The sequence below is a fragment of the Anabas testudineus genome, chromosome 12 (assembly GCF_900324465.2).
Source record: "Anabas testudineus chromosome 12, fAnaTes1.2, whole genome shotgun sequence".
NCBI classification, from domain to species: domain Eukaryota; kingdom Metazoa; phylum Chordata; class Actinopteri; order Anabantiformes; family Anabantidae; genus Anabas; species Anabas testudineus.
The window spans coordinates 7,355,857-7,427,945 of record NC_046621.1 but is presented as its reverse complement, the minus strand read 5'-3'; the positions used below and the strand labels follow the sequence as shown (position 1 = coordinate 7,427,945).

Below are 72,089 nucleotides of genomic sequence, written 5' to 3'. Positions count from 1 at the left end.
TTGGCCTCTATGGATGAACTCTTGCAGATCTGAAGAGTTAAAAATGCATAGTGCACAGGGAGGAGGGGAAGAAGGAGAAGAAAGGGGGAGAGAGAAAAATTCCACACAGAGAGATGGGAAGGGAGGGGAGCCAAGAAACCAGACACAGGAATTCTTATTAGTGAGTTTCAAGGTGAACACCAATTCAATTCCTGCTCTCATTCAAGATAAATCAGCCCTAATTCTCAACAGAAACATTAAATAAAGGTGTTTTTTGTTCTCTTTGTGTGCTGTTAGATTTATAAAAACAACCTCTTCCTTGTGAAAAACTAGTTGCCATATATTTACACATACGTATAATAGATAAACATAAACTCTAACTTCAAAATATTAGTATTCGAGTTGGGTGATGCTACTATATGGCTATATGGTGTGTATTAGCCAATATAAAGGTGTGTATGTGTTGGCCCTGACAACAGCAGTGTGTATGACTATGAGTCCTGCCTGGAATCCAAAGATTAATTGGGTCTGGAGATATAAAGCGAGACTGTGGGCGCCCAGGCTGTGGCACAACACATACTGTACAAACGGCTGCTGCTTTGCACAGAACTAATGACTTTGGAGCAAAGGTCAATGAGACTGAATCCACACCCTTCTTTTCTTCCTTGTTGTTTACACTACATGCCCTGAAGACTTGTTTGTGCTGTACTGGGACTATCCCATCTGTAGCCTAAGAACAAACAGACCAGTTTTAATCTCTTAATTCCATCCTCAAACTGTCAAACTTTACAACACCCGCTGTGCAAACCATTCCTAAAACAACTGTAAAGACGATCTTCAGTGAGTTGCAAGTTGCTCTTTTGACAAAAGCCTCTGAATAATACAATCTGTACCACCAGACCTGAACTTTGTGCTGATATCTTGTGGATTATGAGTTTTAAGTGTTGTGGAAGTTAAAATGGTTATATCAACACATCAAATTTGCCATATAAAATAAAATACCTAACAAAATAGTTAGAAACTGGGCTCAGTTTACCTTTACAGCATAGGAGTTGCTGGGGTCGGAGGCGCAGGCAGCAGAATAGTACACAGCATCTCCTGTGTTGCAGCTTGGCTTGTTTGATGTGAGCCTGAACAAAGACCAGTTGCTCTCATCAAACCTGAGTGGGTTCCTTTGGGAGCGGGTGAAGTGATCCTCACATTTTAGAGCCAAGCGTCGCAAAGACTCCGCATACAGACCTCCCAGTTTGGAGTATACTCCCTCTCTGCTGTCTATGTTACTCAGAAGGGTCTGGAGCTGCAGGCTGGAGCCCAAATTTGGTGCCTGACCTGGTTCTGAGGCCAACAAGGGCACACTGAGCTGAGGAGAAGAGGAGCAGGTCACGCTGCTTCGGCAGTGGACGCCGAGACGCCCGTGAGTCTTCAGTGGCTCATCCAGTGTCCGAGACCTCGTGGGTCGGCCTGGTGGGGCATGACAGTGCTCCAGAGACTCGTTTGAGGAGAAAATGGGCCGTGGGTCGACAGGACTGGACGGTAAACTGGACCGGGAGCTAGTGTCAGCAGATTGACACACGTTGTTCTCAGAGCCAGTGAATGGGAGCCGTGGGTAGGCCCGGACAAAGGGTCTTGAGTTTGCACTATCAGGAGCTGACACAGTGCGGTTCACCAGCTTTTTCTCCGGGAGTGGAGGTGGCTGGTTACTTAATCGCTTAAACGAAGATTGGTGAGGAGACCCCGGAGCGGAGGGCACTGGACTTCTGGGAAACGGAGAGGAACAAGACATCCGTGTAGCATCCCGGGAACCTAAGAAAGAAAACATTAGATTACCAGGTGTCAGTGTGTTGATGAAGATGGAAGCAAGTGTGACGCACTGCTCCTGAAAGAACCTGCCTCTGAAATGAGGATTCTGACTAGGAACCAAAGAAAAGACACAATAACTAGCAACAGCTTGAAAAAAGAAACACAGATACAAAGAGACCAATGACTGCTGGAGAATTTTCTTTCCACTCCCTTTGTGGATTTACACAATATATCCTTTGTCTTTCAGTGTCCTTGCAAGTTAATTTCCTGCAGTACACACAGACATACATATTCCTGGGTGACAGCTGTGAATTTGATTTATTTACTGCACCCCTCCTGTTACTGCCTGCTGCTTAGACAGCATAAAAAAGCCTCCTTTCCTCAGAAGAGCTGGAAATTTCCACAATCCAGGGTTCAAGTCAGTCCTCAAAACATCGTACGTACAATTATGATCCATTCGTCAATTAAAGACTAGAGGTTTGAACTTGACAAGGAGACAGATACTGAGATAATTGTGTGGTGCAGTCGTCGATAAATGCTTTCACATGGGGGGTGAGAGGGTGGGGGGTTGACTGTAAAAGAAAAAAGTATACTGTAGGATGTAGCCAAGCCCTTTTTCCCCTTGTTATCAGACTTCATAATTATCTCTTCAAACTACACTACCCAGGAAGTTGCAGCAATTACAAGCGCAAGAGCATCATCGAGGTTTGAAGCTCATATGTGAAGGACATTTTTTAAAACAAGGACAGATGCCACGTCTCTGGTTTTATGATTGCAGAACTGTTGCTTGTGAACATAAACTGCAAAAAACTGTCTACGAGCACTTGACAGCAGAGGATAAGAAGTAAGTTGACAAACTGCTGCTATAAAAGGATTCACTACTTCCTATACAGTCACATGTTGCTGCCAGTGGACCTATAGATACACTGTGAACTACTCCTGTGTGCTTGGTTATGATTGAGTAAATGTACTTGTATAAATACAAACAGCCTGGTCAAAGTATGAATGGAAACGGTGCTTACCAGTGTCAGCAGTCAGGCTCTCAGTGGACGCAGTGGGCAGGCCCCATAGAGATGAAGTCGGGCTCTCTCCTGAACCTTGCTGGCTGCAGCGGTCCAGTTCCATGTTGCTGCCAGTCATCTTACTGCACACTCTGTAAATGGAGAACAGAGGAACTGAAAATGACGGAATATACAAGACATAAGAAAACAAGTATTCACGCCACATGCAGTGTGTTCCTTGTGTGCATTGCCGTCTGCTTGTGCATGTCTCACCCTTTCCCAAACATCAGCCCGGCAAGTGCAATGCCCCGAGGTGGTTAGTCTGTCAGTGTGTTGCAGCGGAATAATAGATTTTTTTTGTGTCTGTTTATAAATGTGGAACCACGCCACTTCCCCCTTGATTCTTTCTTCTTCTGCACTGAGCATTGCTAAGAAGTCCATGTGATAGAGCACGATTCATTTTAAATGATGAACAAATACTGTCAGAGTTTCACTTCCTTGTTAGAGAAGCACACTTCTTGATTCAGTTTAACATTTATAACTGCAACAAACAAAAAAAAAGCAACAACAAAAACATGTTGTTCTCACATTGGCTCTCACAACAGTACATTTATTACTACACCACATGTAAAAAATTAAGCTGGTGTTGAAGGGTACAAGTTTAAAAATCCGGCCGTGTAAAAGAAAAGAGGACCTGAAGCCTGATCCCCATCTCTGCTTGCGGCTACGTTAGCCACTATCAGCATAAGACAGACCTCCAAGAGAACTGTCAATGGTCAGGTTGCATTGTGGGTTATGTAGGCACCAAAATAATAATGCTCACTTATGCTCACTACTGTAGACACAAGCTTTGTATTCTTGTTTTCAAGCATTCTTGCCTGCTTACCATGATGGCCACTTCTAATGACCACTGTGCATGGGTAGATCTAATCAAGGTGACCAATTAAGGTGAGTGACAGCAATTCACTTGTCTCATTATAGCCACTAATGGCTCATGGAAGCAGAGTCTCTTATAATCCCTTCATCTCACTTTCCCTTTCTTCCATGACAAAATGACTCCTCCATTTATCTGCTGGCCCCTCACTTCAATTCTACTATAAATCAGCAGAACAAACAGATGGAGAGGGGAAAAGGAGAGGGGGGAGACAAAGGGTTAGGTATTCTCTCAGGGCAGTTAGCTAAAGGATCTAGTATCATTCTACAGACAAAAGAGCCATGATGAAAGGTAGTGGAAATGCTGAGGCAGAGAAGATATGGTAATGGGTGAAGGGATTATGGGTCTATGTGCATGTATGCGTCCGTGCATGCACAACTCCAGACCTAGATTTGTACCCAAAACATGAGATTTTCCTCAGTGGAAGAATGTCATTGCTTGTGACCTGTGGGAGGATGTGTATGGCTGAACGAGCATTCTTTGTAAGGGCACGTAAAAGACCTTGACTGTGCTTAGGACTGCATGTCAGATTACACAAGTGTTTAGGGACAGCAACAGTTATTTTTTGGTAATTTACTGATTAGTGCCTTGGTCCTAAACAGGAAATAGTCAAAGACTGGCTTCTTCAGTTTCCCATAGTCTAAGGTAACATCTTTAAAAGCCATGTTATGTTAGACACGTCAAATTTTCCCCTCTTAATCAAGTAATTAATTAGTAATTAGTAATAATTAGTGACAGACTAATGTTATCAGAAATATTAGTATTTGATAGTAAATGCATGATATCATGACACTTTGCAGCTGATCAGGATATGATCACTGTGCTCAGAATGCCGACTTTCTGCCTAAACATCTATTAATAAACATCTTGATTGCGCATTTCCTCAGACTTGATTAAATCTTTTTTTTTTTCCGCTAAAACAATGTCTGTGTGAGACACCGTGATTACGAGAGTAAACCTGTCAGATGAGGTTTGCATTCTGCAATCAGCTGCACGACGACACAAACCCAGATTTACAATGTAAACAATCATGCTACACACTCACTGTTGACGTATGTGTGTGTGTGTATGTCTGTGTTTGTTATTAATAAAGTCATGTGAGAGGAGCTGGGGTCTGGAGTCTAAAAAAAAAAAAAAAAAAGGATCAGATTGGCATTAGAGCTAACTAGCTACAAATAGCAGGGTGACAGTGTTGTTGTGGATCCAATTCACACAACTGATTTCACTTTCTGACTCTTATTCTGGGCCTCCTCTGTCAAAAATATATATAATGATGATGAGGTCCATTTCGTTACATATATTTAGTGTACCTAGAGCACTGAAGACTGAATCTAAGCGGGTCATATAGAATAATTTGTGGTGAAATCAAATAATGCAACACAGTTTTGTCAAATCCACTTATAAATAAGGATTTTATAAAAATATACAGAGTAGAAAAGCAACATTGCTCAGATTTGGCCCAATCCTTCATATACTATGATGGCATCATGATGGGCACCTGTACAGTGTAATACAAGCCTGTACAAAAGCTTTAAGAAGCTTACAGTGTCATGTGATTACATTCTATCATGCATGCAAGGTTTGCATATTACAATATTTTCTTTCTTGAGATTGCAGGATAGTTATCATGGCCATATAGTCATATAAACTGAAGATCCATTAATATTTAACACCAGTCCTTCTTATCTTTTGCCTCAGTCTTGCCCTTTCATCTTCTTCTCTCTCAGCTATCACCTTTCCTTATTCATTGCACTTAACTTTCACTTATTTGCAACATATCACATTCAGCAAATTTAATTTTGCTGCTTCTCTCCCGAGCACATTTTGTCCACAATCGATTTCACTCTTCATCGTCTTCATCTTAATACTGTTGTAACCTTATCCACTCTGGATTCCACTGAAAGGATAAGATCATCTAGGTGGGACTGTATTAGAAGAGATTAGCAGAGCAAAAAGCCAAAGAGGGGAAATTAGGAATGAGCGAAAAAGTTGATGATGCACCATCTGTCACTGCTCCAATTAAAGCACTTCTCAAATGAAAATAAGCCTTTGCTTACCTACGAAGCTATATCCTCTACAAGTCTAATGATAGATGTTGCACACACACACATACACAGACACATGCACACAACAGAAAGTAGCCATCAGATGCCTACCTCATGCTGGAGGGGCAGAGGTCCTTGTCAGGCAAGCAGGTACAAAATGCTCCTGAATCACAGTGGTGTCTCTCTAAAACCTTGCTATGTGGTAACACAACCCTGGTGCCACACAAGTCTCTTGTGTATTTAAAGTCTCTCTCAGCAGGACAACAACACCTATTAGATGCACAAAATTAAAACACCCATATCTCATTTATAGCTTTTGCTCAGTAGTACTTCTGTCAGGCGGCAACAAGATGCTATCTGTGCTGCTGCAAAGAGAGCCACCCAGGATCTGGGTGCCTCTGTGGAGGGAGGGGCAGCACGTCTCAGAATGATAGTTTAGAGAACATATTCAAACCAAAGTCAAACTCTGTGGACTTGAATCCACATGGCTGATCTATAAATTCTTTCTCTCGGCTGGTTGCAAACGACAGCCAGGCTGGGACAGTTTGAGAGTTGCCAGGGGCAACAATCTGTTCAATAAAGCCCATCCCTTTGGCAACCTTCACTGACCAGTTGACACACCCCCTTAAAGAGTACTTACACACATACACTCATGCATGACACAGACAGACAGACAGACAGACACACACACACACACACACACACCCCACCATATGATATGTAGGTTGACCTGTTACACGGAATAAAAGAGGGAAACGTCTGATCGAAGCCTCTGGGAGACAGATTTTTTAAACCATGTGGGGCTTTTAAATGATTCAGCACATCAACGTTCTGCTTCACGGGGTGCATCTGCACATGCTCTTATGTGGTGAATGTTTTCCAGTCATTCCACTCTTTTCTGCGAATACCACATTTCAACATGAAACTTTGATTGCTTTGCAGACAATATTTAGATTCTATTTGTTCCCCTGCCACACTTTGCCGTTGACCTTCTAGTACATGCCGGGTGCCATGGGACGCTTGTTGATTAAACACTAAACCCACTGATAAACTTGGAACACCAGAAACCCACAACTGTCGCTGGTTGGCTCGAGGCGTGTTCCCACATGTGTCTCAACAAGGTGTATTTTTATCAGAGCAGAATGTCGGCAATGTCATAACAGGAGAGATGGGTCCTTACTAGAATTACTCAAACATAAAGGGCCCTGAAATATGATCAGCAATCTGTGGTTTTGACAGAAAAACAGCCCGACTCCGCTTCTGCTTAATCTAGCAGCTTGAAATGGAAGAACATCTGTTTGTTTTGAGGACATCATCACTGTGTGTTGCGCCTCATCCCAGACTAAACAAACTTCATTTTATTTGATGCTCTAATAACTGCAACACAAGGCCTCTTCCCCGTTTCTGCTTTGGGTAGCTGACTCAGACAGCGGCGTGTATTCTTAGCCTTATGCAGACTCAGGTTAAAGCATGTGCAAATGTTACTGCTAATATGTAACTAGAAGCCTTGTGCTGAGCAGGCTGCACCGATAACGTGAGTGTTGATTAAAAGGTGATATTGTTTTTTTGCTGCATTTTCTGTGATGGAATTACTTAATAACCCTTAAAAAACAGATGAATTCCAGCAGCAACATACTGTATGAGCATCAAGAATTTTAGCACAATTGTGCTGACGCAGCAAATGTAATGACTGTTTTGCCCAGGATTCAAATGAATGCTCCTAATGACAGTTCGGTCTCTGCATGACAATATCAATGGAACTATTTTTTTTTTTTTTACAGTGTCTGTTGAGCTCTAGCCAAAACAAATTTACAGCAATGTGACACAGCAGGGCACAACTTAACAGACCCAGTGTTAATTAGAATTGAAAAAGTCACATTACTGGCATGAATAGAACAAGGCATGCATTGAGCAATAAGCCAGAACCGTTTGAATGATCACAAGTCCAGAATGGAGGCGAATAAAAGCCTAAACAATGATGCTATGGAAAGAGAAGGCAAAGTAAGATTCCCACAGACAGACGACTACAGTAAGATGTATGGATGATACACTACAGCTTATCTTCCACTAGAAACACTATATTACAGTATAGCCACATACACACATCAGAGTAAAACATGTTCAAAATTTTACACTAAGCACATGACAGTGTCATTACAGGCTGGAAATTTGAGGCATGTCAATATAATGGGTAGTTCGAGTTTATATATACATAGCATTCAGACTTTTACCTAGCAGCTTTATCATACATAGTATTTAAGACCAACAGTTCCTCAGAATTGTGTTTCACTCTTATTTATGAAGATGTTGAATATTGACACTGTCATCAATAATCATGTGAGTCAATTAAGAATTCATGTGAACTCTCAATTCGAATTGCCTTTCACTGTATCATATTGTAAAACTGTCAACATAAAGGCTCAACACATTGAGCTCTGCTAACTTCTATCTGCCATTTTGTTATTTCTCTAGACATTTCACTGACAACATGATGATCGGAAATAGAAAAAAATTATATTCATACAAATCACCCAGACACAAAACTAGATTTCTATTCTTCGACACGTGATCATTTACTATATGAGTCCCACACAAGTTCCTCGTTGTTCTTACCTGTGCAGTTTCTTGGGCGGAGGAGGTGGTGGATTGGGCTCATTGCTAGCACATCCCTTCCCTGCTGCTGGCAGCTCTGATGAGCCACCATGCATCGGTTGCTTGGCCGGCATGCTCCCGTTATGCTTGCCCTCCTCCACTGCACTGATGCCCTCCGTCTCCCCCTGACAGGCACCATTGTTGGGGACAGGCGAGGGGGCCGTGCCTGGCTCTGTCTTTGGAGGGGGGCTGCTGTGGGCCTTCCAGTCTCTGGCTTCCTTCCAGACAGCGGCACCATTGACCAGGCCTGTCACCCGAGAGGTTGTCCCCGGGTTGGTGGCCAGTTTTTTCTTCTCCCCCTCTTTCCGCTCTCTCTCCTCTTCCTCTTCTTCTTCCTCAATGCGGCAGTTCCAGCCAGAACTATGGGGGTGGGGCTTTTGCCAGCGTTCAGGTGCGACGCTGTGGTTCTCTGTATGGACCTTAAAGTGGCCCTCTCTAGCAGAGATGAGGAAAAGCATAGGGAGTTCAGGGAGAGGGACAGGAGATGACATGGACGGTGACAGCCTGGAAATGCCCAGTTTTGGAAGTTCAGGAAGAGGGACTGGAGAGGACATGGATGGTGAGAGACTAGACATGCCCAGTTTGGGGGAGCGGGAACTCCTCTTTGGGGGAATGGGGGGACTAGATTGAGGCTTGTAGTGAAGAGATGGACTGAGGCTGGCTTCTGTGGTCAGAGAAGGTGAGCTATGGCTGGGACTTGGCCAGTGGAAGGCTGGGCTACTGGGGTCTTTATGTGCTTTGGGGCTGAAATGGCACTCGGTGCTAACAGCTGAATCTGGGCTGCTAAGGTAGAAAGTCCTGTTATTCTCTTCTGTGTGAGCAGCCATCACAGTGATGGTGGCCCGCTGACTCTCTCCTAACAGCTCAAGCTCAGAGCTTGATGAGGTCTTGCTTTGATTTGGAGACTCAGGAAGAGACTGCACTCCACTTCCATGTGGCCTGCGCTTTTTCTTGGTGCTTTCTGCATAAATGGGTTCAGAGTCTGGCTGTTCATTGGGAGAGTTAGGAGCAGACTGTGGGCTTCCCAGAGCTGGTGGACTCTGAGGGTTCTCTGACTTGGAAGCAAGTGAATCTGAACTATTATAACAAGAGGAATTCAACACGCTTGTCTGTTTAGACTGGATGGTAACAGAGTCGAGGGACGGTACGGGGCTGCAGGTAGTGGCATCCACACCTGAGGCTGTGGTAGGGGAAGTACTAGAAGTGCTAGATGTCTTGGTGGTAACAGTAGCAGTACTCACAGTGCTAATACCACTGCTATGAGTTGTGGCAGGACTGGATGGGACAATATCCACTGACAAGGGTATTTCCACAGATGCCTGATGGGAGTCCTGAAGATTTGTTCTGGTAGTCACACTACTTCCATTATAAGTGCTCTTGGTCCTAATAGCAGCTGTAGTATTCTGTTGTCTACAGGTCTCTCCATGTGGGTTCTTCTTTAAACTCTGAGAACCCCTACCCTCCTCCTGCGTGACAAAGATATTACTAATAATCATGGAGTCTTTAGGCAGGATATTGGGTGACTTGGGAGACAAAGAAAAGCAGTTGTTGTAGTCAATCTTGGTTTCAGGACTCTGAAGAACCGCCTCTCTGTGGGATTTGTTGCAGCCATTGTTATCAATATAGAAAGACGACAGGTCCAAGAGCTTCTTCAGGCCCAAACACTCAACTGGGCTCTTTGTGTTCTCCTGTTGCACATAAACATGAGAATACATTAATATACAGCATACAGCAACATACAGATATTGACACAGAAATTAACTCTAAAGTTAGAAACAGAGAAGCGTCCTTTCAGAAATGCACCTGCTCTATGTTCATGTTGACATCAGTCGACTCGGTGGTGTCAAGGCTCATCATAGTGGGTTTGACAGCGATGGTTGGCTTGCTGTAGGGTGACGGTGCCGTTACTCCAGTTTCTTCATCTCCTCCAACGCTGCTTTTCAAACAAGCAAGCGCGCTGCCATCCAGGCTGCCGACAGTCTTGTGCGCACTGAGCGGATTGAAGCAGTTCTTACAAGAGCCGGGTTTCCACACGTGTTCTGCAAAGTCACTGCACGCTGACATCTTTGGTTTGCTCAATCAGATTTTTCAGAAGTGGTTGTGGCGGGATCTTGCAGGTACAGGATGAACTCTCATGGCTGACGCAATGAAGGGCGATCACAAGGCAATACATAAGAGAAGAAATAAGAGAAAAAGAAGAATGAAGTTCATTGTTAAAGATAAATTAAGGTCCATATAATCACTATTTTCCTGTTATCATTATGGTACAAAACAGATAATAATAATAATAATCCCTTGCTTTTGTGACCTTTAGAAATTCCATAAGAACTGTGACTAAGCTAATGATACTCTACATCTAGGTGCTGATCCAGTATCCTTAACCAAATGTACCTAAGTGGACTGGGTATTGGCCTAACACAACAGCAACACAACAATCCACATACGGTACTATTATTATAGTTGTGGCAGTCTGCTGACTTACACCTTACACCACATGGTACATTCCTACTTTTTAAATATCAGATGTATGACTTTCTGAATCAAGATGCAAAAACTCAGAACAGGTTCAAACAACTATATAAAGTGGTAAACGCAGATATGGGGGCGTGCAGCCTGACAAGTGTCTCTAAGCTCAATGAAGACCTCTGTTAGGATGTAAGTGTCATCCACAGTTGAAACTTAAGAAGACCCGATTTGTGCTGTGCTACTTGTTCCCATGGCCTCCTAAATTAGAGGGTATGTGGTTTCTGTTCAACCAAAGGGCCTGTCGGTGTGAGCCTAGCAACATAAAAGCCCTCCAGAGTCCTCAGGAGCCCCCAACATGCTAGAAGAAGATGGAGGCGCTTCAAGCATCCCGGAGGTCGGAATGTCAGGAATGTCTAAGGGCGCAAGTCTCACCAGGGTGAATCTCACAACCTCCCTTCCCCCTTCCTCACACACACAAACAAAACTCCCACTCCACATGTGTATGCTCAAACACACACACACACACACACCACCTAACACCATGTGTCCTGTTTAACTGTGCTGACAGTGAGAAGATCAACACCATTTCAGAGCGATCATTTGTCTGCCTGCATCTGGGTGTCCCTCTTTATGTCCTTTACACAGCTTTAATTGCCTCTCAGCAAGGTGCTGCAACGACACACAGCAACATTAGCCCACCATGTAGACTCATCACCCAGAATAAAACAGGATGATAAATGACTCCATCAAATTAATAAAAATGGGTCTTATAGGTAGATGCACCCAGCTATCCTTAATATCACCTTTTTGCGCAGCGACTCTTGGCTCTGAAGCTTACATTTGTTTACCGTCTAAGAAATACCAGAACAAAACGACTGATTGGAACTTGTTGAGGACTCCTGGTAGTTTGTGGCTCCAGCGTAACAACCATGCCACCCACTAATCCTATAGGAATGAAGTGTTATCCTGTTGTTAAAGATAATGCATGTTTACATTTTTCATTGTTCTGTCTGACTCAGTTTGGGCAGGAAAGCACCCACTGGCTCACTGTTTGTTTAACTGTTCCTGTGAAAACAGAGGAAACCGAGCCTTGCCTAACATCTTATGGCATTATACATGAGTCATATGAGGGAATGAGCGATCAGAGACACACAGATCATTAGCCTGCTCGGCCTACTGCTTAACAGACTGTCAGTCATGAACATGTCATGGGGGTTTTATGAGATAATCAGAGAATAACAAAGCCTAGACAGGGAGCATGGTTATGATATGTTTACTGAACCAACAGGGACCGTTGGCCTCTGTGGGGGAATCACTGACAGCACAGGAGGAAGCATAAAAGAAATTCATCTGAAATATGAACGTGAAACAGTAACGCATCTCAAACTGCACTTCGGTTTAAGGTTATTCTAGCTGTTGTTGACATGGACCCTGCTTGTTTGAACAGACATAGACCCCACAGTCTACATTCCCCACATCTTCTCAAGCTCAAGGTCCAATATTTCTCACTTCCTCTGGTAAAAACACACACACACACACACACACACACACACACACACACACACACACACACACACACACACACACACACACACGCTGAGCAGAACTCCCAGAGGTTCAGCCTTAAGATAAATTCAAGGCCTGCCTTCAACATAAAAACACAGACTACATTTTTTTTTTTTGCTTGAGCATGTGCCAGGGCTTAGAAAAACACAATGAAAAATGATTTGGGAGTGTGTGTTGGTCTGATGTGGAATTTCCATTTTTGTGGCACCTGATTAAGACTTTATAAACCTTGTGGTCACAAACCTCGTGTCCATATGACCTCTGTACATACTGTCACACACACTGATCATCATCATAAACAGTCGCCCCTGCCACTAGGTGTCTCAGAAACACACATTTTGCTGAGTATTTTACATCCACTATCCTAATCTAAGGGGAACATCAGGCTTGTAGTATGTTTGGAATTTGCAGAGCTGCACACCTAAAAACACGGACCTTGCTTTGAGTAATGTAAAGAGATCAAGGATGGATGGCTGCAGTTGAAATTGTTCAAATGGTCACAGGGTTTATCAGAAGCTGCAGCAGCAGCAGCAGCAGCAGCAGAGGAGCGAACCCCTCAAATAAACCAACGCACATGCGCGCACACACAGCAGCGATCAGCACAGGTCACCTGATGGTTACTACTCTAAGGTTACTCTAAGATCATTCACTGCATTATCTGACTGGCCGTGACTGAACCGCGGCGTCACGCCGGAGACAGGTCCCCCTGAGCGCGGAGTCGCGCACTCCAACACGAATCCTTGCGCGACCAGCATTTGTCACGCCTGCCTCTCCCTCTCTCTCGCAGCCCATTCATTCACTCAGCAGAGCACAAACCCCGTTCCCTTCGATCCTGTGGAGGGATTTCCGCCACAAGAACTTCTGACAAATGCCTCCAAACTTCAGCTTCAGCCCAGCTGTTTGAATGTGCTGCCAGCACCTGTTTTAACGCACAACAACTGCAGTGAAACCCTCCTGAGCGTTTGGTTTGAGAGTGTTTTTAAATACATTAGACGGATACAGGTAGGCTGTAGGTGTCCAGCTGACAAACTTGATTCACGCTTGGCTACTGTGGCAGAAAACACGCGTCCTCGCCATCTGACACAACTGGCAAAATGGCTGTTACCTGCAATAACAGAACACTTAAATATAACATGTAATTGCAGCCACTTGGCTCAAGCTTTACCACTAAACCAGTAGATGTGTGTATCTGGATATTAAAACGCAAAGAAAGAAAGAAATGGGAAAAGGAGACGCCAGCTACAGTGTAACCACGCTGAAGTAGCCAAGGTTATGTACTGCTTACCTGCTCGGACTTTGTCTTCCCCGGCGACACAAAAAGTCTCCAAAAAAACGTGCAAAAATAAAGATAGAAAATCAGTCACACAGCTGTATCCAGGCTGCTCCTCTGGGTCCCGCACAAGCCGCTGTCCGTGCGTCTTTGCGTATCCCACATGCGACAGGTTAATGATCCAGGAGACTGAGTGCTGCTGCAGCCGGGCGCACTGCTGTAGCTGCTGCTTCTGCTGCTGCTGTTGCTGTAAGACTGGGCAGAGGTGGAGTGAGGCGGAGCAGGAGTGCTCTGCAGCAGCGTGGGGAAAGCACAAGGAGGTGGGAGGAGCTCCTCACCAACCAGGCAGTCTGGCAAGTGGCCACGGTCCCAGGTTCTTTTGAAGGCTTTTTGTCCCCCAACTCACTGTCATGAGCATGCTTTTCACACAACACAGCTTTTAGCATGCTTATGGATTTTCAGAAAAGCTGATTTAGCAAAACGCAGTATTTAAATGTTGAAGTTTAAAACAACAAGACTGAAAAATGTCACAAAAGGAAAGCAAACCACTGCCTGTGGTCTGCAAGCAATCAGTGTTGTTCAGAAGCGTTTTGATGTGGGGAAGGTTGATGCATCCAAGCTTCCCTGCCACTGGTTTCTTGTGAGTTTGCCCCTTCCCTCCTGCTACCCCCTGGACTGCTCCTGCTTCCGTTCATCATGATTAGGGTGACACTGCTTCTGAGCCGGGCTGGACCCCTGCTGGTTTCCATTACAGGCAGCAAAAGGAGAGGCAAAGCTCAAAGAGTGACAAACACTGCTGTGTTGGATGAAGGCAGTTGTCCGTGGAGATGAACTTTTTAACTGAGCTCAGAATCATCTGTCGGCATATTGACTCATTTAAACGGAGCCATCTGATACAACTTTTATACTCTGCAGCATTTCGCTGTATCGTCCTATATTTTCTCTTCTTTTCTTCCAATTATCTGGTTTTCTTTAGTGTGTCATAAAGACACACACAAAAAAGAAAGAAAGGGCCCCAGAGATGTGGGGAATGGAGGAACAGCACATCCACTCATATGAATCAACTGGACACAGAACCTGTCAGTTTCCTCAACCTTATATGAGGATTTATAGCCAAGCTGAGATAATCAGCATAAGTGGCACAGCAGACACCGGATCCAGGAAAAGTGATTTTTTTTTTTACAACACCACCTGTTGAATTTGGAAAGCTTCACAATCCTCTCAAGAGGATTAAGAGTTTGTTGCAATTCATCTACTTTTGGCAGCACAGAGTATATAATAATTGTGCTAATGCCATGGTTTGCATGGAAATATGTGTGTTTGGAAAGCTCCTAGACACATTCTGCAATTATAACTTGGCCCATTTGCTTATTATTAATCTTAATATTTTATCTTTCATAGCATTTGCTAAGTAAGTGGCGTATTCTGGTCTAGTATTGATGCATAATCTGCACTAAGAATGATCTTGTTGTCAGTCTGCGAACTCACAGAAAGGGCCGTGACACAATATGTTCTGTACTGCATCCGAGATGCAGTAAATCTTCCTCTTAAGACGAGGTTGAGATTTCACTGTGGAGAAGTGGGAACATCCAAATTAAGGGAGCACAGCACAGGGTGTGCAGTCACTTACAAGCACTGCAGTGTTGGAAGACCTTTCCCACATAATTTCTGTGGTAGAAATTACACAGTGAGTGAAATCATGAGGGTCATGGGCAAACAAAAGCTGCAACGTGTGGGAAAATATCACTCTGTGTTGTAAGAGTCTTCCTTGACTCATGTCATATCCACCAAACCATATAATATCTATACGTTACTACAGTTAAATTAAAGATATCTAGTCTGCACGTTTAATTTTTGCTCATTCTAGCATGTGGCTGAAGTTGTGTGCACACAGTATGTTTCATAAAACATTTGGAGTTGCACGTCTTTTATTATGCTCCCTTAAATTATGAAGGGGAATCCGAGCCACTTACTGTTAATCAGGCTCGCTGGGAGAGCTCTTGCCACCATGTACACTGATGAATTGGCAGTTTGTTAACGTGCTGCCGTGAGTGTGCACGAGGAAGCGAGAGGCACGAGCGACTGGGATAGAGGCGACTGCTTTGCACACTGCAACAACAGGATGCCGTTGGAGAGGAGCTGGTCAGGATGCTGAAATATGAGCAGCGCTCTGACGGCTGTGCAGTACATGATGTATGCTGTTTGCATTTCTGCTGATGCCCCTGCACTTCTGCACTGTGATCACTGTCACGCAAGTGCAAAAACCAGTAAACAAAAAGAAATGGTTTGATGTATATTGGTCCATTTCTTTAATAGAAAGGTAACTTTAGGCTCTATAGATATACCTAGGAGCATTGAGGCTATGGTACCTACTCTCTTTTTCCATGGGCTTGGATGAATTATTAAAGAGACAATCATCTCAAATTAAATTCAGAGAGAAGAGAAGTGGGTTTTAATGCAATGTAGCAAGAAATAGACTTCGTCTCATGATTGAGGACATTACTCAGGACAGATAGGACCAACACTATCTCTCCCCCAGACTCTACTGTCAGTCATGATAAGCAAAGTAATATTCAACTGCTGCGAATGGTTCGCAGCATGAATGAAAGCTCAGCGGAGTGATTATCTCAGAGTTTGAGTGAAAGTGACTACATGGAGGGAATGTCTATGTGAGTGGGTATTGTTGATGTTAAATGCAAAGCCTCTTTACATTATGCTCTTTCCCCAAATGGGGAAGTTTTAGTTCCCTCAGTGTTTGTTTGGGTTAATTAACAAACCAGGCATTGTGCTGCTCAGGTTTCTGTCTGTTTCCATGCGTAACTTCCCATTACAACAGGACACCCCATAAAAGATATCCTGTCCTGACACCAAAAGGTCTTTGTTTGCATTTGGCCTCCATGCGAAGAATACTCTCGAGCCCGTCACTGGAGACTTTACACTTCCCATTCGAAACTCGAAGCTTCTCTCAGATTCACCTCCGCTGAAACTGAAAGGGCTCAACTTAAGGTCCAAGTGAAATTTGAACATTTTCAACAGGTGCTCGAAACGAAAGATGAAAGGCTGAAGGAGCTGCTCTGTTTTGCCATCAGTCTGTTTACTGCTTGGCGGAAACACTACAAAGAGAGAGATGGCGAATGTACACCAGCTCCCCCAGGACTCCCTTTTTTCTCCACAGGTTGTCTCTCTTAAAAACCTGAACATTCAAAAGTAACCCCTTCATGTAACTGTATACGTCTGAGAGCCAGGCAGCGGGGTTTAATTGTGTGTGTGTGTGTGTGTGTGTGTGTGTGTGAGTGGTGGGTGTCAAATTTAGTGCCTTTTCCCTTTTGAGTTGCCATGGCACTCCAGTGTAGAGGAGTTGGTGTATTTAGGAATGCACAGATAACTCAAGGCGGAGCCACACCTCTCTCACACACACAGGCACACACACACAAAGTCCAACACACACACACACACACAAACCCACCCTGTATGCTTTATATCACCTACACAGTCTCAGATGACGATATCTCTCTGCTACCTTCACTGTTGCATTCCAGTACCTGTCCCTACTGGCTTGCCCTCTGATTATGAAACACACACACACAACACTGAGACGTTTCATTTCACCACCAGTAAGACACACCATTTGTTGACAGAGATTGAGAGAGTTTTAGCCAGATTATTCAAAATAGTTTGAGATGCTGTATATCCCAAAGTCTGAAAAGCTGCTCCAATATCTATCCAATCTGCCTCACCTCAGAGTGCATGATCACAGCCGTCCCACTGTGTTTAGATCAGCATCCACTATTTTAATTACTGACTAAGCAAGTAGGTAAACTGCTAATACAGTGTAAATAATGCTAAAAGTAATGCTTTAGGTAAAACACTGGAGGAGCAATTTGCTCGTTCCTTTTCTTGCTGAGAGTTTGCTGAGATGATCCTCCACCACTCTCATGTCAGTTATCCTTAAGCCTATTTTTAGGCCTCTGCTCAAGAATCACATACCCATAATTAAATGAGTATATCTCTGCAACCACAGGGTTTATTTGAATAATTTATAGTGAAAATAGTAAAAGGAGCACTTGTGAGACTTGTTAAGATTTCTAAATATCAGTATATGTGTTACTGGTAAATGAAGATGACACAGAGCACAAATAAAATAGTTTCAGGTTCTCCTGAAAAAAACAACAACAACCCTTTAGTGTGAAAATCCCTTTCAAATGATCCAGCTATAGTTCTAATACTCTATTAAATCATTGCAAAGTTTCATTATGATGAACAGAAGCAGAACAAAAGGTTTGTGCAATTTTGGCAGAATGTTTTGGGACTTTTTGAATTTTCTAATGTACAAAACTAAATATTTAAACATCTTATGTTATTTTTATCTCACAATTGATGTGAAATGAATCCAAATACAACAGTTTTGGGCATTTGTTTGACTGTTTAACCACTATATTAGCAAATATGCAGGGCTATATCTCTGCGATGGATTGGTCATTCACATAACCAGATTTTCTACACTCGTGGTACAAGGATAAATAAATGAAAGAACACATCAACACATAATCAAAGCCATAAACAATTACGGTAACATGTTTTATGTTTATTTCAGTACACTCACAACTACATCAGTCAAAGCAGATTTTTGCAATCAGGCAGACACGTCTGTCAGGCAGAGATACAGGGACACACCAGCTGGTCAGCTTGTGATTACTTGTTCATCAGGCTCACACACACATTAGTTTGTGCTAATACCTACTGCACACCACTGACCTGTTTGGTCCGGGACTTGCTGCTCTGCTTGAATACTTAACACACATAAACACGAGCAGGAACGCTAGCACGATTTTCACAGATGCACACATACACTGGGCGCACACACACACACGCAGCCATCTGCCAGATGCGTTAGCCAGCTACAGATGCCCAGGTCAGAGCAGGCACCAGGCAGAGTGTGTGAGCCATGTGTTCACAAGGGGCTCAGATAATTTTAACAAGTCAGCCAAGAAGCCTTTCCTTTCTCAGAGGGGGGTCTCTCTCTCTCCCACTCAGAGACACACATTACTGTAAAAAAGCAGGGTCAAATACTTCTTATAGTGTTTAAAATGAACTTTGCCATATTTCAGGAAGGGTAAAGGAGTGTCCAAACACATAAATAGCATTATCATCAGTTTTCTTGTGTCTATAGTTGCGCAAACAGCAGCATAGAGACAAGAAAACAGACTGACTAACTTACTTTTGTTACTGGGTCAGTTGTATCAAAGTGTCCTTCCTATATGTGGCTGAAACACCTGCTTCTGGTGTGAGTCAGATATCATGGTTAGACACGTTGCCACCCCTGTTCTGTCTCTCTCGGCACAGGCAGAGTCATCAAACCCCTTCATTAGCGCTGAGGATATCAGCAGCTTCAGCCTGTGAAATTCTTTATAAGTCAAGTTAAGTTTATTCCGAAGGCTTCGTTGCCTCAAAAGACTTTGCTAAGACAGGCCTACAGTGCAGACCTAAATAAGTGATGATCACAATACAACGCAATACGCTGTGGACAAAATACAAAAGGAAGCAGCAGTAAATAAAGAGAAACCACAAGTCACAAGGTAGTCGGCTATTTAGATGGTCTTTGAGCGTGCTGAGAGTGTGTCATAGGTAGTGGAACTATAGACAGAATATAAAACAGCTCATATAGGTACAGAGATTCAAAAATAAATGAGAAATGTCTCTATGATTGTTTTATATGTCTCTTTGTAGCTTCTTGGCACTTGTGATTGTTTTGCATCTATTTGTTGATATTTGATCAGCTTTCCAAAGAGCAGCCAGTTAATTAACCCCATTAGTAAATAAACCAACCCCTCCAGGGGAATAAAGAAAATTCCATATTATATGCTGCTGTTATCTTTCCAACTGATGCACTGTACATGTTTGTATTCTGTAATGTCGAAATATGTCACATTTTGCAATGTTGTTTGATAATTTTGCTGATTTGAGCTGTTTCACCCTGAAGCATCTTCCTCTCTTCCCCTTCCACACTTTTCCCAGAAGATTGATCACTCTCAGTGTTGTGATTACAGCAAGACGCACACTCAGCCTGTCTGACTGGATGAGCAGTCTCTGTCTGTCTGTTTATCTCACTTTCCCACTCTCTCGAAATCTGACATGAATTCCATTAAGGGGCCTGTTATCAAAGACTCAAACTCTCTCCATTTTAAATTACTTTAAACTCTCAGCAGCAACAATTAGACAATGAAAATTACACTTTGTAGGCAAATATGCCAATGACTCAGTCTTCTGCAACAAGAATTTCGGAAGTGTGGATGACTCAGTTAGCATGCAGTTGAGAGCGTTGTGACCCCTCTGTTGTCACTTTCAGGTCCTGCACAAAGAGTCTGGGGACCGGAGCTGTAATTAGCTCTTTTGTGGATAATAACAACCCTCTTCAAATGGATCACTTATCCACTTACTGCCACGTGTTGATGACTGCTACACTGAACTGTTACAAAAACAACAGCAGAAATGCTATCATTTCTCCTTTTTTTGTCAGGAGGATTTTATGTGTGGGGGGTGTTTTGGCTTTTATGTGATAGTGGGCAATCAAGAGGCAGACGAGACAGACACAGTACGACATGCAAGGTCCCCAATCGAACTTGAATCAGAGATGTTGTGGTCACGTGCCATCAGCTGTAAGGTGCTCCTTCCCGATCACTTCTTGACTAAATTATTTCTCTTAGACTTCAGTTTCATTCTTGCACTTTGTTCTGTGTCTGACTAACTGCATGGATGTTGAACCCTTGATTAGTCAGGAGACAAAATGAAACATACAGTTGTCGATTCACAGGAGGTCTTTTTAACTCTCACTCACAAACACTCAGAGGGCTCTAAACAAAGCCCCCTCTCAGTGAAGTGCTCGAGGCTCTGTATAGAACCGAGCTGTATGGAGATGAGTAGCGTGTGAATCACACTTGGTTCCCAGACACACTCTCGCGCCAGACTTCAACCCCCCCCCCCCCCTCCTGTTTGCCTCTATCCCCTCTGATGACCTCTTGGAGGTCAACATGTCTTTACATCATTTCAAGCAGCAAACTGCTGTTCATGTGTTTACTACATGCAGTGGATTCTTTAGTACTGACAGTGCATCTGTGAAGTAAGTGATGTTTTATGTGTGTTGAATGTATGTGTGTGACTTGCATTTTCACTTTTTCCAAAGGAGATTTGAAGATAAATAATTAGATTGACTGATATCGAAATAGTATATTACAGGAGCATCTCCATCCACACAGGCGTGTTGTAAAACATAAGAGATTATGAGTTTGGTGGATTAGGTGGTTGCTATGTTTAGAACAAGTCCTGTTTCAGCAAATACAGCAACGCACAGTCTCTTTCCTGATTATAATTTCAAATAACACAGGTTTAATGCAGCACCTAGGAGCTCACACTGTTAACTTTGTGTTTGGAAATTATCTTAAGAAAAGTGATGTAGGAAAACAAACAAGTGCAGCGGCTGAATAGTGTGATGGTAACATTGCCACACTCCAAGGTGGGAGACCGGGGTTTGAATCCTGGCTGTGACTACTACTCTATTACGGGTCCTTAAGCAAGACCTCCTTACGCTTACCCTGCCTTTGCCCTGTACCTTGTAAGTCGCTTAGGATAAAGGTGTCTGCCAATGACTAAATAGAAATGAGTAGACTTGGAAAAAATTTAAAAAGAAAACACTTAGTAAGAGTAGAAGCAGGCTGCCATATAATTATATCAGCAGAGCTGGAAGAGACATGTCTTACAGAGAGAAACTGGGTGCGACTCACTTCTGTCCTAATCTCTGTTACACTGAATAGAGTGTGTGGTGAAGTGTGACAGGGAATTCATAGACAAGACAGTGACATTTTCAGCATGTAAAAATAGCCATTATGTTTTTAAAATATCTCATGTCTGTCTGGGGAATAGGAAAACTACAGCTTTGAGGCTTTACTTCTCATTTTTATTTAGAGATTGCAGTGTTGTGTTTATATCACTACATTAGAACTACTACTTTAAGATTGTGCTAAATTGACTTTTACATTGGTGTGAATGAGATCACGTGTGTTGTCAAGTTGTCTGGTTTAGTGACATTAATTAATCGCCACAGTTTTGAAGCGTTTTGACTTTTAAACATCGACTCAAGCGGAAAATGCCTTTATTAAATATGTAAATAGTAATTCAACAGACCTGTGCCAAATGAATCCAAAACATCAAACCACCCCAAATCATGATCTTTCAACATGAATGAGTACAACAATAATTTAAAAACAACACCCTGCACACTGATCTGTCTACTACTGAAAAGGGCAAATGTCAAATTCTTCGCTGATGCCTGGGTAACTCGTGACTTTGAGGCTGTAGATCCAGTGTGCAGTATTATTTTTGGCTGTTCAAGCAGAAATTGTATATAAACGTTCCTCTGTACTTCAGAGGAATGTGCAACATTTCATATCTTGTCAGTGTCTCAAATGCAACTTGATCACTAAACTTTGAAATTCCACACATGAGCCAAAGTTAGCTCAGGTTGCAAGCAACCTGTCAGTCCGCTGATTCCTCACCCACTTACTTGTCAGAGGCAAAAGTTCACAGTTTGTTCAAGCATGCTCGTGGCTTCTTCTGTTGTGAACTAATTTATTTGAAAATATTTTCATAATTTCATCAATTTATAGAAACGAATAGATACTACACTCGCACTTGAAATCACATTTCAAAACATCAGCATGAAACATGATAAGCCACTTCTCCCTCAGCCACCACCACAACAAGAGGATGTGTGTTCTGACCCACTCTTGACACCGGCAGCAGACTCACTCAGGTCTGGTAAATATACAGATACAGTATGTTCTTGGGTACAGTGTTCACTGATTGAGTAGCAAATAGCAACTACATGCATCTATTTTATCAGTGGTATGTTTAAATGCAATACTTGTGCTACTAAACAGGAGGCCCGCTTGCTGTTCTTCTGTCCTCCACTTCTGCAGTGGTGCCTCATCTGCTCTGTCTGCTCCTGCATTGTGTTCAGCTTTTAATTTCTGTATGAGATTCCTTTGTGTGCTTTTCTTAAAAACTAACTTAAAAAAACAGGAAGACATTGGTGAGTGAAGCCTATTGAAAGTCAGAGGTGAAACCAGGAAAGCAAGTAGTTCTTTAAACACCAGCTCCTAAGGGTCACATTTACTAAATGCTTTTGAAAATATGCAACTAAATAATGATGCATTGGGAAAAAGTGTCCTGTTCAACTACACATTTAGCATAAACAGTAGAGCAGTATTTTGCAATTGCATTAGCTGAGAGGAAATGGTCTGTAGCAACTGTTAAAATTGACCTCACTGCAAAACCACATTGGTGTTTTGAAAAATATTGCCTGTGAGACAAAAAACACAGCAACAGTGGCATAATAATTAACTAAATTCAAACACAACCTACATGAGAAGATTATCAAAGTGCAGGAGCGTGGTGCAATTTACATTTTCAAAAATCTAAGCAAAACACTTCACGGAGGAAGCCAGGATAGATTGTCATTGAAGTGCTAAAGGTGGATGAATATGTTGTTCTACTTCCTGATGAACCTGTTTTCAAGTTTCACTCAGAGAGATGTTTTCAAAAATTCTCCCTCCTCTCTCAGTTCATGGTCTCATCTGCATTCAAAACAGCCAAAGTCTCTCCTTGGTTGTGGAAGGATTATCGCAATTACTGTAATTAACATCTAATCACCATCATCAATAACACAACATGCACTGTTCTAGATAAAACAAGGATGTGTATGTATTTAAAATAAGTAAAAATGAGCACATATATGTATATATATTTTTGTTCTCCTGATAAATGTATGTATGTAAATGACAGTAACAGTAAAAGTGTTAGTCTATTTATATTGTGCTATGAGTGAACAAGATGACATTCAAAACCTCTCTTTTGGTTTAATTAAATGGGCATGGTATGACCGGGAGTGTGTATGCGTGCGTCTGTGTGCACGTGTGCAATAAGCACAATTACTTTTTAATGGCATGAAACAGGGATGTGGACACACGTCTCAGAGGAGATGGAAGAATGATACATTAACCTCTGCTGCACCCAAACACCTGCCCACCAATTTCAAAAGAGACAGTGGAGCGGAGACAAAAGCAAAGGACAATTTTCATTTTTAGGCACACAACAGAACTCAGAAGTTTTTAGCATCAGACCTGTAGACAAGTCAAATGACACTCTCTCATTACTGACATGTCTTTTGTTCTCACATTGTATCTGTATTGTATTGTTATTGTATTGTATTGATGACAGACGTCTAATCAATGAGGGAAAGATATTATTTAAAAGATTAATGTTAATCACTCAAATGAGAGCTGTGCTACAGAAAGTTTTAGCATCTAAATGACAGAACCCATGTAGAAAATATAAAGCATCCAAAAAATAAGCATACGAAATACATTGGAACAGCTGCTAAGACACAGCAGATCTTATAGATGGACAATGGAGGAAATTATTGCGGAAATCCCTCGAACACCTTATGTTTGCCACTCTCATCTATAATGTAACAGAGGCACATCTGGCACATAGTGCCAATTTACTGCTGATGGCTGACCACACACACACACACACACACACACACACACCAATAAACTGACACTTCTGACATGTTTTGTCTGAGTTGGGAAAGACTTAAATATCAGGAGATGGAGGTTCCTCGACACTGACAGTGGTTTGTGGTTTTATGTAGCATGCTACAAATAATTTTGGCATGAATAAAAGGAATTTTGGACAAAATTTGCGGCATAAAGATGAAGTCATAAAAAATCCCCTCATAATAAATCATTCTGTGTTACTGTATGTCTGTTTTAATAATTCAGATGAGCATATTCTTTTTTTGACCCATGGGATTGGAAGAGATGACAGGGGAAAGCACTCACTTACAATCCAGCTACCCCAGAGATCACATTACCAGCCAGTACATTAGGATGATGAGAACACCTGCTCACTCTCATAGTTGCCACAGAAGCCTCCTGACACAGAACGGCGGTCAGAGTTGATGGTGCTAAATTAAAATGTGGTGATTAATAATTATGTGAGTGAGGAAGAGATGAAGAGCGAGATTAAGCTCTTAAAGGATCAAACTCTTATTGGAATGCAACATAAAAATAACCCTAATACAAATAATCACATGGCCACAAATAAAACTGTAACTACAAATAAAAAAATGACACTAACACTAATTCATGTGTTAATTGAGGTTGTGGTGAATTCATTTGTTTTGTTTTGAGCTGGGCTTGCCAGTTTTCTATTTCCTTTATGCTAAGCTAAGCTAATTTACTTTCCTCTGCAGCTCCTGTGCTGGTTTTCTGGGTCTGTACACATGCGCTGGTCCATGCCAAACTAGGATTTAATGAGTTACAGTAACCGTCCAACCAACTTTAATGAGGTCTGTAAAGTGCAGCGGCATAGAGTCACAAAGACACCAACTTTCCTCTGAAGCACGTGAGTTATGAAGTGGTGATAACACACACAATGTAATCTAACTTTACACACATGAAAAATGCAAAAACCAACAGAGCTCTGTTTTTTTTGCAGCTGTCATGTCAGATCTATAATTTCATAAAGTCATGCGGCTCGCACAAGGAGTAAACTGCCCCCACAGAATAAATGACGGCCACAAACATCCCATCTACCCAGAGAGGAAACGCTGTCCTTGCTCCCACACAATCTCACTGATCTTTGATTCATAAAGAAAATCCCATTCTCCATCGGTACTCACCACAAGATCCCCACAGCACTTTGGCTTTACATATCAAACAACTTCCAGATTATCAGCGGGGTAAGGAAAGCCACATCAATGGCAGGAATATTAAAAGCAGAGTTTGCCTCAAAGTGCTGCGATCAGCAGAACAGAGGATTGTCCAGAGTTATTTTCACTGAGAATGGGAGACAAATCGCTTGGTCATGAAATTTAACAGTGAGAAACAAACTTCAAAAGCATTTATAATTCAAAATGCAGCTAATTAAAAGAAAAACTTATAAAGAGGTTAAAGGGCAGAAAGTAATAAAACATTTTAGCCCAGTTTTGAGATCCACAGAGCTGGTTTGAAAAGTCTTTGTGAATTAAATGGATTACTTTTCTATCTGTTTGGCAATTTCAAAACAGCATCCCAGGAAATCTTTTTAAGCTCAACAAAGCAGCTAGTGGGTAACAGAAAACTACATTCATTGCTTATTTATCCCCAGCAGAAGACAGTTAGTAGTACAAACAGTTGGCAAACTGGTGAGACGGGAGAGAAAGATGAGATTCTGGGGATGGTGGTGGGTGGTCCGGGTGAAGTCGTCATCTCCCTGTATCTATCTCACTTTTTCTCTCACATTCGGTGTCTTGATCTCAGCCGTGTGGGACAGAAGACCGAGAAGAAAAGAAAAGCTTTGCTGTCTTAATAATCACCTGTCAATGAGGAGGCCAGAAAATCCTGTCTCCGTTCTGTGTGTGTTTTTGTGTCTGGAAAGCCCCATCACAACAGAGATCTCTGATCGCTTGTCGCTTGCTGACAGAACAGCCACAGGTGCAGGTTTTTCCTGTCCTATTACTCTTTTGGGTTTAAGCTGTGGTCGTTTGAGAGGCAAATGTTTGTCGACATTTGAGTCTTGCGTCCACTCTCAACAACTCTCCTTCTCTCCCCTCCTCTCTCAGATAGTTCTGGGTTATTCAAGAGTTAAATATTAGTAAAACTGCAGTTTAAGATGGAGTACGTGTAATTACACTTCTCTGCATAAAGGCAAATTATGTGCTTTCTCAAATTAATTAGCAATGGAGGATTTTTGGATAAATACTTTTATTGAAATTAAATTATTCTAATGGCACCAGATCAATTGATTCATAGTTAAACTATACTGAACTTTGACATTTGAATTTGCACTATTGAATAAAAGACAGCTGCAGAGCTATTGTGAATGTCATTAATTGTGCAGCACCCTCTTTGTTTATTTAACTTCCACTGTCAGAGTTCGAATTGCTCCACAGAAGAAGGTTGTTGAGACAGGAATTGATGAAAATATGGCTTTTGAACAAACTGTCTGACCAGTGGAGGCTCATGGCATGGGAAATCTCTGTGTGGAAATGTGTGGGTTTTGGCAATAGCAACTTGGATATGGTTACATCAACAAAAAAAGACACCAAAAAGGTCGGGGCTGGCTGCTTGTTTATGGATCTATCAGACTTGCCAAGTGAGAGTTTTGAAAGTGTTTTTTTTTTCTGCCTTCGTTAACTATTTGTTGAATGAAAAAAAATACAGTCCTGAGAATAAATGACCCAGTACGGAGAAAAGAGAACTCCTGCACAAACATTTTAGCAATTAGTTCAGCAATAGTCCTGGGAGTAGTCCCTACGCACCCCCGGGAACCACTTTGCAGTGACCAGGCGTCAGTGGTAGGTGTGATATTAATAGACACAAAGGTTGTAATCAATCTGTTTTCTGAATGAGTCAGTTGGAGCAGGATTTACATTACTGTGCCAGATATAATCAATAAAAACACGGTGCTAGGCATGTTTAATAAATTACACAAAGGTGTTGGAATGCATTTTAATAGCTATTTAATAAATGCAATATGTATATTTTCACACTGTAATGTATTGCTTTGCTTTTTAAGCTGAGACTGAACCTGTAATGTCAGCACTGGCTCTTTCTAAGTAATTTAAAAAAAGGAGTGGGCTGGGTAAACAAGACTCCGGTAAACACATGGAGGGGAAGATATGCTAGTAGGCAGAGCAGAATGGTTAGGTGGAGAGGAGAGAAAGGAAGAGAGCGAGGGAAGAGATGGAAAAAGAGGAGGAAGGAAAAAGACAAAAAAGAAAATCCTGATGAGACAATAGACAAGATCTTCCTGTTGTGCAAACCTCAGCAGTGAGAACATCCCCTTCAGAGGAAGACCTCAACCACACACACACACACACACACACACACACACACACACACACACACACACACACACACACACACACACACACACACACCCTACCTGATATGGCCTCAGAGAATAACTAAGCATTGTTCAGTTATTTTCACGTCACATCATCTGAACTGAGCCGGAGTGAATGGAGCAATAAACCGGATCGCTGTGGGACAATTCTGATTGCTTTTCTAAAAGTGGGGAAGTGCTGAATCAGAAAATGGGCTCTGTGCAATCGCACCGGCCTCCAGCAATAATAGTTGATCCAAAGACAAAGAGGCTGATTCTGCCATTTGTCTGAGGGAAAAAAACTTAAAGCTTAACTGTTCTAACATCTCATGGGTTAGGAAACACATTGACACACTGTTTTATTTATGTCTCCGTGAGGCTGTACTTCATTTATACCCAACAGAGAAACACTATAGAAATACTCTTATTTATTTACAGATCTTAGCTTTTTCTGTTATTGTGTTGTACATTTGTATGTATGTAGTATCTAAGGAAATTTGGCATACCTGAAAAATTGGACTCTACGATGAACTAATTTGTTTTTGATGGCCAAAGGTTAGAGGTTCCTTAAAATTTAGCCCAAATTGTCACTTTCAGTGGATGGTTCAGTTTTGATGTTGGAACTTCATAATCAATTTGCTTTGACTAATCCCACAAAAATAATGTTAACATATTTATATTTCAACATTTGATTCTCAGTAAAACTTCTGCTGAAAACAGTGTAAGCAGGAGGATTGAGGTGTATGCTTATTATTTCTAAAGTCAAACTAGTGATTTAGACCTTCTGGTCGTTGGTGCACTCTTCAGAGGAATAATTCAACTGTCGGGTGAAGAGCGGCTTCTCTCATTTTGTAGACACAAGTAGAGTAGTACTCACAGCTCAGTCAAATACAGCATCTAATGCTGCTGAATTTGTTTTTATTGCTCAATTACTGAGCCTGGATTATGTATCCTAAACATTTAGCTGTCCTACAAAGTAATAAATGATGATTGATGCTCAACGTCGTACAGCATTTGGTATATAAGGAAAATGGAATGAGGGTGTGTTTGTGAGTCTGTTTTTCATGATACTTTATTAATTTCCTTGCGAAAATTCTTGTGGACAAGCTGCTGCATTTAAGGCGCCAAGGGTTTGGGGTTCAGTGACTTGTCCAGGGACACTTCAACATGTGGCCGGAGTGAACTAGGAGTCTGATTGCCAGTTCTGGGGTTCGTGGACGGCTGCCCTACTATTTACACCCCTTTGGTGTTTAAGGGACGAATAATCACCAATTCAGCAAATGGTCAGGAACTCTTTAATGATCACAAATATTTTTTATTTTTTACAGTTGAGCAGAAAAAAAGTGAGCTAAAAAATGTAGATATGCTATTGAATCAATACACTATATATTTTAGAGGCAAAAGGTTATATTCTGCTAAAGTCATTGGGCAGCAACGATTGCAACCGCAGTAAACACAAAATCCTAAAAACGAAATCCTCCCTAAACACAAAGAGATGTTGTGTCATACAGAAACAGACAATACAAAGAATAAAGAGCAGAACTTGAACTGGAATGAAAACAGGGACAGATGTGGCGACAAGAAGACACTCTAGAGGTTTTATTTGATATGAATGTTTAGAAAATTAGAACCGGGCTGCTGCAATAATGTAGATGTACAGTAATCCTCATTTAAACTCTAGCTGTATAAGTCTTTTCACCAGTGACTCCTATTTGCACCCAACATAGATGTGTGTAAGACATTAATATAAAAGACATCATCATGCTGAAACCCTCAACTGAATGTTCAGGGTTTAGCTCAAAGTGCAATAACTGTCCAGAGTTAGAGCATTTAGTCATAGGATAATTACATTTTGATTATTGGAGAACTCAACTCAATCCCACTCGCCCTTCCTCTGTCACTTTGTGGAAACTATCTGCAATGAGGGAAAGTGTAATGACTACTTTGTCCTGAGTAATTTCACCCAACAGCGGTGATTTGCTCTGCATTCCAAGCCGACTTTGTCACCATCAAAGAGGACACAGGACGAGCCACCAGTCCTCGAGGTTACAACCCTCCTTCCTTTATGCTGCTCTGAACGTGGAAGGAACTTGAAAAATCTGAGGGCGCTAAAAATCGCTAAAGGGCACAGAGGCAACATCTCCCTGTAAATGTCATAAATCTAGAGGCGGATTTCGACACATCTCTTTCTGATTTGCGTTTGACATGATTTTGTGCACTGTTTCTCTGTTGTGAGTGTTTCTGTGCTGTGAGACCAAAAAATCCATGTGTTACCATCGATACTTTGCATTAAAATGCAACAGATACTTGAGTTTGTGTGTTTTTATGAGGGAGAAAAAAGAATCAATAAACTATTGACTGCAAAGTTTTGTTGTGTTGTATACACCAGCGAACACCAGCTTCACCTTCACTCTTCAATCACTTCAGTCTTAACCTCTGGTCTTGTGTTTTCTCTTATTTTCTTTTCTTAACCTTGTGTTGTTATTGCCTTTCAGATCAAACTGTACAGTTGTAATGTTAATGTTTAACTCTCTTCATTTGGATGCAGGTCAGCATCTGTTTGTGCATGTTTATTATTTTGTATTGAGGATTAAAGATGTTTTTTAATAAGTAACAGCATGGAGAATAAGTACAATACATAAAGCAGAGCCAACAGAGGACATTAACATGCACCACCAGATTACAGTAAATGAAACTGATATTGTCTGAAAATGATTTACTTCATATCTAAACTCTTTGCTTTCGGTTCAGTCAAACATACAGGCATTCCTGCAAATACTGTACAGTAAAATAATCTCGCCACAATTCTTGTTTTTGCTTCACTCTACTCTTTTGTGGTTTTCTTTACCAACAAACACAATATGTTGCATTATTACCAGGTTAGTCACTGTCTCACTCAACTATTGTCTGTTTTGATGAGTCGAGACATGCCCACTCCTCTGTCCTGTATCTCTTTCCCTTTTCTTTTCCTCTTCTTTGTCTCATTTAATAATGATTCTTTTCTTCCTAAACAATGATTTTTTTTTTTTTTTTGCAGTGTGAGGGGTCAGTCTTTGTCCAACCCTCTCTGCCTCCATTTCCCCCTGCGCCACTTAATCTCCTCTGTTTTCTGTCCACATTTTGCGGTCTGTTTTCTTCCCGCTACAGAAACTGTTGTAATTTGTGGAAGAATTTTTTGTTGAACTCATTCTGATGTTTTACCTTTACCCTGCTTTTTAAACAAAGGACAAAAGTACATTTTTTAAAATAGTCTAAATCAGCTTTTTAAACATACGTTCAAACCTCTGTAATTGGGGGTGTGGGGGACATTTTTTCACACGTTTTCACAAAACTTGATCTGAAAGAATCAACTAAATGCAAAGATAATGAAAGGAGGTGTGAGTCACACTGGCCCATAATGGCTGCTGGCCACGTAGTAATGTATGCATGGTTAATCTTTTCCCATACATTCAAGCAGTGTGTCAGTTTGGGGCAGCGCTACAAAAGCCTTTTGTGAGCTTCCAGTAACCCCAAGCTTTGCTCATCTTACTTAATTGGCTATGCCTTGTTTGCAGTATTGAGAGAAATCTCTTTCTCTCCCTCTCTGTCGGAGTGTGGGTATGAGAGACAGTGTTGGGGTCGAGGGACAACAATTCGTCATTAGACTTGCAATGCAGACAGCTGGCTGTGGATGCAGAACTATTTAGATTGCTTTCCTGAACTTCAGGTGTACTTTATTTAGGCGTTGACAGGAGAGGAATAAATTTTTTGCAGAAATACGCGTTCATGCACACCCATGCGTCTGCGCCGCATGCTTTAGGGAAACTAATCAAGCTTTCCATTTTCACACAGACAGTTTACAACGACACTGGCTGCAGATTTACTGCTCAAAAGCAGGCCCATCATTCAGACGCCGTACTCACCTGAAGGAGAGTTTAATATGGACTTGATGAATACAGACACAGTTGTTTATAAACATTAAGGTTAAAGCTCCATTTTCCAGGCATAAAGTCTCTTTCTTTAACTGTTGATAATCTTTGTAAAAGACAAAAAACAGCGTTACTAAGCTACAGTGTAGCTCAGGCCATACTTGCTCCAAATCTCTGGCACCATCCAGGATTGCATTTAACACAATACAATACATTTGAAGCACTATGGCCATTAAATGTACATGACCTTACACTTATATATTAATGTATTATTAAATGTCAAATAATAGAGTTGTTTGATATGAGTTGCTGGAGGTTCAATCTTCCCATTGAGTGAAAGCTTGCCTGCTTACGTTTGCTAAAGTCGGCAGGTAGGGGTGTAACGACTGGTTAGCTGCCTTCACTCTTGTTCAGAGTGGCACCCAGATCTTTTCACAAACACATAGACACACATTACTTGACTTTCCACCTCCAGTGTTCATAGACACCACACCACATGCTGACATTTTATCTTCTTTCCTCAAGGAAGGAAGCACCGGACAAGAAGAAGACAAAAAGTGTCTCCCATCCTGCTGTAAATAAGAGATATAGTCACAAACAGACATGTAGGAATGAAATTATAGTTTTCTGTTGCAGCAGTTTTCTGGGCGCTTCCTTGTGATTAATCCTGAATTTATCTGTGTGCCATTATTATTTCCAAACAGCGACGTACTGCAGCAGCAGAATATGGCCCTTTGTTTTCATCGGGCATTTTTGATGAGAAAACATTTTGTGGGAAATGTGATAAATTTCGGTCATAGTGGGGAATCTGCCGAGTGTGTTTTTTCTGCAGATAGTGAAACAATAAGCTCATTTAGGGTGCTTTGCACAAAAGACAACAGCGTGAGCCTTTCTTTGGTCGTAAATCATGTTTCATAATCGTGGACGCAGTACCAGAGAAGCATGTGGTGAGCGTGACTGTTTCAGTATGTGGTCCTCTTTTCTGATATTTTAAAGTGTTCGTTGTATGTGGTCACTCTTCCTTATCAGGCTGACTTCCTGCTTTTGATCTGCCAGGGGGAACTGAAACCAGATCGGTCAGTGACCTGCTTCCTGCCTGTGTGATGCCAGCAGGTGACAGTCACTTCTCTTCAAGGTCCAGTCACATCAAACCCCACAGAAATCTGCAGTCTACAGTTAAAAGCTATTGTTTTGGCCACTCACATACTTCCCTCATTGTTTAAGCGTTTGGTTATGATCAGCATATTACCAGAATGTGATGACAATGGCAGACATGTAAATGAATGACATGACATATTTACCAGCAAGCCATAAGACTCATGGAGGTCTTTTTGTTTTATTAGTTCCCTTAATGACTCACATGGACACTGACTCAGGGCTTTTGACATTGCTCAGGGGGTCATATGTATGACTAATAAGTGTATACCGAAATGAGTTACAAACCAATGGAAAAAAAATGTCTGTGGTTGTGCTGCATGAGTTTTGATCCATTCATTATTTTATAGTTCGGGGACTTTTCATTCTTCATCAACATTAGCAACGAGTCAAAATCCCCACAACTGGTCAGTGACACTTTTAATGTATGATGTTATGACCATTAAAGTAATATAAATTAGTACAACCACAGGATTTTTAATGTTATATTCTTATAATAGATGATATGATAGAAGACAAACATGTGAGCATTCATTCTACTTCTTTACAGTTTCTGAAAGCATTTTGAAAGTATGTCTTTGTTATTGATATGTTTGTTTTTTACTTGTATCACGCAGTCAGTGGGACTTCCTGAACAACACACAATAAGTCAAATATATTTTCTTTGTTTAACCTTGGTGTTGGCTGGGTTTTGGTATGAGAAGAATTCACACGTGAGAGCGGCTTCAGCTTAAGGAAAATGTTTCTTTGTTTCTCTCCTTGCCAACTGCTTTGAGGCACGGCGTGGGATTTTCTGCAAACACTCGCTTTGACGAAGGCATGACATGACATGTGCACATGCACACTGGCACCGAAACTTGAGCGTTGGAAGACACACACTCATGAGAGAAGTGCTTTCGCCCTCAGACAGACACACGTCCTGACAAAAGCACACACACACACACACAGGAAGCCGCGGTGCCCACTGTGCCTCCTTTTGTGTAGGCCAGGAGGCAACACCTGGGAAGGTCTACGTCAAGCAAGTATGACAGGCACAGCTGTCGTAAACACACACACACACACACACAGGTCCTGCCATCTGTCTCCTCATATCAGTGGTTTGATTAATACCTGCAGTGGTTTTGTTAGCTGTTTCTTTTTGTCCTGTGGCACGGTGTGTTTATGTATGGCTGTGTGTGCTGTGTTTGTCTGTTAACAAAGTAACAAAAGACATTCAGTTGGCCGACATTGCTGCTGCGCACAGATGCTGCTATAGAGAAACGTAGCGTACTGCAAAATGTGGGTAAGTGAAAATACAAGGAGCAAACCCACTGGGGTTAAACTCACTATGAGGTGCTTCAAATATTAACAAGAACATTTAATTGCAGTTTCATTACAATCAAGAGATGGTACCAATGAATAATCAAGGAATCCTGAGTTAAGAATTAGGGAGATTTAATTGGTTTGATTTTTATATTTTCAGATTTTTAACTGTAATTTCCGCTCCTCTATATTTTAGTATCTGTGTAATACCCACTCAAAAGCTCCCATTTTCCTTCATCGCATCTATTTTCTTGCTAAAATGTGCAACATAAAGTAATAACCCTTGCAGAATGCCTATGACATGAACACTCCTCAAACCTGTAATAAATAATAGATGCACTGTGTAAGTACATTAGAGCGGCTCTCTCTCCTGTCTCTCTCCTCTCGCCGGATTAGGGAAGCTTGTAAGCAAAGCCTTCACCTATTGTTCCCATATAAGGACAGAGAATGAGTTTGAGGAAGAAAGGTGAGACAGAACCACACACAAAGAGAGCCGGAGAAAAAGAAAGCAGATTGAAAAGGAGATAGGAGAGAAAATCTCAAAGATGGAGGAAGAGAGACAGAAGAAAACGGAGGCAGAGTGTGCAATATGTTGTGGAGACACTGGCAGTGTTAATGTGTTTTTGATAAATGGACAATAAACGGAGCCAATAAAATCATTAATATGTGTTCTTATACTTACTAAAGAAGGCGTTTGCATATACATACTGTGTGAGAATCCATTAATGGAAAGCACAAAACACAATTACCCAGTTTAATCCATGGGTGACTTGTCTTTTCAATTGCACACAACCCATAACAACAAGTAACGTTAATCATTGCTTAGCTAGCAAATGTAAAAGCCACACAGTGTGACGTCTTGTATTAAAAATTAATGTGATTGAACACTGTTGTCTTTTTGCTTAACATTTTTAAAATCAACAACACATGACCAACAGTTTCATGAACTGATTAAACAGCGTGCTATTCCTGTGTATGCTGCAATCCTTCATTAATAAGTGCAAGAAACGTTTAAGGCCACCGAACAAATAAACTAAGTAAATCACGTCATATTATATATTTATTGTATAATAGTTATTGTAATTCTTAATTTTTTCAAAGTTGGTTGTTGTTGTTATCAGACTCCAGGCTAATGTTTGTAACTCTGTCCTGCTCTTGACTTTGGCAACGCCAGCCACAGTCGTTATCCAAAGGAACCCTTCTCACAGAGTCATGTCTTATACTGTAATTAGTCAGCTGGAAACATTAAAATGTTGGAGACATAGCTTTTAAAAAACTCATGAAGCTCTCTTAGCTTAATTAACTTTCTAGTTGTCAGAAATATGTCAGCAGTCAAGGGATTTTTCTTGCTTATGTTTGTTTTATTGCCTCTAGTCATTCTCATCAGACTAGAAGAGTGTAATCTCATAGAATTGGATAGTTAATTGAAGTAGTGATGGTCAGATGCACATCATCTTGCCAGGGATTCACTCACACTATCTGGAGTGACCTCTCCAAAGAGCAGGGCAGTCACGAGCAGATAAAGGTCTCTCAGTGATTAAACTTAATCAGCGTTGCTAAGCAACAGCAGCAAGACCCAGGCGGGCTCAGGAAGCGTTTCATGTTTTATGCCACTTGCATCCCAGGCCTCTGCAGCCATCGGGGCTTGTCAGTGAACCTCACATCCTGGTATTCATCCACTTCCTTCCTGTCAGCCAATTAGAAACGGTCGTCTGAACTGTGTGCGTATCGGTTTCTGTGCAAATTGCTCAGCTCAGCTGGCTTTTAAGTGATACTTATGATGACCTTGACCCAGTCAGTTTCTTTGTATTGTTTGAACACTGACATACACTGAGTGGGCTGAAGTGGTGGCAACATGAGGACACACAGCACTGCCCTGGCAGATGTGGAAAGACGTTACAAAGTCAAAAAGTTCACATAGTCCTTCAGGGACAGATGGAAATAACACTGCATGGCAACACAGCTAAAAACAATATACCCACGCCTGCTATCCCAGGGTCACCATTTGTACATTTCCCATTAAAGAAGCCCACATTTTTATGGCTGTTCCTTATACTTTGACTTGTTGTTATATATGATCAGTTACGTGGAGCATTCCCACCACGTGTTGCCCCATTCCAGTAATGCGATCCCTGTTACTAAGTGCTGTCTGTCCCATGAATGTGCCTATAATATAGAGCAGAGAGTCTCAGAACATAACTTCTCCCTGGGGAAACTCTGGAATAGCTTGCGCGATGGGTGTTAGGAAGAGCTGATTCAGCACTCTGCGCTGAACTGACATTGACTTTCATGTCCATTTATGTATGTGTGTCAACAGAGCCACAGCTCACAGTCTCCCTGTGACCTGACACATGTAAAAATTGTTGACTTGCTTCATTTGTTGTTGGTTTTGGTCCTTTAATGAGATTAGACACAAAAATATCTGTAAATCTAAATGAACATGTACTAAATATCGTACAGAGCCCTTGTTGTCTGTACGAAGGCCATTACATCTTCAACTTACAGTTTGAGTTTATAGGGCTTAGAGTTCATTATCTATCTATTATCATATATTAAACAAACAAAAACTCTCTAGTCGTACTGTGTATTTAACCTTTTAAATGAAAAAATATTACAAAGTACTTAATTCTGATAAAGTCAAGTTGATGGCCTCTGGTTTGTGGTTTTGTGGAGTTGCTACAAGCACTTATTAAATCTGATTGCCTTAACACAACATAAAGAGGCTCTTGGAGGCAGCGTTGTGCGGATTTAATGGAGCGTGCTCCAAGTGTGAAGCATTCATCTCAGTGTTTCGCTTCACAGCCCTAACTAAATAGTTAAATACACTGAAGGGGTCGATTTGTTCTGATGTACACATGCATGGACTTATGCATGCATGCACATTAACATGCCAGACACCTGCATGGTATAAATCAGACGCCAGGGTCTTGCAGGGCACAGAGCTGCCCTTCCCTAGCAGCTGGGGGTGAGAAAAAAGGGGGACCGGGAGGAGGGGGAGGGTGGTGCTTCTTCTGTGCTCTGCTTCTTTAGCTTTCTGATGTCTGGGGAGTCTGGTTTCAACAAAATGCTGCTGATATACATGGACAATGTGACTTTGGGGAAGCTGCAGTGGGTGTTAGTAGTGAACAGTGTGTTGTGTTTATGCAAATCAATGTATACATAGAAAACTATTGTCTTTCATTAGTCCTCTAGTCTGGCAACAGAAACCTTGCTGATAAGATCTGTTTAGGAGCCACACAGGTCAGGGCTCCACACTTGTGTTTTTCTCTTTAACTGTGTTTCCAATGATATCCGGATTATCCAGCCCCCTTTTTTAAAACCTTGACTGTTGCTGCCCTCTTTTCAAACCTGGCAAAGCTGTTATCTTGCATCTGGCTCCCATGCAGTGTGCTGATTTGAGAAAGTGCAGTGCACAACAACAGTAATCCAGCAGTATTAAAAACCAACCCCTGCATTTTTGCACAAAACCCACACTCCCTTTTCTAAACAAGGACGCATGTGAGAAAGTGTGTGTTCTCACTTGGCCTTTTCTGACATGTCTGGACACATCTCAGAGGAATGTGTGTTACGTATTGTGATGGACAGACGAGGCATTTTTTGGCTGCTCATGCACCAAATATCGTCACAAAGTCCAAGAGGCTGTTGCCCCAAGCCCATCCACCACCACTACCCCCCTCACCAGATACCAGCACTACCCCCAGTGTGGGAAAACCACACTGGAATGTCGTTAAGAGACACAGCAACTCGAATAAACAAGCTTCCTCCTCTACAGGTATGTACTGGGGCAGATAATGGGGAAAAATTATGTGTGAGCTGCACATCAAGTAGCTTTTAGAGACAACAAAGTTTGCCTACGTGTTAGTGAGCATCTGTGTGTTTGAGCCATTCCTCATCAGCGAGCACTGAATACACACATTAACAAGCAGTAATCAGTACCAATTATCCTCAAACACAAAGAGAATCAAGAGGAGCATTCCTCCTCAGCATGATAACCACTCAGCTCAGACTTGATTAATCTAAATGCCTGTCTGAAGCAGCACAGGAAATTAGTGGGACTTGAAAGACTGAGTTAAGCTGGTCTTAAAAATGCATCACTTAGAATAATGCTGATAACATGATAGTGATGTTTAATTACCTTTGAGAAAATAAGGGCTGTTAATTAGAGTACTATTGCAATCATCAGCATGTTTATGTTAGTCAGGATTAAGCAGACATAATTCATTCAGAATGCCCTTGATGGCAAGCTTTGCAGCACCTCAGTCCAAACTTGGCCTTGATTTGAACACTAAGAGATCAGAAGAGCAAAACAGTGAGAGTTTTCCCACCGTGGATTGTTGCACACGCTCACACAAAAACACTTCACTTCTTATTCCTCACCAGTTAAAAGCAAACAGGAAGCAGGACACTAGACAGAGGACCTCTGCAACTGTTTGGCTTGTATTCAATATTGTAGTCAGCATCATGAAGGTTTGGTTCACTCTAATTCTACTGTCCATAGTAGTTTATACTTAAATAGAAGCGTGTTGTTTCTGGAAATGCTTCACAGAAGAGCACTTCCAGTTCTTCTTTGAGTGACTGTATAAACATAAATAGATTCGGCACTCAGTTTCTATAGCAATGCAGTGACAGTAAAGTGCTTTCAGTTAGAGGACTGGTATCAGCAATACTGGGGGCTTTTACCGTGATGCAGCTGCAGGAAGAGTTAACCACAATCGTTAGCAACAAAGGGCAAAAATATCCTCTGTGCATATCATGTGAAGTTATCTGAGACATGCATGCATTAGGACTTTAGTGACAAAGAGGTCAATGTTTTAAAGAATCATTTTAATCTTACAATTGTATGAAGAATAAGTGTTAATAGGAAGTGCAGAAACTCTAAATGAGGTTTTTCAGGTCAGATTTTTGGTACCCTATGATCAACAAGTTGGTTGCACACGCACACACACACACACACACACACACACACACACACACACACACACACACACAGACACAAACTAGACAAACTAGAGGGTATAAATCATGTCCTATTTTGGTGATGCCAGATTTGGGTGGAGTATATATTTTTTTCTAGCTGCCACCTCTCTTTCCACTTAACTCTCTCTGACTAACATAAGCAGTCATAGTTTCTATTAAAGCCATTACCACAGCCATCTCTCTAACCAGCACAGTTGTGTGGTTTCACCAGAAAGACACCACCCAGATTCGGTGTTCCTGAAATAATACCGTTTAACCTGGTCTCAAAGAGAAAGTGCACACGTGTCTGCATGTGTTTATGAGAGACGAGGTTGCTGAGGTTTACAAAGTTCACCCTCCACCCTTTCCCCTCTGTGTACAAGTTAAGCAGAGCTTTTCATTTGTTTTAATAATTGGAGGGAGTCCAACTGAAAAATGGGGTGGGTCTATGTGTAATGCTTAATATTACTCTGGTGTGGCACACAGGAGCATTTAGCACTCTTAATCTCCTAGTTGTTTGTGAAAACAACAGCTGCATCCGGAGAAATATGGAGGAGAAAGTGTGAGGGGAAATCTTGAGAAGTTTGGACAAAGCACCATAGACGCCAATTAAAAAAACCTATTGAAACCATTTCAAATATTAAAATCTATAACTGTTACACTCTCCTATCAGCCAGTGAAATCGTTTTTGTAATACCTTTATCATTCAGTGCAACTGTCTTTAATATAATAATCATTGTGAAAACCTCTGTTTAATCAAAGAGAAGAGACTTGGGCAGAGACACTGGTGTTTAGGCTAGGCCATCATTAAGTACGTACATAATCAGAGACTAAAATAATCTGTTTCTAACATGACTACTAATTTACCACATAATGATGCCAGTCACACAACTCCCTGCATCGCTGTGTGGTCAGACTGACAGACGTTGCACACACACCAGCACACACACTTGGTTTGGGATGGTGTAGAAAGAATTTGGTGCATTGATGTGTCTAGTTTGTGTGTATGTATGTACGTGTGTGTGTTTGTGTGTGTGTGTGTGTGTGTGTGTGTGTGTGTGTGTGTGTGTCGCTGGCAGCTGAGAGCACTGTGGAAAGGTCTTGAGGGTGAGAGATTTTTCCGGCCAGACCCAGAGGCAGCCAATGTCCCACATACATCTTTCCTGAGGTAGTAAACAACAAGCTGACTCACTGACTGACCTTCTGTGTACATCAAATGTGTTGCAGACTGCATTGTTCCATGTGTCACAGTCCTAAGTTGTTTGATTTATTTCAAGCACTCTGTGGCAAAAAGGGAAATAAATCACATATTACGCAGATATTATCACATATTAGGGCAGGGCATGCTCGGGCCTTTTGTCACTTTGGACCAGAGACTTGAAGATACATCAGTTTTGCTGTTAGCAATGATGGCAGTTGCAATGCAGTTAATTGATCTGTTGACAATGAGATAAACTGACCAAATAAAACACACTTTTAGTATTACATACTGAGAAATCAAATGTAAATTCATGCAAAATAAAATCCCATGTATTACAGGTAGGGTGTTATATTCTCTGCAGCACCCGTGAGTGTTGCCCTGCCTTCTGCTTTGTGCAAAAATTGAATTTCAAAAGGTAGCTGTTCTGTTTTTAGCCGGTGATGATTAGACCCTGGTCTGCTCTGCAGCGTATAACTTTTTAATCCTCAAAACATGAATGAAGTATGCAGTGAATTAGAGGAACAATGAATCCAGTGGCATGTTCAATCAAGTCTGTCCCCAATCTAACATTGGGGCCAGTATCAAACCAATGACTCTAATTTCAATATTCACTTTCCATTTAGCTTTGATTTGGTTTCCACCAACTTCCAATTGGAATATCTACTCTTTAGCTGCTCCTTGTCTGTTTCCTGCTCTTGGGAAAGTAGTCGAAGAATTTTCTTTTTTCTTTTCTAGACTGTGCAGCAGTTCTGGTTTGTTGCTATAACCATGTATTTAGCTTCCCATGCATCCTCTTCTTCTGGCCTCCTTTCTGCTGTTCCTCAGCCAAAAGGCTTTGTGGGCTGTTAACGTGAACTGCCTAGAATACACACTCTAGTTTTTAATTTTTTCTCCCTTGCATGTACACACACACACAAATACATAAATATATAATGCATAGTCAGGCCTTCTGTGCGTGCAGTCAGCCCACAGTAGCTGTTCTTTTTCTTTCTCGACAGATCCACTGCAGAGACAATGGCTGATTAGAGGGAAGGGCGTGCTTATGGTGTCATATTGTCATGATCTGTAGCACTCATCTAAATAATTATGGGAGGATTCTGAAATGTGCAAGAGCAATGCAGGGATTAACTGTGAACTTAAAAACACACATTTTGTACACTTCGAAGACACATTTATGAGGTGGATTTATGGAAGTGATTTTGATTTTGATTGGATCAGAAGTTTGAGGGTTGGGTTGGGTTGGGGGAGGTAGGGCATTGGGATTACTTGGAGGAACTGATCCCAAACCCCCTTTTGACCTCCTCAGCCATTGTAATGGCTGCATTTCTGTTTTTGTATAGACATGCTTTTAGAGAAAAGGACAAGTGGGGCTTCGTGTCGGCTGAGGGAGCTTGATCACGAGACTCAAGAGAGCGAGAGACGTTTGTCACACTGCTAAAGAGAATCAAGTATCACCATCCTGTGTTGAAGCTGATACGTTGTTGAACATTGTTGATGTTTCATCATCATTATTCATCTTGCTTGTGTGTTTGTGTACAGAAAGTGTGGTGGAAACAACCACAGTCAGGTAGAAGTCCAAGATATACACAACTCTTTTTCTTCAAACCGCTGTAACCCTATATGAGGGGTTACATGCCGCTATCGCTTGACGTGTTAAGCTAACCACAAGCGTTTCTGTTTCAAGCAGCGTTGCTAGGTATTAATGTGTGAAGGTGCCTGAGTCACCATGTCTCATGTTATTGTTCACCTTATAATGGTAAATGCTGTTTACCTGGCTTTCAGAGTGCACAGCCAGGCTCTGATGAAATCTTAAACAACATCATGTATATTCATAAAACAGCGGGAGCACACAGTTAGTAATGATTTTATAAAGCCAAAGTGAAACTGGAACTCCTGAGTCTTTCTCAACAGGATGTTGGGTGGCGTGCTTTTTATATTTAGATCAGGTCAGGTCTTTTTTTGTGCAGCGTTTAACCAACACGGTACCTCCTTACCTTCAGCTTAACATGAGCGAGCCAAGGGGTGACTGTTAGTTTAGACATGCACGTAACACGACAAAATCTGCCATGTTTGAAAGATTTTATGGGAATTGCAGTTTATCTAGTGTAGTTTAGCTTTAATAGTTAATGCTGAAGACCAACACGTCTTAAAAAAGGGAAAGATCCACAAATGATTATAGGAATGTCAAATGAGACAATGCATTGAGTTACACAGGTTAGTGGAACATTTGAATTTATGTAATGTTGAGTGTAAGAAAGTTTAAAACCTAGTTGTTTGCTCTTGTTGAAAGCTCATCCATCTTTGACAATAGGCTTCAACTTTGAAGAATAATTGTTTGCAGGAACATAAGCAGGCAGTTTAGGAAGGTTAGGGTTTTAAACTATAATTAAAAGCCATTTGAATGAATGATTCACACGAATCCAAGAACACATGGAGGAGAAACAAGCCACAGCTGAGAAGAAATCACGGGATCAGATGGAAGTTTGGTTTCAAAGAAACATAATACAGGAGAAATGCATATCTGACCAAATTAATGGTCTTAAATGTACTTTAACCATGAAAGTGTGACCCTGACAATGAACTTCAGCTTGAGTGTTCTGTCTGTGTCAATGCAAAAAATCATGTTCAGGCAAGTTTGTATTGCTGCAGAGCACAGACAGAGTCTCAAACACACGTATGATGGATCCTTCAGTCACTTCGGTTGATTAATGGGTTTGAATACTGCATCTTGCTCACCATACCAGGGAATTTGTCTGTTGCTACACACAACAACATGCAGACCAGTTATTATTTTTGCAGCAGTTGCTGTTCTTGTATGTCATAAAAATCTCTTGTGTTTCCTGTCATTTGTCCAGTTTTGTGCCATAGATTATGCTTTTTCAGTAGAATGTTATATGGAGACACCTGAGAAGCAATGTGATTAGATCAGCTTCATGGCACATTCACAATTCTTCATCATTCATAAAGTGTGGTTTATATCCTGTTTCCACCTTCAACTTACTGCATTTTCGTTCTGAATAAAACCTTAAACTAAAAACTGATCAGTCTGTTAAATATGTGTAAGACTATTTTACCTAATAGGGTTTCATTCTGAAAAATGTAAGAGGTTGAATACCTCTTTCAAAGCTGCTACATAAATATACGTTTGTTTTAAAACTGGGTCAAGTGACTATTAGTAAAGCATGACATATAATCATCATCCAACTCTGCAGTTTCATTTTAGCATCTTTCAGCTCTTTGTTTTGGCTCACAACATTACTGCTTTGGTTCACACATACCAATCTCGTTAGCATGATTGTTCCCAGATATGGGTAAAAGCCCCTAAAACTCTCTGGATGCTACCTCTGTTAAAACAGCAGGCAGAGAAAGTTGGCAATGCACTGGTGAACATAGCAAACTATCCAGATATTTCTCCCAGGAGCTGGAAGAGCCAAAACAAAGCTAAAAGGAGAGCAATAATATATATTTTTTGTCAACACCTTTTCTTTAACAACCTTATAAACTGAGAAAAATGCCCACAAATAGTGCAGCTTGTGCTGACCAAATATCAGTGAATAATCTACTATAACAAACAAGCTAAAAAATAATGTAGAGTTAACTAATAACGGTAGGGAAGTGACAGCCCAAATAAAAGATCCACACAAATTAGTCACATAATGTAATGTACACATACAGGATACAGGTGCAGTGACTCAGACTGCCGTCTCTGATGTTGTCCTGTTTATGGTGCTATTGATTGTCCGGATACAGAGAAACACTTTAGAAAGATCCTCAGTGATGGGACACGTAGACAAACAACCAGCTTCATATTCACAGCAGAGTTAATGAAATTCTGTGGTAGGAAACACGAGTATGCACAGAAAACACACATGGAGACAAGACGCAAACTGGGAAACACCACATAATTCGACACAGATAAATAAATAAGTAAATCACTGTCTGAGCAGCTAACAACGCCTTAGAACAATGCAACCATCCAGCAGAGACGGAGGGCTGTTACTGAAACAGTGGAAGCACAAAGGCTGAGTCAACACTTAATGTTTAAATGCTTAAAGTGAAATATGCTGATCTGCAAACAAACGCACTTCTGGTATCTCTTCACCCACATTAAATGGTGTTTCTTTAATTTTATTGAAACTTTATAGCTGAACTTCAACTGTCTTCTGTGAATTTTAAAGGAGACACTGATATCTATTAGAAATACCATAACAAACTAATTTGGCTTCACCCCCTGCCTGACTTCCCCTGTGATGACAGCCTTGGTGCTTTGGGGTGAGGGGGGTGGGTTACACGCTGGTGACAGGCTGGGCGGTCACAGACATAATTGAATAAAGATTCCAGTTGTTCCGAAATCTCCGGTTTTAGCCACTGGGTCTTTGAGGCAGACCCGAGAAATCTGAGGAATGAAGGCCGCCCCTGCGCTCTCTGTGCTGCAGACACAGTTTAATCCTGCACCACTGGGAGAATACTAATGAGAAGTGCTATGTGTGTGTGTGTGTGTGTGTGTGTGTTGGTTGAGAGGATTGACAAGCACTGAGCCTTGAACCTGAAAGACCCGTATAATATGTTTACGGGAGGTGTCCCACAATGTAGCTGGGCCATATCACAATTACAGGCCCTGGAAATAATGTAGAGCTTCCGGTGACGACTTACTGTTCAACTCAGAAGTTTCAACAAGCTCATACACATCGCGGCGCTCTGACGACTACCAGCACAAACACAGGAGTGGTCTCGGGTGGAGTTTCACTATGAATGTTGGTTTTGAATAAGCGGTTACGTAATGACCTGCACATGTTAGGTTTACTTCATCTTCAATTCTGTGTCCTCAGGATATTTATGTATCCGCATTTATCATGGCATTGAAATCACCCCCGGAGGGAGTTTGCATCACTGTTAACAAAGCTTTCACACCGTGATACAGAACATGATCACAAAGAGGTGAACACTATAATTTCCACTGATCCGCCCCTTCAAAATAAGACACCAAAGCAGTTTGATGAGTAATCTTTATTAACATCATCAAGCAAAGACTTTTTATTTTTTGACAGTATCATAATAATTAGTAATTGTTAATATAAGTAATCTTAGTATTATTACTCATAACAATAAGTAAATCATCATAATACAGAATGTGGTCTGATTTTTTACTTGCAGATTAATGTTTTAAGTAGACAATCATCAATTGTGGATATAATATTTCTGATTTTACTACTACTACTGCTGTTTTGTTTTGGCTGGATTATACGAAAGTAGATGCTGACATAATGAGGTATGAAAGGATAGTCAAATACTAACATCTAGTGGTTATAACCCCACATTACAGCATCTCTCAAATTTTCAAAACACCCCCAAATTGTGCTGATTTAACTCCTCAGTCCTCAACTTCTGTGTAATCATTATTTAACTATGTAATTGAAAAATATAAAACAAGATATTATTATCTTTAAAAAAAACAAGCATGGCCTCCTTCACAATATCATATAAAGACCTTTAAGCATCAGTGAGGAATTTGAAAACCTTAATTTAATTGAAGAGACATTTTTGCTGCAGTCCCTTGTTACCTGACTTATAGCATGAAGGCTATACCTGTGTATACCTGTGTATATACAGTACGTAATGAATACACACCAGTTTTAACTCAAGTGTAGTTTACAGTTGTTGTATGTAGTCAAACATAATATTAAAATAATGTATGTGCCTCAATGATGTGCTGCTTCTGAATGACAATAATTAATAGCTCTTGAATATGAACATACATTAATGTTTACATGTTACATTAAGAACTTAAGCACTTGTCAGACTTGGAGCCACCACCAGGCGTCATCCTTGTTGCAGCCAGAAGAAGAGACACTTAAACTCTATCTTGTACAATGGCATCAATATTACAGGTTTTATATACTGTGAAGTTTTCAGTAAATATGTTTTGTAATCATATTATTATGCCTACAGATATGGAAATATTGAAGGCCGTGTTGAACGGTTTCACATGTTATTGTAAAAATGTGAATAGTGCTCTAGTGAAACTGACAGCAGGGTCACATGTGGTTGTTGTCTTGTGTTGAAACTTGATCCAACAAGTCTAGCTGGTAATTAGCATGCCTGTTCTAACATGTATTTTGCTTTATGCATGCAGTTTGAGTCTTTTTTAAGTGTGCACTCACATCGAAACAAAGTCAAAGACAGATAGTATTTGTTTATATACTTTTACACTGGAATTACTGCAATTAAAAAAGTGAAGTTGCATTTTAGTAGAAAGGATTGAATTACTCCCTCCTTCACTGACACTAATGTAGTCTACCCCACCTTGTCACTTCCACCTGTGAACCAGTGCTCAGGTGTGTGTGTGTGTGTGTGTGTGTGTGTGTGTTTTGGGGGGAGGGGTCTGTTTACTTTTACAAATCCTCTAGCATCTCTCTCAGCCACTCTCTCGCACCTGATTGGCCGAGCGGGCTCTCCGTCCTCCAATCACAGAGCCGCCCTGGCTCCGCCCGCCCCATCACCAGCATGGCGGATCACGGAGGAATTCCTCCTCTGCGTCCATGATAGCGTCGTTGACGAGGTAACACCGACGATGACCATCCTGTTCCGACACAGATCTGTTGCCCTGCGGCCATCGTCCATCCCTGAAGCCAACTAACCAGCTGTGAGCTCACCACAGCTGTTGGGGGGGGCTTGTGTTACACTTGACAGACGCTGGATGAAGTCAAGTGTTTGCCCTGATGCTCTGAGTCGGACCGGTGGCTTCTCCCCACCTGTGATTAACTAGAATAGTTCCCAGTTGGTGAAGAGTTGAGGAAATAAAGACGATGGACGTGTTGGGCCTGCTGTATTTGGACGAGCTGTCTCACGGACTGGCGAACTTGTCGATGTTTCCATACTTTGACATGGCGCACTACGTGGTGTCAGTCATGGCTCTGAGGGAGCAGCCAGGTAGGAGGCTCATGCAAAGTTCAGTGAACTGCACGACATTTACAGGTTTCACAAAGTTTTTTGCCCCCAAGATGATGAGAACGAAACGTCTCATTTGACTTTATCCTCCAGACGTGTGAGTCTTGATTTAGTTTGGGGAGTCGCCAGTCTGTCCTGTTCCTCAGGTTTTCCACCCAATGCCACGCAAACACAGCCCAAACCTCTCCAGTGCTTTTTTTTTAGTCTGACCGTATTTTTTTTCCAGGTGAACTTCTCAGATCAGATCAGTTAGGTTGAGTTTGATTTAGACTTTATCTGTTCTTTGGTGCTTTTGGGTCATTATCCTACTGGAGGAGTCATGATCTGCGCTTGACGCACGACTTCCAGGTCTTTACATGTTGACAGTCACATAGGGTTTATGTGCACATTGTTGTAACTTGATCGTGGAGCTTCCAGCTTCCACCATTCACTTTATCCTTCAGGTCAGTCTGGGGTCAGTTTTCCACTTGTGGCCGTGTCCATGGAGATTGATTCAACTTCTTAATAATATTTACAGCTGCAGTACAGACATCATTTCTTCTTGCTCTTGTCCATGTATAGTGTGTGTGTGTGTGTGTGTGTGTGTGTGTGTGTGTGTGTGTGTGTGTGTGTGTGTGTGTGTGTGTGTGTGTGTGTGGTGCACACAGTGATACCAAGCTGCACAGTGAGGACTTTACTTTATTTTAACTGGCTGAATCAGTGATTATAAGATTTAAGACATCTTAGTAATTCATATTCATTAAAAGGCTTTGTTACTATACTTTATTTTCCTCTATTTCCAAAGTGTACCAGTATCTTTGTTCAGGCCAGTGTGGATAAAGAGAGGATCTAGTGAACAATCAATGAAACGTTAAGGCACAGTTGTATTTTTAATTTCAACACTTCTCAGAACGAACACAGCATTTACAGAGCAACAACAGAAGTTCAAACTTGAAGGCATCATCTTTCAAGGTTTATAGACAATTATTAATTACTTAATTACTTTATTTTAACTTGGTTACTTTATTTTAACCAACAATAAATAAAGCCATGTAATGAGTAAATCAAAGCACAGGTGATGATTCAGTGTGGTTTAATATAAAACGGGATCGTGAAACGTGAACGTGATCTACTGTTTAACCTACAAACACACGAGACATCGAATTGATTAAACCTAACTTTAAAACACACGCTTTAACACTCAGCCACTGTCTATAGTATCTGTCAACTCAGGCCTGAAGCAGACGCTGAGCCTCTAGCTATTTAATGTCACAATAACATGGACAGGTGGACAGAGAGTTGACTTTCGGACACACACACCCACAGTCCATTGTAGTCCCACTGCTGTAAATCTGCAGTCTATTTTTGAACTTGCCTTGCAAAGCATCTGAGCCGCTGTAACCTTTCAACCCTTTGTCCTCTACTCTCATCTGTTTATCTGCAGCTGAAAGAAAGATACGCAGAGATTAACAGTATGGCAAACAAAAGGTCAGAGGTCACAGCAAGAAATCCTCATATTTTTCCCATTTGTGCGTTTGGGTAGGAAATAATTCATGTGATTGCTGATGTATAAGCACAGTAATCGTGTGTGTTGGTGCCTTCATGTTCTGTCGTGGTTGCTGGAACGTGATTAGCTTAACAAAAAGTTAAGACAATGGTGGAAATCTGAGGACTGGTTAAAAAGACTTTCATTAAAAACACTCAGGGAGCCAGCTCCAGTTCTCTGTTTCCCCAAAAAGGAAAGGAATGCTATAAACCATTCAGTCCTCTCTGGCTTTTCTCTTTTCTGTGTTAAATCTTTGGCTCCTGCTGCACAGTCCATTGTGGGAGAGCGATGCAGAAGGTTCCTCAAACACACAAGGACCGTTTTATTTGTATTAAGGAATATACAGCTCAATTATACTCGAAATTTAAAAAAAGCATGTAATTTCCTATTATATGCTCGTGTCACTACTGTGGAGCTTTGTAATCATTGGTGTGAGTGGATTGTATAGGAAGAAGGAGGACACAGAGAGGGAGGAGCAGCAGTGGTTATATGACATTTAGTGGTCAAAAATAACCAAAGATAAACCACTCTTTCTTTATCTGGCTCTGCCTGTAATGACTCTGTCCCCAGAGAGAATGAGATGTTTAGGAAGTTTTAAAAGAGGCTATAAAAGTAAAATAGTGGGCAGAAGAAAATAAGACATTAGCTGAGAAGAGGTTAGGACGAGATTTAGTGAGGACAAAAGTGTAAAGAAGACTTGTAATGTCTTCAGTGGTAAATTTGGTCTCCGATTCCAACAGTAATTATGTCTGGCCTTGACGAGAGCCATTTCAAAAGAGGAACAGCGTTTGGTTCGTTTAAAATTCCTGGGAGAAGAGAGGAGAAGAGAGAACTTCCAACTTCCAGCTGGAGACAGACAGAGAAAGAAATGAAAATACAATCGACACAGGTCGTGTTTCGGCTGCAGAGGCTTGTATCGCTCAGATTTGACTTGTAAATGTGTCTCCTCCGAATGTCAAATCAGGAGACAGGATGTGGTAAAGGTTTGCTTGCAGCCCATCGTTGTCTGAGCAGTGTATAATATTTTAAAATAAATTGTAGGCAGCTTTCAAATGTGCCTCAGCTGGTTGTTATTTAAATTCAGATTTAAGCTGATTTCAATTCTGTTTTGTATAGTTGTGATATAGTGCAGGAGTCTCACCTGTACACTAAAGCACATAAAATCAGCAGCAGTTTGTTTTGCTTTTAATCTAAATAGGATGACGGAGTAACACTGTTTACTGTGTAAGCAATGTGGGGCACTGTGTGACGCTCTTAGACCAGAAGCACCAATACTGAGAATGTAGGCTATCACATGGGGAAATGGCTGTGCATGACAGTCAGGGTGGTATTGGCATATTTTTCTAACCACTATTCCTTATCTGACTTCTGAGGCCCATTTTTCTTGCCGTTTTATTTCAACACTTCCTCTTCTTCTAAATGTGGCAACGCAGGAGGTAATTACACCAGGCTTAATGTGCACACACAAGACGAACTGTGGTTGTGTTACAGTTTTCATTTAGAAAACTCAACTCACACAAATAACAGTTGAATGTTTTAACACTGATACTGCACCTGAAGACGTTTGCAGCAACTGCAGCACAGGTTGAATCCAGGGCGAGTCTGCAGAGGACGCAGAGCTATAAATCCTCCTTATTTACCAATCTCTCTCCAGGAGTCTTTAATCTGTGTGTAATCCTCAGATTACCAGTATGTTCCTGTGTGTGTGGTCACAGTGACTCAGCGCAGGTGGTTCAGGGTTGAACCACTGAAACACATATATTCTAGTGTACATTGGGAGCATTGATATCTGAAGGATTTAGGAGAAGCCAGTCTGAGATGTTGTTTGAATGTTTCTGCAGCATAACATCTAATACTGGAAAATCATAAAACACAGATCTCCATCCATCCATTTTCTTTACTACGTGTCCGTTCTCAGGCTATTTGACTATTTGCATTTAAAACTCAGGAGTAGTCGTGTAATTTAATCTGTGTGCAGACAGAGAAGCTGATTCAATCATCGTTTAACTGATATTGTCAGTGTTTAACAGGAAATGTAGTGACTCCGTTCTGCACTTTGAACCATTGACACAGACAAAACTTAGCTGTACTACATATCTACCTTTCTGTTCCCTGAACATGTCAACACTAACTAGTTAATATTTACACAGTGGTAGAGACTGAAGGAGGCATGCATCACAAAGGGCAATAACCACAGTGTCCATAAATAACCACAGGCCAGAGCCATAGTATTCTGATTATACTCTGCAACAATACTGAAAATGACCTTCTAGTGTAGTTTAAATACTGTCTTGCACAAAGTTTGTCATAGTCTGTGTGTAATTTACATATACAGAGATGACATGTTGACACTAATGCCTATACTTCTACTTTATTCTTGTGCAGGAGCTCTTGAGGTGTCCAGAGTGAGCCCTCTCGCCTGCTGGTTCAGCTCCATGCTCTACTGTTTCGGCGGAGCTGTGCTGTCTGGGGTCATGCTGGCCGAGCCTCCTGTAGCACCTTTGACCAACAGCACTAGTGTTCTGCTTGCTTCGATCATCTGGTAATTATCAGAGGAAGCGAGTGGAAGGGAAGCAGAATAAACTAGTGAAAGTTACAGAGGGCCTTTTTATTAGAGAAACACAAACATGTCTGTGTCATTGTCTCTTTGTTTCCTTAAAGAAAAATACAAAAGAATGAACTTATCTCAGTAGAAATGTGACTCCACTTAATTACTTGTAACAGGAGCAGATGTTGCAGAGTTCTCGTCTCTTAACATGAAACCTTTGGTTCCCCCTGCAGGTGGCACATGTAATTACAGCTTTCTCACAAAAACACACACTGTCCTCTGCTGGTAAAGTCTGTGACATGACAGACTAGCAGCTGACCATAGTTCACATGACCATCATAGTTCACACTCCACATCAGTCAGCAGAAATATTTCAGGTGTGTGGACTACTCATATGAGCCATGTGTGTTTCTCTATAGGTATCTAGTGTTTTACTGCCCCATGGACCTGGTGTACTGTTGTGCTGCCGTGCTGCCTCTCAGACTGGTGCTGTCAGGAATGAAGGAGGTGACCAGGACATGGAAGGTGCTTGGAGGGGTCACCCAGGCTCATAGTAAATACAAAGACAGCCTGCTGGTCATGATTGCCATTGGCTGGGCTAGAGGTTTGTAGCTGCATGTGTCACACTCTCAGTGCTTTGGTTTTTGGTTTAGTACAAGCAATTATATAACAAAGTAACAGTGAAATATAGTGTTTAATCACTATAAAGTATGAATTATATGTGTGTAAACCATTTATTTTTTGTCTACACTCACTAAGGTGCTGGAGGTGGTCTTATTAGTAATTTTGAGCAGCTTGTTCGTGGTGTGTGGAAACCAGAGACTAATGAGCTCCTCAAAATGTCTTAGTAAGTATTCTTACAGCGCTTTGCTTTAACGCATTCAGCATAAAAGTGACATAGCTCAACAGTTTGTTGGAAGCAATACACCCACAATGAAACTTCCATAAAACCCACACTTACTTGCGCTTCTGTTTTCTCACAATTGTTACCTTCAGACAGTTTCCCACTATTTACAGTGTTGATGCTAAGCTAACCAGCTTCTGCTTTTACCCATGTATCTGTTTTATAGGCAGTGAGAGTGCGATGATCCCCCTGAATACATGTATAAACTAAAATGTTGATTTTTTTTTTTTTGTAATAACCAAACCCAGGATATTATCCACCCGGTACCTGCTTTGTATTTTAAAATGTGCAACCAGAGAAGTCATAAAGCTGATTTGCGTTTTTGCACCTATGGGGTTGCCGAGCGCCGTGATGTGATTATGTGTCTCCAGCTTAGTATATTTGTGAATGATAATTCAAGCATATACAGTGGGGCTTCTCGCGTGCGTGCACACAAAGTTATCATCCTTGCCGTTATAAAGAATGTATCATAACCGCTCTCTAATTAAATCCTGTTTGTTTGGTTTTTTTTTTTTTCAGCCCCACCAAGATCACCCTGATAGGTGCAGTGCTGTTTGCTTTGCAGCAGTCCCACTACCTGCCTTTCCAGAAGCACCACCTGATGCTCATCTACACGGTCTTTATTGTTGTTAACAAGGTCAGCATGGTGTATCTGGAGTAGCTCATTTCTGACATTGTTACCTTAACAATGTATGTCCAGGTGGTGGCGCTTCAGATACGAAAGAAGAAATTGCGTTTCGGTATATTTAGTTACTTACTTAGACGAGGAAAACTGTAATACAATTGTTAATTTGATCTTAACTAAGGTAGAACAAATGTCTTGGTGCCATTGCTCCCTCTAAATCTCAGATGTCTCGTCTTCTAAATGACCTTTCTCCCTCTGCTTTTTTGAAGTTTTAGCCGTGGTGACTCACATTAGTTCGGTATTACCCGTAGGGCTGGCGCTTTTGCATCATTTTCATCAGCTTGCATCATCCTCTCTTCTCTTCTCTGGGAAACTTGTGCTCTTGACTGAGGCACAGATAAATCTACCATGTCTTCTTTCAACTCTCATTCTCTTAGCTCCTTCTGACTCTGATCTGTCAAATTAACCCAGAGCCATTTCATCAGATTTAAGACAAACTTGCTATTTGTTATTTTGTTTTGCTGATGATTAGGATGTTATACTGTCAACGCCGCATGACAAGTAAACAGTAATATGCCACCCACTTGCTTAGTGCTTTTATATGTAAACTAAGCCACCATCACATATTTGGTGTCTTTTCATGAAAGAAAATCACAAATTGCTTATTCTAGGCGTGTAGCATAAGGATGTTTTTGTGTAAAGGAGATTTCTGACTTTTAAGTCGAAACAGTGAACATTCTAGCTAACAGCTAACACCTACATTCATTGGCCACCTTATGTATATTTTCTTTTTAGCTCAATTTTTGGTCTGCTCCAGCTCATATTTACTCTTTAGTGGTCACATGCTCCAGTATTTTCACCTGCTAGAAGCTGGCTGTTGACTTGTTTCACAAAACGTATAGAATGACCCATGATCTTAGTCATATTCCTCTTTCCTTACATTTTTTTTCTTTTCATTTGTCTTTTCAGTCAAGGATGATGCTGACAGGCTCCTCCACCTCACCGTTCGCCACCATCGAGTCAGCCATTTACAAGACCCTCTTCACCGGCTCCTCCCCGTATGCCGCCCTGACTGATGAGGTAAAGAAGCCATGTATCGATAATGGCACCACTAACAAGACTAGTTCCCCTGCTAGAACCAAAGAGTCCAGTGAGAACAGAGCAGCAGGGACGCACACACCGGTCTCACCGGTCAGGGGACCAAATGAAGCCAAAGAGGAGTCTGAAAACTCAATAAACTGCAAAAAGACTGACTAGTCAGCCTCTGCCTTCTAGCGCCTTTTCACCTCTAAGCTGGGATGTGGAGTCATTTCTGATCCATATCAGGACTTTGTGTCTTTGTCTAGTTTTTTTTATTGAGAAACACAAACTTTCTTTTTCTTATTCGTTTCTTAGGATGCAGTTTAAAGCATACTGAAAATGAATTTTAGTATGATCTAACTCCGAGAACTTATTCTGGGATAATCACCCAATCCTTAAAGTACTGTAACATTTATGCTCTTGGATATGAACATCATGTTATCCTCAGGCTGATTACACACTTACAGTACAATGTGTAGCTTAATTATAAATATATATTTATATTGAGGACAATGCTAATCTTATCTCTGGGTTTTGGGAACAGTGCTGCACATCTGCTGATATATGAATGTCTTCGTCTTTCTTTCTGTTTATATATTCTGCTTCGTGTAAATCTTATATTTCATACTCTGAAATGGTTATATGGATAATTTTTTAAAAGAGATTATATTCTATGATGCTCAGATATTTTGTTCTATTTATACTAATTCATTGCACTCATTTCGAAACGGTATACAGGTTTTTTTATTGTGTTATTTCTTTGGTGAATGCTTTGACTTTGGACTGAAAGCATGATAATAAACCAGTTTAATTTCGCCAAATTATTCCACTAGTGTTCTTTTTTTTCTAGCCTCCAGATTTATCAGACACATGTTTATAGCTAGATGAACCTGAATGCAACTCTGTATTGACTCAAAGTTAAAGCGTAAAAGATAATTAGTTAAATTTTTACATGTAACTGAAACACGGCTCCTCATTAATACACAAGCCAACACTTTTAGCACATTTATTCGCAGTAGGTTTTAACAACTAATTAATAACTATATGAGCTGCTTGTAAGTTGAAGTAAAGCGGCACAGTGTCCAGAAGTAACCTCTCTATAGGCTGAAAGATTGCATCAGAGTAACATCAGCATCTGACTGATACCTCACCCTCTTTAAAAAGCAGCCAGTGAGAGATCCCCCAAATCCCCCTCAATTCTCATCTATGTATCCTCAGATGGCAAAGAACCCCCCTGTGAATACAAATTAAGAATAGAGGGGGTTGTTGAAGAGAAAAGAGAAGACGTTCAAAGGCGATCAAAAGCGATACCGGTTGAGATGATGTACCTGCCTTTAATATGCCTCAAGTCCACAGATGTCAGATGCATGCATGTCAATTACGGGCTTGTATCTCAAAGTGTTTGCGGCAAAACTGCTTTGTGTTAGTGTGAGTTGATGTAACTGACTCTAATGTTGAACCATGTGACCTGGAAAACTGAACGACGCATTAATAAGCTTCTGTTTTCCTTCCGCTGCCTCCTGTGATGCGAAGGCAGATGACATGATGACAGCCCAGATACTGAAAGTTTCCAGAGAGTTCTCTTAATGAGGTCCAGACCCATCGAACCCCCACAAATACTCACTGAACTGAACAGCCCGACGTTGAGCTTCTTTTCGCCTTAGCCCTTGCTCCCTGAACGTCACCTACCTTAGGACTCATCTTCTCAATCTGTGTTTATCCCTAGACTTCTGTTTTCTAGTTGTCAGGTGCAGAAAATAAACCTTTAAATGGCTTTTACACACACATACACTTAACTGATACTGTATACACAATGCACACACACATTCTCATACAGTACATGACTTTTAGCAGATGAGGGTGTCTGACTAGAGGTCACACATATAGCAAGGATGTGGCATACTATGGCACAGAAATGTCAGATTTTGCTCTTTTTTAGATTCATTACAGACATATGCAAATAGACAACACACACAACTTGTGTACATAGAGACAATGCAGGAAAAATCCCCAGATTTATCCTGTAAATTTCCTCATTCATCAACCTTTAAACATAATTTATTTAGAGGGAAAATATTAACAATTGGAGAGCTTATCCACTTTATCTTAATCTATAACGTCTCTCAAATACTGAAATGGATTTACACAAATAAAAACACAAATAAAAATGTGACTCTAACACTTCTTTGGGGGCAATTTAACTTTCACAGCTGCCTGGATAGCAGAGCCCCTGCTGATGAGAGGTGCAGGAAAGGTGATTGCCACTTGGTGGCGTGAGGAGGCATCATCTCTGATGGCTTGATGCCTGGGAACTGACAGGCTGGCCAGCAGCTGCAGGCAAGAAGGGATGAGAGCACGAGGAAACCCTCATTGTAGAGCCAATGGTGGCTGCTTGTATGTGTGTGATCCGGTTTAGGTGTGTGTGATGACTGATTATAGATAGATAGGGCATTTTAAGTCATGGGAGGATTTTAGATGGTCCAAAGATCTGATCGTAGAGTTAGTGGTTTAAAACCTTTAGTATCCCCTTGCTTTTGTTGAATATGAATCTTGTTCAGATATCGTTTTGTTCATTCCTCAAATTTGGGGGTGGTGTTTGTTCAGCCAGTATTTATTTCATTTTTAATTCGACCAAAATAGATCTACAGTGAGCTTGTGTAATTCCAGCTTGTGTGGACCGTGTTATTGATAGTTTGCCCTACCAGTCCATGTTGATGACTGTGAAGGTGTTAAACTAGCTGTAGTCTTCTGGCTTGTGGCTGTGCACCTGCTCCAGCTCAGTGGTTTCTAAACATGATGTCACATGTTGGATGTTTTTTGGCCTCTCACCAGCTCCTGACATGATGTCTAGTGGGGCTTTATGTTGTATCGTTTAAAAATGAAAACTAATGCAATACAAAACTAGTTCTCATAGGTACTTCATAGCAGTGAGACAGTCATTTTGTTACTCACAAGTTCTTGCTTTTGGGATTATTTTAAACAATCAAAGTGAGTGTTTTTTTTTTTTATCAAGTTTCAAGTTTTGTCAAATGAGTCTACGGGTGATGCAATCAAGCTCATTATCTCTTCATGTGAGATGAAAGTGTGGAGAGAGCTGCTTGGGACCACACAGGAAAAGACTCAAAAGTTAGGAAGAAGCGAGGAGAAAGACGGATAAAGGGCAATAAAAAAGGAAGGGGGGAATACTAACTAGTGGAGGATATGAAAAAAGTGGGGACCAAATACGAATGAGAAGTCACATCAGAGTATCATGAAAACATTGTTCGCATGCTTGACATGTAACTCTCTGTCTCTCTCTCTCTCTCTCTAACACACACACACACACACACACACACGTCCAAACACACAGACTCTTCATTAGATTCTGATGCCAAACTGAACAGCCTCAGTCTACCACCATTCAAGATCTGACTTGTAAAGAGCAGCTGCGAGGAGAATGCCAAAAAATGGAGCTACTGTAATCTGAAAAGCAGCCTGTGTGTGTGTGTGTGTGTGTGTGTTAGAGCGAGAACCAGAAATACTGGAGAATGTTTTGCTTGTTATATAGATTTCTCGCTTAGAAACTTAACAAACATAGAATTTGACTGGTGATGACAACTTTATATCGCAACAAGTTACCTAGAATAACTGTTGAACAAACAATTGGTGGATAGAAGACATTAAGATTAAATGGGTCAAATGGTCGACATTACAGTATGTTAATGTCAAACACTGTAAAAGCAAAACACTGGAAGATTATTTTAATTATTTACAGTGTATTTTTTACCAGCTCTCACTAAGAACAATCTCAAAAATGATCGTAGAGTTAAATCATCACCTTCGACTCAGTGTCAACAAAAGCTGAACTCGATAACTTTTCCAGAGATGTGGTTTGTTGCAGGGCTGTTGCATTGGATTGCATGAGATAGAACAGGTGTACCAGTGAAAAACAACTAATAACTGCACGTCTTGTATTGTAATGGCTACCAAGGAGGCTGACCTTCCCAAAAATAATGATTATAAGCAGCTTTTCAGAACTTATAGTTACATTTTATTGTTAACAAACATCTGACACCTCTAGTAATTTGCTCTTGGTGTTTTGTTGACTTCGTGAACTTCTTGTAGACTGTTTGAGGTGTGCCGTCCTCAGATGTTGAATGTTCTGTTGGAGCTTCTGCGCTCGTATTGCTTCATGCTCTACCTTGGAAATGAGGTAAGCTTGGGGTTGTACAGACTTCCTTTGTTCTGCTCTGTATTTCTGTTCACATGAGCATGGCCAGTAGTTGGTACATGGTGTGCTTCTGTCACTGCCCCTCCTCTTCCTTTCCTCCTCCTCTTCTTTTCTTCTTTCACTGAGGAAGCAGATGGTGTTTAGTGTTGGTCCTTTTCCCTTTCATAAAAGACCTACTAGATATTCTTAGCCCACGGTCTGTATGGGGTAAATGTGACCTTGTAAAGGGAATGGAATTGGAGTTTCCATGCCACAATGACTACAATCTACAGCAGGTTATTTGCTGCAGAATGGCTATGTGTCAGATCTGTTCATAGGAAAAAAGGGTGACGCTGTGTGGTCCAGTTGTTGGGATCTGTTCATATTTCCCATTGTTCCTCTCCCCGGCTCCTTCTTTCACTCCATCAGTCCGCTTTATTTTCTTCTGTTAATCTGCTGTATCCCTTCGTCTCTCTCCCCACCTCTCCTACCCTTGTCCCCTCTGTGTCCCTCTCACGCATCCTGGGGGACCCTCATTTCACCATCGTCGCCCCTCCTCTCCTCTCCCCTTGGCCCCTCCTGTATGCAAAGCAGGTGTCAGCCAGGACAAGAAGGACAGCGGCTACCTCACAAAGGAGGCGACAGGGTCTTCGGGGCAAAAAACACACACTCACATACACATCCACATGCAGTCCCTTTCTCCGTCCTTTGCTGTGTGCTCTCTTGATCTACATGCACATGCACTTCACACATGTATGCTCCCTTTCTTTCACTCACACTTTCAAACACACATAAAGCTCCCAGGGCTGGGCTGGGGCTGGGGACAGGGAGAGCTGGAGCTGTCTGTCTGTCTGTCATTAGTATTCCAGCAGGAGGCTCCTGGCCCGGCCAGACATCTGAGCGGAGCAGCCGCAGCAGATAAAGAAGAAGCCATTAATCCACGGAAGATTACCAGCATTGATACTTTATCCCACCGTAATACAGCAATGCAACCAGACTCATTCCATTTACAATGCCGTCAGAGGAAGAAAGAGGGAAAGAGGAGGAAGAGAGACCTAGGCGAGCTCACCTTGTGGATGGAAAGACACAAAGAAAGCCAGCTTCCCCTCTTAAGTCTCATGATTTGAATTTCTCCCTTGATGGAGCAGAGGTTGGGCAAGTCTATGTGAGTGTGCATGTATGTGTGGTCCCGCATTTGATTTGTAGATGTTTTGAATTCAGAATGGGTCACCCCCTCAATCGGTGTGCCACAGATGGCCACTGTTTTAGAGATCTAAGTTGGTCCAAAGAACAGCTGGCTGTCTTTCCTACACCAAGCTGTGCCTGTTTAAATCTAATATCCTTAATAAGTATGTTTGTATGGGTCTGTGCATGTGTGTGTCCCTGATTACCCACCCACCAAATTAAAAACAAAACAAAACAAAAAACACCAGCCGTCAACAAAACCACAAGAACCTTAAACCAGAATGGATACTATTCTTTTAAGGTGAGACATTACATCCAGGCCTGAAACCGTCTGTGATAAGACTATGAAGACAGCCTGGAGAACATGATACAGTAGAAGCAAGCCATTTGAAGATACGGAGAAACAAAGGAAAGAAGAACAATAGCACAGCAGATGCCTGAGATTAGATCGGAGTAAGATTTATACATGGCAACTGATAACACCCAGTCATGGTTGGGATTTCTGGATGATGAAATAAAACTAGGAAGAAGAAAGGAGGAGGAAGAGGAGCGACTGTTGACTCAACAAGCAGCGATGACAGATGAGCTGAGGAGAGGCGGAGCCTGATAGAGGAGACAAAGGGATCTTGGGCCATCAAGGAGGAAGAAATGAAACATTCAGCAGAGACAGAAAGAGAGATGAAGGTGCAGGAGAGAAGGCGAGGTGGTGAGAGCACAGGGTCTGGTACAGTGCTGAGCTCGTGTGTCCTGTAAAAATCCAATCCCTTCAGACTTGGCAGATAGTGTTACCATGAGAACAGCAGCAGGGTTATTGTGAGGAGAGCGCGAGGAAGTGAAAGAGAGGGAGACGGGGAAAGGCCAGACTTGCTCCAGCAACCATCTGTTACTCCAGCTCACCCTGGCACTGAGACCAACCTGCCTCTGGAAAGGAATGTGCAACCACAAGGAAGGCTGCAAAACAAGGCCCAAAGTCTAAGTAGTGACCCGGGCTCCACTGCCGCCACACACACGCGGTTAAACCTTAACACAACTAGCATCAGCTTACCTATTTGAAATGAGCTAACCTCCATTTATTGAGAAGAATGGGTGGTAGGTAATGTTGCCCAGATGTCCACACTGCAACTGTGCTGCCACCACAAGAGAAAGATCTGGCAGAACTGGTTTTCGCAGACAGATGGAAAAAAAATATTGCTCCGCTTGAGCAACTGGTAGAGTCAGGTCGAAGCACTACAAGCATTTCACCAGTTGCTCTTTCAGACGCTACCTGCCATGTCTGCTTGAAAGAGCATAACTAGCTGAGTGAGTAGTAGTACCAAGAGTGAGCCTGTCCACTGTGGACACATAGCAAACAATGATTTATCACTCATCATGGCTCTTTTGTTCCTCAAGAGACGGACGTGAACAAACACTTTTTATTTATATAGCACCTTTCAAAGCAGAAGTTACAGTTTTATTTATTTATTTTTATTAGTTTTTTTTTAAATAGATTTTTTAAGTTCTGCATTTATTTGCCTTGTCAAATTTATTCTAAAATTTTCTTCCTGGTGCCCACAACTTTTCACCTTATAAAGTATAAGGCAATATATTAACATTTTAATTTATGCAGTTAGTGTGTTTTGGCTTCACAAGCACATGTTCAAAACACAGTGTTAAATGCTAATTAATCTACTAAAATTCTTATTTTTTTGCATGGACTTTAGGTGCCGTTGCTCCTTAGAGCTACCACGGTATCTGCAAACATGAAACACGGGGACTGGTTGTGAAGTTGGGTTGTGACTGCTCTGCTTGGGCGGGTTTGCATATTGTCATTAGTCTCTGTTAGACACTGTTGAAACTTAAAGATGCCTTCAAAACATTCTTATTGTTATTATAAACATTATTTAAGCTTAGCATGGCCTGATAGCACAGTACGATACATCCGTGTAAGGTGGCACGTGATAGGTGCTATCAATGGGTGAAATCTGATGCTCGACTATAAATAAAAAACCTGCGAAGATTAACCCTTCGTGTTGACTTTGAATGAAGCTTTGTTTCAGCTTGGCCAAGGATGATGGGATTTTAGATGTTAATGTGATGCTTCTATTATTTTTTTACCCCATGCTCTGTAAATTTATTCTGACTCAAATATGTATAAAGGAATAAGTGTTTATACATACTGTATAATCTCCTTTGCATGTCCATAAAGAAACAAAAGTCAATATTTGACATTAAATAGTATAGCCCTAAATAAATATCTCATTTGCTTCAAATGAAAAATGACCATTTGGGCAAATGTCAGGTAGTGTCACACTTCGATTTCCCCTAAGGAACAACTCACACGAGCAGTCTTAAAGCTTTGACAAGCTGGCAAAGGTAGAGTGAATAAACTCTTACTGATGTGCACGCCTCCAACCTGATCTCTGCTCTCAAAGCACCAGTATTTATAGATGTTATTTCTCAGTTTTCAATCATTAATCTTGACTATCTCTGGAACACTTTTGTGTTCATGTGTCTCCGTGAACTCTTCACTTGGTTGCTTTTCCTGGCATCAATATAGAGGAAGTCATACTGGCAAAACCTTTCAATAAATAAAACTAAACCCAACCAAATCTAACACAACTGACCAAATACACAGTTCCCACAAAAGACTAAAAGTGAATCAAAATCAGATAGCAAAATGATCATGGATGTTCTCTCCTGGCTTCTATTGCGATTTATTTTTGCCACTGCAGTCCTTGTGTCACACATTGATCCTTCTAATAAAGAGGAAGATATTTTGTCTTCAGTCTTCACAGGTAGTGATGCATCTGTCAGACTTAAACACTGACAGAGGAAAATTCATCCACATTAACCAAAACCAACATGATGGTACATCACTACTGAGATTCTAGTATCAACTGAGGCCTTTATTGACTGACTTCAACTGCAAGTTTACTGTTCATGCATCACAGTGAGGTAAAACCAACAGTATTACAGTAAACATTTGTTGTGACAAAACCGCTCCAAACTAATCTTTCTAATTGCTCCTTTATTTTCACAATCCTTTACTTCACACATATTTAAATCCTACCCACATTTAGTTTTATTTCTGCACACTTTTCATAACGAGAGTGTCGAGATTATTTTACTTCGCCTACTGGTTGTATTTTAATTATATAAATTCATTATTATTTTAATTAAAGTATTAGGAATTCTCATTCAAACACATGATTTAGGCCTACTAATGAGAGCTCATTAATTTAATTTTACATTTTAATCAGTGTATAATTTTTTACAAAGGACAAGGAAACAATTCCAATTAGTGCTGGTCACGAAAGACTGAATATTAGGAAATATCATGCTGACAGTCTAAAGTCTGACACGGACAAACCTTTGAACCCTCTCCCACCTACTCATCTTTTAAATGTCAACAAACTAACTTGCAGCTATATAAATGAAAGACCGACAGCCCTGAGTGTGACGAAATTTAGCCCGTTTTAATAAGTACAAGTGGTGGCTGATTTACACATTTCCCCCTTGGGGCTTCATGTATCTGTACGCTAAGCTGTTCAGTACTGCAAAAGCGTACTCAACTCGACTCAACACAGCTGCTGCTGAAACCAGCTCTCATACATACTCTTGACACTTCTGTACATGCTGAACTGCAGCACACTCGCTGAAGAAGGCTTCCTGGGAGCTCTGGGGCTTGCCAGATTTGTTGATGTACTAGAGACAGTGGAGTCAGAGCTTGTTAGCCTGTTAGCTTGTGGATTTTACTCTTGGTTCCTCAGGTCTGTGGAGAGCCTTCTGCTGCAGTTAGAGTAAATAATTGTTTCCCATTTTGGTTTAAGTACTTCTGTAGTCTACCATTTCAGCTGGTACAGTTTTGTTCTGTAAAAATATGCACACACTGTAGCATTAACACCAGTAAAACATAAATAGATTTTATAAATTATAGGATTTATGTAATATGGAGGGAGCTTAATATTTGTGCCGGACAGTGATGCATTTTGTTGTTCTTCCACTCAACACCTGCATGTCATGTTAGACTCCATGAGTGGAGTTGCACCTGAAACTCCATCCAGTACTCAAAATATTCAAGTAAAAGTCCTCTCCTGGTATACAGTATATATACCAAGGGAAAAATAACACTTGAGCACACTCTGTACTAGTCACGATCAGTCTTTTATTATTAGAGCAATAGTTTACTTTTAATGACACCATCTTTTTCTGAGTGATCTACTTTTTGCGGTCTCCAAGGAAGAAGTTCAATTCCCCATCCATCCGTGACCTCCACAATTAACTGAACAACCAATCATATCAGAGAGAGATGGAAGTGGATGTGAGCCACTCAGAACTCTGGAGACTACAGGTCCTCAATACTTCATCATCACTGTCATTATCAGACATAGATCACAAAGCTTGGTGTTGCTGGGGAGAGCTGACAGCTGACAGAGGGGAAAGGGGGAAAAAAAAAAGCACAAAACATATCTGCAGTATCTGCTGTGGATTACATCAAATCTTTTTTTTGTTGTTCATACAGAATTTTCCAGTAACTCAATTGAATTTGAATATTTCCTATGACGTTTGTCAGCAGTAATAATGCACCATCTGCAGCAGAATGCTGCATTATTTGTACAATACAACCCGTGCACTGATGAGGATCGGTGAAATTACATTATAGCTCCTATCACTATGACAGGATGGAGGTATATATTCAACTTATTGCCCTTCCCACATGTTTTCGAATAATTTCCAGCATTCTCATGAGATCCTTTACTGTAACAAACGTTTTAACCCCTCCCAAACCCATTTACCATCATCCGCCAGTGGCTGCTTTTTTAGTAGGCTGTGTAGTCGATTGTGGCACATCTCCACCTCCCTCATCGATTTCTCCTTGGGAGACACTTTTGTGAGGGGCGAGGGGTGGGGGGGGGTTGCTTTGGACTCTTTCATCAGGAAATTATCAGAGCACACCAGCTTTGCTTTCTGAAAGGTGGGTCTCCAAATAACATTTTTTTTTTTTGGATGTTATTACCATTGTTGTCTATACATGAGAATTCCCACGCTGCATGTGAAGAGCTGCTGTCTTTCACTTAGACGGATGTGGTTTCAGTGTGTATTCACAGGATGTGGTTATGGTGGTTCTATTTTGGGGTTAAATGACATGTAAAAGATGCATTTGCCACATACGGTACAGCTTTACCCAGATTCCACTGTGAAAATTATATCTGACATTTAGTTGTTAAGGTAATTTGTTTCCTCATTAATTCGTCTCTGAAGAATCAATTACATTTTTCTCAAGATGATATAATTTTAAATAATCATTTGAGTCTTTTGGCGTCATGCTGCTCTAATCTGCTGGCATCACTCCTCAAACTTCTTTTGTCACATTCAGTGATTATGTTCTTCTACTGCTCCACTTTTGCACATTAAGAGGAAGAAAGCTGCATCATCATTCAAACTGTGGGATAAAGGAAAACATCTGAGATTCATCTCACATTCACAACACCACCGGCGATCAGCACATCTTTTGAATCTCAACCTGATCTTCTCACCCCACACCCATAATCTCATCTTTGTTCCACAGTGCACTGCCTGCCTCCTCACCTCATCCTGTCTCATCTAAGCTGAGAACATCTCAGCTTTGCTTTGAAATCAGGAAATTGAAGAAAGTCTCAGTGTTTGGCTGAGTGAGGAACCATTCTTTCATAAACACTGTATGATAAAGGTTACAGAGCCACAGTAGATAGAGCACCACTGTTTTCAAGAAAGAGCTTATTCCCATTGGTGGATGGCTTTTTCCCATCGAGTAAAGCTCCCGGCAAATGATATGGCCTGTCTGTGTTGACAGGCTGGAGATAAGGAAGTGCCCTCAGGTATTAGTTGTCATTCCTTTTCACCGGGAAAAGCAGCAGAGAGCAGCTACCTTATTTTTTTTCTCCTTCTCCTCAGTGGAGCACCTCTCCTCTTCTTTTGGATGAATAGAGAAATTCACAACAACAAAGCCTTCCATTCTCATTAAGTCAGCCACAAAGCCAGATGAGGCAGATGAGTTATCCCACCTTTCAAAATAGAAGCTGGCACAGAATTTCAAATGACCACAGTAACTGCAGGAGAAGGAAGGATGCACAAAAATGTGCATGCTAACGCAGCCCACACACACACACACACACACACACACACACACACACACACACACACACACACACTGTACTGTGATGAAAATTAATCTGTTATTGACCATTAGTCCGCTGCAGCAGAGCTGAACTAAAATGTCCTTCATCTCAGAATGTCACTGCCGGTGTGAGGATCTGAATATTTGTGTGCAAGTCCTTAAAAACCAATGTCTTCAGACACTTACATCATGATGTGATTTTTATTTCAGTGTTTTTGATTTTGATTGACTATTAAATGACCATAGCTTTTAAGGTGACATTTTTAATAAATGATCAGGTCAGATAACTTAATTGGAAATGAGAACTAATCCTATAAAGCAGTGCATTAGATAATACACCTACACAACATTTATATTCAAAAACATCACAATGTAATGATTAATTGTAACCTACACATGAATAAGCCTCTACGTGTATAATTCACAATGTTGCATATTCAGCAGTACAACAAGAAGGGTAGTTCTAGCTGATGAGGAGGCAAGGCTATTGGTAAAGTCATTTAGCTCCTGCCGCTTTTTGAAAATATGCAGCTGAAATGCAGCGATGAGTCAGCTCCTTTTCCTAAGAGGATGAATCATTCATCATGGCCACCAGCAGGGTCCAGGACCAGGATGGAGGGACAGAGGGGAGGGGGTGAGCTTAGGAGAGGTCAGCCATGATCTGATGGCAAGTTTCTCTTCTGAGTCTGCATCCAGTGCATGAAGCTGTAGTGCAGATGAGAAATGGTTATGAATCAAACAAATAGAAACTGGGTCGGTGAACAAATAAACCGGTAACAACAAAAAACATCAGCTGTAACCATGGTAACTATACACAACAAAGATGGCGTCCGCTTTGGTCCTGAACTGAAAAAACAAAAAAGTTATATGTGACTAAAACTCAAATTGATTAATATACATTTGTAATATTCATCAATATGTCAAAAGACTTAGATTAAACCTTAAATTAACCACATAAAGGACACTTAACATTAGAAATCAATGATCATGTGCAGATTCATCCAATAATATTGTGGTTCCTTAGGAGACTGAGAAGCGTTCATCTGGCCTGCACAAACCCGTGACCTCATTCAACACCTTCAGGATAAAACTGTAGCCCTGGGATGAGCCAAACCTCCTTGCCCAACATAGTCTCCAACTAATGCTGTTTGGTTGAATGAGGTCAAAAACCCGAGCAGCCAGATTCCAAAACCTTGTAGAAAGCCTTCCCAGAAAAGAGGAGACTGTACAGGGGCAACACTTGTTATGGTTTTGGAATGCGATTCTCAACAATCACATCTGGGTGTAATATTTGGGTTATTTTTGGCCATGTAGTGTATTTGCAGTTCTTTTTTATAGTTGTATTACAGCAGTACGCCACATATGATCAGTCTGGAGATGTTTGTAACAGCTGCCTTCAATGTACAGCACATTCCTGACATTTTTTTTTCAGTAATAGCACATCATCCACTGAAGAACCTGTCTGCAATGTGCGTTGTATCAGCTCTTTCTTTTCTCCTGAGAAAGAGAGAGAGAGAGAGAGAGAGACCGTGAGAGAGAGAGCTTAGTTACATCCTGGTAGGACAACCTCACCCAGAGGGCTGGCGCGAAGACGAAAGGGGAGGGGAGTAGACAGAAAAGAGGAGAGGAAGGCAGAAGAAAGGAGAGATGGGAACACAGCATATTAGGGAATATGAGGAGAGCAAGAGAGAGCAGAGTCGAGCTTAGGAGAGGCATCAAGTGACCTCGTCCCTCTCTATTGTTAAAGAACAGAAGAGTGAAGCTGGCTAGAGGCCACCAAAGGGGTAGAATACATTAGAAACCAGCCAGAAAGAGAAAGGAAAAAGCATGAGACACAAGTAGAGTGTGCTTTTCATGTTGTAGCAACAGCAAGCATCAGTTCTTGCTGAACTACTAATCCTTGTTTCACATTCATTTGTAATGAGTAGAAAAGTGTACCTGTTGCACATATCACCTTATTGTAAACTGGTGTGTGTGTGTGTGTGTGTGTGTGTGTGTGTGTGTGTGTGTGTGTGTGTGTGTGTGTGTGTGTGTGTGTGTGAGTGTCTGTGGTTGTGAAAATATTGCACATGGTGTCTTCAAAGGTTTTCTGAGGGAGGAAATCAATGGTTATGAGGAGCAAGGAAGATGAGAACAGGAAGAGGAAGTACATCACACGACACAAAGGAAATGTCTGGAGAGGACGAGGAAACAGGTGGTGGCACAATGTGAAAGAGGGATCAACATGTGCAGATCAGACTCTGAGGAATGTTACTTTTAGGAAGGACTGCAAGCAACCTGGAAATGATAACAATCGCTCTTGTATATACATCAGACCTTTTTTTTTTTAAGCATTTCTGACTGCAAAGTAAGTAAGATGAGGATGATACCTCTCGCCAAATGGCAATATTCAGAGTCAGATCAGGAAGTAGTGCAACAGGCATTAACACAGGCAGAGTGTGCTTTCCATAGTGAGCCTGAAATAACTAATCTGAAATAACTATCTAACTAACTATTAACTTAGGTGACCTTAGCCTGACCTTCTCAGGGGGTTTAACTACAATTTTGTTGCCATATGTTGTCACCAAATGTAATCTGGATACTGGATTGAAGTTGACCACACCATAACTAAAACCATTTGCCAAATAGAACAGGTTTAAAACATCTTTTTACAGCACATCAGCCTCACCAGTAGTTCCCTGCCTGATGCTGCTCCATTTCTATAAATCAGTCATTGAAGACTTCCTCCAAATCCTTCATTGCATCCTACTTCTAATCTGCCTCCTCCAGCTCCAAGGACAAGCTCCTACTTGTTGTGTACGCTCATAGGTGGGTTAACGGCTATCAGCTGCCCTCCATGAAGAAGCTGCGTGCTGACAGGGTGACAAAAAAAGGGCAGGAAGGACTGCCACTGAGCCTGCACTGCCAGGCAACCATCTGCTCCGAAAACCCTTCCTGTGGTTGGTAGTGCCTCCTCTTCATGTCCCCTGAGGAACTATCTTCAAACCTACAGATTATGTTAACATGCTACTTACTGTAAACCGAAGCTTGTTTGCACAGCCTCACTGTGAAAGCATCTCCTGATCAGACTTGAGAACGCCTTAATGATAACGACATGTTTCATCCACTAGAGCAGCAGAGAGTCTAAAGGGCTTTAACCAAGATTTCTCATTTAGTGAGGTCATGAGTCTCCACAACCAAGTAAGTTTTATTTACATAAAGTAGGAAATCCCTCTAAAAAATTTACATATAAACTCAACACAGTAAACTAAACTTTTAATATGATAAATCATTTATTAGGTCAGAATGTTAAAAAAATACATGGAGTATAATAATGCATTAATACAAACATGTATTTCTGCAAACATATTTTAAGACAACATACTTGCACAAAGTCTAAAATGATTATTATTTCCTGAAACCCTGTTCAATGTCCCCAAACATAATTTGTCACATCTGTGACATACACATTCTGTGACAGAAAAAGTATGTGAACCTGGCATCTGATCTTCATCTAAGTCAAGGGTATTAACAAATATAATGTGCCTAAAGTAAAAAACACAATACCATTCTGAACTTTCATGTCTTTTTAGAGAACAACCATAAAAACCTCACAGTGCTGGTGAAAAAAGTTTGTGTTAAAAGTATGTGTGAATAATGACCTCAAAAAAGCTAATTGGAGTAAGGTGTTAGCATAAGTTCAGAAAATTAGTTTGGAGGTGTGGACTAGAGCTACTTTTTGACTTTTTGATTTGCTCCATACAAGAAAAATACGCTTATGTGAGCCATGCCTCACCAAAAGGAGGTTTCAGTGACTCTATGATCAAGAACAAATGGAGACACTTTGGGACTGTGGCTGCTCTACCAAGAAGTGGGAGGCCAGTCAAAATGACCCCAAGAGCACAACAAACACTCATTAATGAGGTAAAGAAGCAACCCCAAGTGACAGCCAAAGGTCAGTAGGAATCATTGGAACTGGCTAACATCTGTGTTCATGAGTCTACAGTAGGTAAAACACTGAACAAGCAGTATGTATATGGCAGGACACCACCAAGGACGCTGATGCTTACTAAAATGAACATTGCTGCACGCTTTGCATAAGAGCACATTGACACTCCACAGCAGTATTGGCAAAATGTTTTGTGGACTGATGAAACTATATTGAACTATTTGGAGAGAATAAACAGCACTACATCTGGCATAAAAAGGACACAGCATATCATAATGAAAATATCATCCCAGCTGTAAAGTATGGTGGCGGAAACATAATGATTTGGGCCTGCTTTGCAGCATCAGAGCCTGGCCAGCTTGGAGTGATTGAGGGGAAGATGAATTCCCAAGTGTCTCAAAAAATTCTTCAGGATAATGTGAGAATGTCTTCAGCTGAAACTATGTAGAAGTTGAGTTATGAAACAGGACAATGACCCAAAACACACAGTAGAACGTCTTCAGAAAAACAAAATCCACCTTTTGAAGTGGCCAAATCAAAGCCCAGACCTCAACCCAACACAGATGCTTTGGAATGACTTGAAGAGAGCCACACACGAGACGTTCAAAGAATATGACAGAGCTGTCAGGAAGAATGGGCTAAAAAGGTCTGATCCACAGCTATTAATTCCAAAGGTTCACATAAATTTTCTTCTATCACTATGAAGTTTTTATTCTCACTAACATCATTTTTTGTGTTATTATCTTAGGCACATTATATTTGTTAATACTCTTATATGAAGATCAGATCATATTCTTTGACAAATTAAATCAGAAAACCATGAAATTCCAAAAGATTCATATACTTTTTCTTGCCACTGTATACACTATTTTGCCTGTCACAGCATGAAGCTCCCAGTGTTTTTTTTCATCACACCAGAGGGAGCCCCTGTCACTACTCTGCAATGTTTTTTTTCTCTATGCAGTGTCTAATGCCTCTTCCTCTATGATAAATTAATGCTCGATGATGATGACGGATATCACTGTGCCAAGGTAACTGCCATTATGGAGCAGTGATTGAGAGCTGGTCAGCCGAGGGTGTTGTTTATACTGTCTCCCTGGTGTAAAGTTCCTGTGTGGAGTCTGTATGATGACAAGGGCTATTTGCTTGTAGAAGGTCAGCAGTGCTAAACTTATGCACTTAAAATTGATGAAGACTGATGCCCAGTGAAACGAGATGACTTGCCTTAGTGAAACTGTTTTAGTATATCTATCACACATAACAAAAAAAAAAAAAAAACAGAAGTAACTTTAAGACACCGTCTAACTGCTTCACAATTAAACCCACCCCATTATTCACAAGTTGACATAATGGTGTGAACACTGAACATAAAATTAGATTGGATGACATATAGTAGCTAAATTACCAAGACTCTTTCAGTTTTTGTGCAGTTTATTTTGTTGTAGATTTAACCTTAAACGGATATAAATCAACATTAAATGAAACGGTGATGCTGAAGATCTGAAAACAGGACTACAAAAATAAACTATAGTCTTCTCATTACAAAACTATTCAGACTCTTAGTTCAATGCTTTAGAGCAGCCTGATTGGAATGGTTTCATGTCATCTTAGGCAGGTTTCTACAAGCTTTGCACACCTGGATTTTAGAAGATTATCACATTGTTCTTGGCGGATCCCTCCAAACTCCATCAGATTGGATGGAAACTGCCCTTTTCAGGTCTCTTCATAGACATTCTATGGCATTTAAGTCTTGGGTTTCCTGAAACCCTCAAGGACTCCTAGAGATTTGTCCGGAGGCCATTCCAGCATTAGTTTCAGTTTTCTTTAAGGACCTTTTTGTCTTTGGCTGCATTCACCCTTACTTGAACTCTTGTCCCCTGCTGATGATGGCTGCCACCACCATGCTTCAGGTATGGCATTAACCAGGTAATAAGCAGTGCCTGTTCATCAGACACAGTGCTTGGACTTCTGTCTAAAGAGATCTGTTTTCTGTCTTATTACCTGGTCATTTTCCTCATAGTCCTCTAAATGTTGCATGACAAACTCAAAACAGATGGTGGTTTCTGTGTAGTCACTCTACCTTTAAGGACTGGTTGATGGAGTGTTACTGAGGTGGTCTTCATTTCAGCTTGTTCTCTCTTCTGAAGCAGTTTTTGAGCTTTAAAAACATTTAATCTCTTTAGTCCTTTGGCCTATAGGTCTGTAGAGTCTCCAGTCAAATTTCAGACACATCAGTGAAATCTAAAGCAAAAAGGATGAATCTTGTTGGACTACTAATTGTTTAAATGATAAGTGCTGAAATGAGAATGGCTTACAATCACAGCATCTTGACGGAAACTCTGCTGACCTTGTAACCTTAACAGGAAATGCAAACACAGCACTATGAGTCATATCTGGAGTCTACAAAGGAAATACTGCTGGTAAGGTAGGTCAAACATCAGTCAAACTGAGCGTGTGAACTTGTAAATGTGTGAGAGCAAAACAGAAACTATATGAGAAGTTAAATATGTCCCCCGCTTAGGTGATTTTAGAAAACCTTTATAATGTGACTTTCAGCATGTTATTTCCCTGTAGCATAAATAGCAAAGTATAGTACTCCATAAGTTATAATTCAAAGTCACACAGATGTGTCACATAAATAAAGAAGAAAGACACATGAAATTGTTTTTGATGGAATTTTGTTGAATTAAAAGAGTTGTTATCATAATTAACTAACCATTCATCATTGCTCCATCATGTTTGTGGCCTTCCTAAGAAAATGTTGCTTTATATTTATTTAACAAATAACATGATTCATGGCTTGAAATTAAATACATAAAGCACAGAGTGGGTTGCACACAGTGTACAGCAAATAGTCACA

At 41.1% G+C, this 72,089-nt stretch overlaps 2 protein-coding genes across 3 annotated transcripts in view; one reads left to right on the top strand and one right to left on the bottom strand.

The window, feature by feature from the left end:
* The window catches only part of LOC113158857 (inactive tyrosine-protein kinase PRAG1), a 16,650-nt gene extending 2,682 nt beyond the window's left edge, over nt 1-13,968 (bottom strand). The window contains exons 1-6 of the mRNA XM_026355142.1: nt 13,729-13,968; nt 10,215-10,549; nt 8,373-10,099; nt 2,802-2,932; nt 1,016-1,782; nt 1-29 (exon numbers count right to left, since the gene is read on the bottom strand). The exon at nt 1-29 is cut by the window's left edge and continues 2,682 nt beyond it. Of these exons, the coding sequence (XP_026210927.1) occupies nt 1-29; nt 1,016-1,782; nt 2,802-2,932; nt 8,373-10,099; nt 10,215-10,475 (2,915 nt within the window). The 5' untranslated portion in view covers nt 10,476-10,549; nt 13,729-13,968. The remainder of the gene's footprint in view (nt 30-1,015; nt 1,783-2,801; nt 2,933-8,372; nt 10,100-10,214; nt 10,550-13,728) is intronic.
* Nucleotides 13,969-46,633: 32,665 nt separating this feature from the next.
* Nucleotides 46,634-54,612, top strand: tmem38b (transmembrane protein 38B). 2 transcript variants are annotated; one of them, XM_026356046.1, is made up of 6 exons: nt 46,634-47,091; nt 51,020-51,176; nt 51,602-51,786; nt 51,942-52,029; nt 52,606-52,723; nt 53,681-54,612. In XM_026356046.1, exons 1-6 carry the CDS (start codon nt 46,968-46,970, stop codon nt 53,966-53,968), a joined length of 960 nt encoding a protein of 319 aa, XP_026211831.1. In that variant the 5' UTR covers nt 46,634-46,967; the 3' UTR covers nt 53,969-54,612. The 2 variants fall into 2 exon arrangements, with proteins under 2 accessions (XP_026211831.1, XP_026211832.1); XM_026356047.1 differs by lacking the exon at nt 46,634-47,091 and adding an exon at nt 47,351-47,552.
* The last annotated feature ends 17,477 nt before the right edge of the window (nt 54,613-72,089 follow it).

Excerpts from the sequence above, each read along its gene's own strand:
- tmem38b (XM_026356046.1), top strand. The coding sequence starts at position 46,968 with ATGGACGTGTTGGGCCTGCTGTATTTGGACGAGCTGTCTCACGGACTG. Across the intron at positions 47,092-51,019 it reads GGCTCTGAGGGAGCAGCCAG|GAGCTCTTGAGGTGTCCAGA; the intron begins GTAGGAGGCTCA and ends ATTCTTGTGCAG. Across the intron at positions 52,724-53,680 it reads TCTTTATTGTTGTTAACAAG|TCAAGGATGATGCTGACAGG; the intron begins GTCAGCATGGTG and ends TTGTCTTTTCAG.